The sequence below is a fragment of the Oreochromis niloticus genome, linkage group LG14, assembly GCF_001858045.2.
Source record: "Oreochromis niloticus isolate F11D_XX linkage group LG14, O_niloticus_UMD_NMBU, whole genome shotgun sequence".
NCBI lineage: Eukaryota > Metazoa > Chordata > Actinopteri > Cichliformes > Cichlidae > Oreochromis > Oreochromis niloticus.
The window spans coordinates 37,319,662-37,385,717 of NC_031979.2; the positions used below are offsets into that span (position 1 = coordinate 37,319,662).

General features: G+C 39.7%; 1 protein-coding gene and 1 long non-coding RNA gene across 3 annotated transcripts; one reads left to right on the top strand and one right to left on the bottom strand.

Moving 5' to 3' along the window:
* Nucleotides 1-19,064: 19,064 nt before the first annotated feature.
* LOC109204946 (zinc finger BED domain-containing protein 1-like) lies at nucleotides 19,065-21,414 on the bottom strand. Its single transcript, XM_019367200.2, has 3 exons — nucleotides 20,065-21,414; nucleotides 19,636-19,888; nucleotides 19,065-19,481 (listed from the first exon to the last, which is right to left on the bottom strand). The coding sequence occupies exons 1-3, from the start codon at nucleotides 21,180-21,182 to the stop codon at nucleotides 19,065-19,067; spliced, it is 1,788 nt and encodes a 595-aa protein (XP_019222745.1). The 5' UTR covers nucleotides 21,183-21,414.
* A 34,400-nt stretch (nucleotides 21,415-55,814) lies between these two features.
* LOC109204928 (uncharacterized) lies at nucleotides 55,815-60,554 on the top strand. 2 transcript variants are annotated; one of them, XR_002064432.1, is made up of 5 exons: nucleotides 55,815-56,386; nucleotides 58,936-59,087; nucleotides 59,706-59,826; nucleotides 60,136-60,297; nucleotides 60,465-60,554. It is a non-coding gene; the product is annotated as an uncharacterized LOC109204928 (long non-coding RNA). The 2 variants fall into 2 exon arrangements; XR_002064433.1 differs by lacking the exon at nucleotides 58,936-59,087.
* The last annotated feature ends 5,502 nt before the right edge of the window (nucleotides 60,555-66,056 follow it).

The window sequence follows — 66,056 nt, forward strand, 5'->3', positions numbered from 1 at the left end:
TCACTTCTAAATGTTAATGTTTGGTTTATTTCAGTGTTTTATTTGTTCCTGAGTAAACCGGTTTGGCTGTGATTAAAGTTAAGCTTCATAACATGTTACTCACAGTTAATTTAAGAGGGGACGGCAGTAAAAACTCCGGACCTGTGACATCATCACACACGCTGGTGTTCCAATTGTACATATCGCAAGTCCGTGCTGGCGTTCTCGGCGAGTCCGTACTCGCGTACTTGAGAATTGAGAAACGGCCCGTGTCTCTGTGCATGCGTTGTTTTCTTTTGACAGTCCTATGTTAGCTTGTTCAGTTTTGCTTCCCCTTTGTCTCGTTATGTCAGATTGTTCCCAGCTGTTTCCCATCCTCTCGTTATCCTGCCTGTGTACTTCAGTCCCCAGTCTTCCCGTCGTGAGTTGTGTGTCATGTGTCGTTCCATGTTCCCCAGTCTCTTCCAGTCAGGAGTTTCTTAGTCCTGCTTTATATTTGGTTTGTTTCTTTAGTATTCATTTATTTAGTTTTAAGTTTGTATTTTCCAGCAATAAAGCTGCCGCCTTTAGTTAAACTTTCTGTCCGAGGCCGGTGCTTGGGTCCTAACCTGGCCTGCCACACAGCTTATCATGACATATTTACTGCTAATGCACTTAAGGTCTCACAAATATGTTCCCGTGTGGACTTTTATACAGTATTTATATATATTTATACTGGTATGCCTTCAGTCTAACAAGGTTTAAGAGTCAGTAACTCAGTCAGTAAAGAAACAGACATTTCTTTCCTGACTCTGCAGCTCTCTAAAGACAACATTCAGCTGTATTTGTTGCCTGTGTAACTTCCATCCATCCATTTTCTTCCACTTATCCAATTCAGGGTCACGGGGGGCTGGAGCATTTGCCGGCTGTCTTAGGGCGAGAGGCGAGGTACACCCTGGACAGGTCGCCAGTCTGTCACAGGGCTAACATAGAGACAGACAACCATTCAGACCTAACCCCGCTAACTGCATGTCTTTGGACTGTGGAGAGACCCCACACAAACCCGGGGAGAACATGAAAGATCCTAGTGGGATTGAACTCGGGACCTTCTTGCTCTTATGCAACCGTGCTTCTGTGTAACTTGGATGTTAATATCAAAAAGTTTCAACAAAGTAACAATTACAGTCTTACATCCATCAATCCAAAGTTCTTCCATTTAACCAATTCAGATTTGTGGTTAGCTTGAAGACTCTGCCTATCATAGAGTGAGAGGCAGGTTAAACCTGAGCAGGTCCTCAGTGTGTCAGAGGGCTAACAACAACCACTCACACCTGCAGCCACTTTAGAATCACTCATTTATCCACCCGGCTGAGCTTTAGATTAAGTAAGTGGATTACATAATATGGTTAATAATTCAGTGGTTCTTAACAAAGTTTTGAAAATGACAAACTGTACAACAAACATCTTCCAAGCGTTATGGTCTCTGTGATTATGGGATAGCGAAGTGTACTTTTACTGAGCTATTACTTGAGGAAGATGAATGGCTGACATGTCATTTAAAGAGAGGAATTACATACCTGTCAAACTCTGTATCGTCCACATTTTGCGATTTTTCAGCCAGAGAAGCCTTCAGATGGATATGAAGATTGTAGCAGTGTTTCACAGAGAGCTGAGTGTTCACTTTAGGTCAGGCTACTTCTGTGAGCTTTCTATGATTTTATCTATAAAGCCACATCATCTATAAACTACACTTTAGCACATCTAATGCAAATTAACCATCATTTTCCTGCAGTTGCTGGTTTCTAAATGTCACCAGAGCAGCAGATTGCACATCAAGGTCTCCTCCCCCAGATCCATTTCCATTTGTTCAGCCAAAAACAAGACCACTCCATCAATATACAAGTCATTCTGGATGCCAAATGCCACTTGTTAAACAATGCAGTCAGCAGCAGAGGGGAGCCCACAAATCATTACTGCAAACAGCCTGGATCAAAGGTGCTGCTCGAGCTAAGTGTAACTGAAAGACATTTCTATCAGCTTCAGACTTGATGAATATCTAACTCATGTCATGCAATCATGTTACATGGAAGATCTGTTGTTTCATTTGAACTAAATGCACACGTGTTTTCACTGTTTGTTTTTTTTTTACTGGTTGTAGATGTAGATGAGTCCCTGGGTTGCTGTGGGTCATGAGGGTTTCTACAGTCGTGATCAAATGTTTAAGACCACTTGAAAAATGACAAATCCTTTTTTGCATGGTTGGATCTTAACACGGTTCCAAGTACAACAAACTTTTTTTTTAGCATGCAATTTATTGAAAACAACGCTTAAATTGAAACAGGCTGTTTTACAGCTGATCAAAAGTTGAGGACCACATGTCTTTAAAAGTCCACGTCTGTGCAAAAATGTGGATTCATTGTCTTTTTCTGTCAGGTAGTCACACTGTCGTGATGTTCTGATGACAACTTTTTCCATAGCAGCTCTTTCAATGTAACAAAGTCATAAACAGTGTAGAAGATGGACGTAGCAGCTGTGACTGTGACCACTAAGCTTCTCAGTTAACACAAGCAAGTCTGGTTATGCCCACACACCCATACTGGCTGATTAGTGGTGAGTAATATACAAATAAAACTCTCCAGAAGAGGAGCACAAACCTGTGTCACACAGCAAGTCATGATATGAGCCAGATAACCCTTCATCATCAACATACTGTATGTACTACCGAGTGGATCCCAGAGCACCATGAGAATAATTGAATGCAAAAAGCAATCATAATAAATAGCAATAACAGCAAAACGTGTTTACTCACAAATTATTGTTAGTTATGTGACTAATGTCGTTTTGAGAAAATAAATTATTATTTTTGCAAAGTTACACATTTGCATTTTTTAATAAAACTAAAATCTGAACTTTTGAGTTTTTTTATTACTTAAAAGCCAATTCAGCACTCTTTCACTCTAGTATCACTTAATTTGTAATTCTGAATAAACACCGTCTTTGATTTATTTGGTGAAATAAATCTGGGTCATTTTGACCCTAATATAAAATACCTGAAATAAACAAACAACCGGCCATCCCAGAGGTATTCTCCAGGGCATCACCTGCATCACCCAGGAGAAACTGATCCTGGTTAGATGTCTGAACCACTTCAATTGGCTCCTGTCAGTGTGGAGGAGTAGCAGCTCGACTCTGAGACCCAGATATTCTTTGGAGGAAGCTCATTTTTAACACTCATATCGGTGATCATATTCTTTTGGACAGTACCCATGGCTTGCTAGCATGGGGGAGGATATGAACACAGATTTATTTGTAAATCAATAGCTTTGATTTCAAACCTTCTTCTATTCACCACAACAGACCAGTACTGCACTGCAATTAATGCAGATGCTGCACCAGTCTGTCAGCTGCTAATTCTTATATCAACCACTTGATACTCAGCTGCAAACCAACCCAGTGCAAGCTCGAGGTCATCGTTCATTGAAGTCAATAGAACCATATCAACTGCAAAGAGGAGAAATTATGAAACCACCAACTTCACACTCTCCACGCTTTGGCTGTTCATGTAAATACTGTTGACAAATTTTATGGCTATAATCAGTGTCAGAGGACAGCTGTGGTGGACGGCTGTGGGAATAGAGGAACTAAAAACAGCTAAAAGATAAACACAGACTACCACGGCAGATACGGCACACAAAGGTAACACCTTCTTCTAACAGATTTTCCAGCCAAATGTTGGACAGTCACATGAGAAGGTGGAGCTTTCCTCATGTCCAACAAGTTAACATGCAATTATGGTAGCTATTGCAGTTTTCAGTTTAGCAGCAGCATCTTTGTTTCAGGGCAGACCCCAGCTGTCTCAGGTAGATCCAGCAGCATTTTGCATGTTCTGATAACTTCAGTCTTTCTTCTTTAAAATGACTAATAAATTGCTCCTACCCCCTGATACTGTGTGATACTTCAATTTAAAAGGCATTGCCAAACCTTAACTGAATATATAGTTCAGTTTATTGAAACTGCACAGGTGGAATTGGATGCTTTCGACTAGATCCCTCTGGGAACACAAAACCACATTTAAAAAGCACAATGGTGTGACACCATTAGCAACAAATTTATTAACAAAGTCATGAAAAATGACCACACCTCACTATCTCTCAGTTGGCCAAACTTCAGGCTAATGTCTTGAAGTAATGAATGTGAGGCTTGCAGATTCTCATCAGTTCCAGTTGCATGTTCTGTCACTCAACACAGCTCACTGTTTTTTAATGCTGTAAAGTTGGGCATTTTAACACGGGACTCTGTGTGGACTTATGCCTCAAGTAGCAGCTGGGGGAACAGCGCACATGCATTTTTCAGCTTCAGAGATTGCCTCTTGGTCAAAGCAGGAAATGTGCACCAAAGAATTTGACACCATACGTTTGGTTTTACAGAAAATCATTCTTGCGGTACCGAAATGAAATAAAGATGGATCTTCTTTTCTGGCAGTTGTCAAAGCTCAGCTATGAATAATCTCCAAAACTTGATACCGATGAATTCTGATCAAGGACGCCGATGTGACAAGTAGAGACTGAAAATTCAGTGCATCTTGCAGATCCCAGAACTTCCTTTAAAAAATAATAGGACGTTCTGGCTTTGATTTGCTGTTGGTAGCTGTTGTAAGAACATTCAGATCATTTGAAGTGGTTTTAAAAATCCTCATGTGCAACAAATATTATGACAAAATATGACAAACTTTATATTTTATTCACTGATTTTGTTGCTTTTAAAATGTCACAGTAAACATAAAAAGCAGGGAACAAGGGGGAAAAGCTATTCTGTCAAACCTGCAGGTGGTATCTAACACTCACAGCACACTCAGCTCACATACTTCTACCTGTCAGGACTAAAACATATTTGAATGCACAAGGTGTTTTCACTTTTGTTTTACCAAACTTTAGTCATGATTGTTTTAGATGATCTGGAGCCACATTTTTAATGAACCTACTCTAAGGCATGCAGAGTCAGATCGACCAAGCCATTTTCAACTCTGTCTGATTGGAAATAAGAAGCCGAGCAGACTGGAACACAGCAGAGCTTGTGATTTCATTAGATAAGTGACAACTCACTTACGCATGACGGGCACATGTATCTTATTTCATTCCTGCACTTCCAAAGAATAAATTAAGGCCGTAATGAGAAGAGGCGTTCCCCGTCTCTCCTCAGCAGGCTAATTTGTCTTAGAAGGTGTCCTTCAGGAAAAGTTTCTGAATGTTTTAAAGTGGCCTTTTTTGTCCGTTACACTTAAGACATTTATCTTACCGATATCTCAGTATCTACTATTGAATAGCAAAGAAAACCGGGCAGTGTTACATAACGGGTAGTATGGGACCACTGGCCTGAATTCATTATTACAGAGATGTTTGTTTGGTAGATGTGCTAAGCTTGCTGTTTCCCAAAGTATCAACCCCGTTGGCTTTCCAAATGTGGCTGCTCTGCTTCACTCCAGAGACCTGCAGGAAGTCTCAAGGAGTCGCTATAACAATGAGAAATGTTCAGGCCTTTGGTTATTTAAGTGTCTAGTGAGCATAATAATCACAATTCTAGGTCATCCTCATTGGTCTCCTGCTAATATGGATCACCTTTGGGCCACACACACACACACACACACACTCATGCACACACTCATGCACACACAGCTGGATCTTAGCACTAACCCTTAACAGCTGTACGATAGTAACTGATCTTTCCAAATACAAATGTATTATATCATTTCCACTGTTTGGCTACACACAGAAATAAACAAAGGAACAAATTAATGCCAAGCCAAAACCAAATTATTGTAACATGATTACAGTGTCTCATATTTCACAGTAACATCTGTAGCTTCTGGAAACCGCACATTTAGCAAAACACGTGAGGACATTGTGTAGCCCAGCGTCGCCCGCTCGGCTGATAGTAACACTACAGCTACAAACATGCGTACATACAAGTACACCATCTTTTTCAAATATTGCCTGTAAACTTGTTTAAAGTATTAATGCAGTGAAATACATTGCAGGCATATTTACCAAGTACTTTACAAAGCAGTTTGCATCCTGCATGCATCTCCAGCTTGGTGAAGACCAAACGCAATCCCAGCGTAAAACCAATGAGACATTAACCATAGATCAGTGGGTGAAAACAGGGAGGGGTGATCACCGTCCTTCATGATGCTGTCTTACAACCACAAATTCATAACATAGCACCCTAACATGCCAAAAGAAAACCTCTTCAATGCAGATGGAAAACGTCTTCATAAAACTAAGTTATGTTTTAATGACCCATCGATATTAAAATGTTTTTTTAATGAACTGTCCAGTGATGGGGTCTTTCTGTATGAAGTTCCTGCCCTCCATGTGCCTGTGTGGATTTTCTCTCTGGAGCTGTGGGAGGAAGCCTGGTGAAATGTTAGGTTAATTGGTGATTCTAAATTGGGTTAGGTGTTAGTGCGCATGGTTGTCTGTCTCCCTGTGTCTATGTACCCTGCCTCTCGCTGTATGACAGCTGGGGGTTGAGTCATACTGGATTATGTAGGTGACCTTTTGTGATTGCGAATCTGCCCACCGTCCTTATCACCCAGGTAATCCAAGCAGCTTTCAAAGTGAATCATCTTCTTTAACCTGAAGCAGAATCTTTGTACGAAAACAAGTGGTGGTCCCAGCTAAACCTGGCCAAACAGTGAGTGAGAGCAAGGTGATGCACAACAAAACCAAACTTAGTGTAATAATATTTTTGAAAATGCAGCAAGTCAGCTGACGAATCCCATAATAACCCTGTCAGCCTCTAATGTGGACTTTGTCGCCTCTATATCTTTTCGCCTACATGGCACTACCTCAGATAACGAGCTAATGATCTTCCCGACTTCCTATTGCAGCCACAGATATACTTGTTAGGTTAATTGGTGATTCTGAATCAGGTGTGAGCGTGCAGCGTTGTGTGTCTCTGTGCATGGCCTGATGATGGATCGGTAACCTGTACAGGGTGTAAAACATTTACTGCACCGTGTCAGCTGAGACAGGCTCGAGTCAGCAGAGATGAGTCGTGAAAAAACGCTGGATGATTGCACATGTCCACCAATCTCCACATTCTTTCCAGTCTGATGTTTAAACACTTATTCTAAATTTCTAAGGCCACAAGTGAGATCATGAACTAGTCTTTTCTTTTATTAAGGAAATATATGAAACTTTAATAACTATGAAAACTAGAGTCTTTAAGAAGCAATGAGGATTTCTGTGTACGCTGGTATCCATCAACACTGACACTCTCCAGAGCCCGGCTCAAATACTGACAGCTGTATGCAAACCTGTAAGACAAAAAATGTCCATAATATTTATTCCCTTTTCAATTCTTATTTAAAATGACAAAACTAGAGGCACAAGTTTCAACTTGTCTGATGTTCAGGGAGGGACACAAAACAACACGACAGATTTGTTATTCATCTCTGTGAGCATGTGTAGCTAATAAGTATCATATGATCCTTGCTTAAGAAGGTGATAGGATGAAAAGTGGAAGAAAGCACAGTTGTGTTACAGAACACAAAGAACAGCTACAATGTTGCCCGTACAGCCGCAGGTATGACAGCTTCACACAGAGCCTGAACACATACGAGGATATTCTGCTATTTGTGCTTAACCTAAATTATATACAGTGGATCCAAAAATGTGCCTGATGTTTTCAACACTTGGTATTTATTAGAATTAAATATGTTATAAATAAATAAATATGATTGGGATTCATGCTTCTCACATAATACTTGGTAAAAAGCAAATGTCCGAGGAATGGCAGCCTCTAAAATGTCTGCTTAATGATCCTACAAGCTTGGCCTACCTTCCTTTTAGAGGTTTCTCCCTTTTGTCTTGGCAGAATAACTTAGGCTCAGTCAGGATGGATGGGGAGGATGGTAGACGTCTGTGGGAATCAGTTTGCTTTAACATAATTTCAGCATAATCCCTTTTGACCAGAGCCAACGTGCTTTGTTACTGTGACACTTGTGGTCGCAAATTTTGAAGCCATCCTGATAACCTTCTGCCACCAACGATGTGGAGATCCAACCCTTTTAGATCCAATTAAAATCAAGACACTCAAAAAGATGCTCTGGAAAAGAGTAGAATTCTTGGAACAGAGTTTAATACACTGAATCATATGAACAGCAGGAAAAATACATACAGACATTTAGTAAGAGAGTTACATAGCAGAAAGCAAGCAAAGCAAAACCCCGGGGTGTACAGCCTTAAGCACAGACAGTAGACCAACACAGAGACGGACAGAGAGAAACAGCAGAGGGGGAAAAAGTGCTGGGGTGTACTCTGGTCCCCTAATAATAGGGACCAGTATCCCCGCCCCCTGCTGCTGGGTAACTTTCCCACCCGTCCTCCAGCCAAACACAGCTGCAGGGGTCAGGTAGCGGCCAAGGTCTTGGCCAGAGGCCAGTCAGGACTCCAGCTACCCTTTAGCTTTGGCTTATCACAATAGGTCATGACACGTTCCTGATTATTAAATATTACACAGCAAGTGGCACAATCTTATAATATATAATCTTATAACTACATAGGTTACATGCTTTCTCATATATAAAAACACTTCACTGTAGGTTCAAAGTATGTGTGTGTGTGTGTGTGTGTGTGTGTGTGTGTGATTGTATCATATGATATTTTATCGTGATGTGTTCAGGATCTCTGTTACAATGTTACTGTTTTGGTTGTGCTGCATGAAAGACGTTGAGTGTGTATTAGGGAAGGTTAGTTACCGGAGGTGGAGAGTGAGTTATTCAGGCGAACTCTCAGCAGCATTAACTGCCCTGTTACTGTAAAACCTTAATAAACCACGGTGAAGCAAAATGTCTTGTGCTTAAGACTCTATGTGAAAGTTAAAATATATATGTTCAGTGCACATAGATATATAGTGTATATAGTTACATAGTTATACATATCATACAAAAATCCACCACACACTTCATCATTGTAAGAATCAGAAATTTAAAGACAGGTTGTTGAGAGCTGCCATGCTGTCCATGTTCTGGAGCGCTGCACTGTTTAGCAGAAACTGAGACACCAAGAGGTTCTGACAGAGGTACAGGACACATGTAGGCACAGTTTGGTTTTGCTTCAATACTTCAGTGACTACAGATATGCTCAGCCACAGATTACATTTTTTACAGAATGATAGAAGTTCTAAAAGCAACCTTTCAAACCTGCAGATGGTATTTGATACCGATAGCATCCAGCTGATATTTAGTGTAGTTTTGCTTCCAATAGTAAACAAAACTATTAGTTTGCAGTAAGCATGTTTTTGCATTATCTTTATTCATCTGCCTGAGTGTTTTTCTGTCCGGGTGAAAGCTTGTTTTGTTGCACGCAAAGGTGCCGTGCAAGTATAAATATTGTATTTGCGTCATCGTTTTTTTGTCTTGTGTTTGTGCATGTGTGCGCTCGCTAAATGATGTGAGTGAAGTTGACAGCAGTCATATGCTCCTTGTTAGAATCAGACTCTTCTGCAGCCCACCTGCTGCAGACTGAGTGAAGGGGAAATAATATTACAGCTTCCCACTGTGACCCTTGTTAAGTTACAGTGATCCATTGTGTGTGTGTGTGTGTGTGTGTGTGTGTGTGTGTGTGTGTGTGTGTGCGCATATTTTATGTGTTAAAGCAGTGTATCCATCATCTTGCACTGTGTGCGTGTATTTTGAGTGTTTATAGAGTTTACAGAATTTAACACTTGGCTGTTTTTACTGTGAGATTTTATTTGCATTTCTTTTGAAATCTCGAAATGAAGAAATCTCTGTATCTCCATCTGTTTCTTTCCTGTCTCAAAAACCATCTGATCGCCTTCAAACCTGGTGGGTGAACCAGCGGAGAATGGAACAGAATGGTACACATTCAAAGGCTTGTTTGTTTTTATTATTATTTTGTTTTTTGTTTCACATTCTATCATTTACACATGACATGACATCTACGCAGCTTCAATATTCCACCAGAAGAATTAAATTAAGTTGTTCTCATTTCACGATCATACTGAGTCTCCATGAAGAAACGTTTGGTTGAGCATTTTCCAGGTCTTATACAGTTTGCTTTGTTTAATAATCTAGAAATAAGCATTTCTATCTAATATATATATTTCCTGATAATAAAAGATAATTAATAACCACAGGACTCTCAACAATCTGCCAAAACAAAGCTGAAAGGGTTTGTCTTTACTTCAACAACTTACCATGTTTCAGGTCTTTAAATGACTGTCTGTGGGTCACCGATTGAGGAAACACTCCACGCTGTCCCAGATGTCAGCTGTCTTTCACAGTAACACACGACATGGGATGAAAATTAATAAGTGCGCCAAACGCTGACAGTCCACATCTGTTGGGTCTGGCTGATTATAACACTTATATAAAGTGGAAGCTCATCGCGTTCTGATGAACACCTGTCACTGCAAAGGTGTGCACAAATGAAAAAGGAGGCACATGAGACAGATGTTTCCCATTAGGCAAAAGAGCCACAACTGTATTTTAGGCCAACACTTATGTTGTTTTGTTTTGGGGGTTCCTATTAACTCTACAACAAGGCTAACTCTCTTTCTAGCTTTGTTACGCTGAGGCTGAACTATTGTAATGTCTTAATATTAGACTCTTCAAAGCAAGTAATCCAAAAGACTACAGCTGAAATAATCACAGGGATGAGCGAGAGAGATCATGTTTCCTACAGCTTTCAAAAGAACAACAGGCAGAGCCTTCAGATTTCAGGCCCCTGTTCTGTGGAACCAGCTCCAAGTTTGGTTTCAGCAGGCAGACACTATCTCTACTTTTAACAGACTCAAAAGGTTTATAACTAGAGTTAAATCAGGTAACTGTTTGAGGAGATCGTTGGTATAAATTGGTTCCCACTGACAATGCAACATCGAGAGGACACAGCTTTGTAGGATTTCCTTAGCTGGATGCATCAAGAGAAACTGGGACTATACACAATATATAAAGTGGCTGACAGAGTATACAGGAACAGAGTATGCCTTGGAAGTCCCGAGGTCAAAATGGGATATTCCCCCCAGGCTGGTCGAGAATGACTGGCCTAAGATCCTGTGAGACTTCCAGATACAGACAGACAAATGTGATGGCTTAGCAACCGGACATAGTAGTGGTGGAAAAGCAGAGGAAGACGGCCATAGTGATAGAGCTTCATCAAATGACAGCTACATCAGGAAGAAGGAACATGAGATTAAGAAAGCTGGAGAAGTACCAACCCGAGATCTCTGTCCAGAAGAGCGCAGTCCTGGGAACAGCTGAGATACTACACAGGACCCTCAAGCTCCTAGGCCTCTGGTAGAGGACCCGAGCTTGAAGGATAAAGATCGCCCGCAGGGGCGAGAGGAGAGTTATATATGAATAAACCTGAATTATACTGAATATCAGTGGCCTGATCTCATGCACTCAGTAACACAGTAAAGCACACACTGTGACCTGCTTGCCATTGAACCCCTGGGTTAAGGACCTTCCTCGAGGGCACCATGGTGGTGTAAATGATACTATTTCTGTTTTGTTTACCTGCTGTCAGGTGATCTGGTAACCTTTGAGCAGAAGCAGTCTTCTCCTGCCTTCAGGCCTGCACTGGCCCATGTGTGAGGACCTTGTTTGGCAAGTACGTAAAAGCTCCCTGAGAGAATGCAAGACTTTGTTCAGCCAAATTTAGTTCCCACAGCTACTGGATGTAAAACTGCCAACTCAAGTGTATTACCAGTGTTGCAGTCACAGCGACTGACACATCTGATCAGTGAACTGCCTTAACAAACACCCTAATCTGAATAATCACAGCCTGTGCGGCCCGCTGGGTGACACCGGATCAGCACTAATAGGACCGCCTGTCCTGTAGGCTCAACACACACACACACACACACACACACACACACACGCTTCTTTCTACTTGTGTCTTCCTCACTTTATCAATTTCCATTTCAAATGTGTTTCATTAGTGCAATAACAGACAAGTACTTGCCAAAGCATGAATTACAAATAATAGATAATAAACATTCAGTTAGCTGCCATGCCAGAGTGCATTAACAATGGCAGATGGATGTAACTATGAATGTAACTATGGAAATGTACATACTTATTAGATAAAGTGTATTTCACTGTGAAGTCTCCTGCAGCCTGTTTATTATTTTTATGCAACAACAAGTCTCTGTCAAATAATCTGTAACAAATGAATCCACAGTGGCAGCGACTGGTGGCCTCTACCTTCTGCAGATACCAGTGTGGATCCTGTAGTGTTGCTAATGTAAGCGGTCAGAACAGGTCGGCCCAAACAAACCTGCCAACTCCTCGACTGTGTTGTAATTTTAAAGAAGACGAGGAGTCTCTGGTTGATTGATGCAGATTTATTTCCTGAATGGAAACATGGTGTCAGGTCAGTACAAATGGCTCGCTGCACAGCACGCTACTGCAGAACATCCTGTTAGCATTACACTTTAGCATACAGAGTTTTACACAATAGTAAACAAATGAAAAGTGCACAAACTGGTGTGAGGCTCTGTGTGCGTCAGTTGATCAAACAAGTATTATCTATCTGTAGTACATAACTACATTATGTGCGGGACAATACAACTCGCCTCTCGTGTAGCTTCAGCAGACTGCAGCCAGCCTCACCTAACAAGCCACACCAAGAGGTGCACTGACATGTCAGGCAAGTGGAATAATACCAGATAAAGACTGTTACACTAACATGGTCTGCAGTGGAAATCAGAAGTTTTAGGTCCAGCCTTTTGTCGTGGTCTCTGTGGCTTCTATTAGTTTTAAATACTTCGTGTTATTTTCTCCTGTTACGTTATGAGTTTCCCTCTCTCGTCTTTAGTGTTGGATCTTTATTGTCACTGTTAACAGAACAATGAAACACAGTTTGACATCTCTCCATTTACAGCTGTAGGTTTTTACATTAAACATTCTTTGGATAGGAAAATGAGATAAAGATAAAAATAAGTTTAAGAGGTAATGCACTCGTTATATACCGAAACAAAGTATATAAATATATCCACAGGTATGCTGTAAGGATTAGGATGAGTCCAGTATAAGGTGCGGTGTGATTAGTGTGATTGAGTGTTAGTTATTCATCTTTTGGTTACTTCCTGTTTCACTTTGTTGTTTTAGGCGACAGAGACAGCTTCAGCACAATTCTCTGCATCAGCAACATGACTCTTGATACCAGTTATATTATCCTCGTGAACTAAATGCAGTGGGTATAATTTTGGGTTATGAATACTTGTTACTTACATATTTTTTCTGTAGGTTAATCCCTCTTTGTGGTACGTAGACTTCATCTTACGTCACACTGCATACAGCCTATGAATCCTGTCTTACTCTCCAATGTTACCCTCCTGTGTCGCGGTCTGTCAATTCTTATTAGTCCCATCCATGTTGGAATGTGTCCATCTGTGACTTGTCTTCACCTGTGTCTCTTTTTGCATATAAAGCTTCTCTCAGTGCACTTGCATCTTAAAGGATTTCTTTTTGAAGGACAGAAGACAGAGGAGGCTGCAGGAGGTCCCATCACTGAGGAGCTGTTTTTACCTCATAAGCATTAAAGAGGAGTGGCACACAGCTGGGATGTGCAAACCATGAGGAGGACTCATGGACTACTTTGTCTTCATGACTTGTTTCAGTTATTTAAGACGATCTGCGTGATCAAAGCTTTTTTTCTTTATCTTTTGTGTGCGATTGTTTGTGAATTGAAAGAAATGTTAAAAGCTTATATCTGAGATCATAAAATAAAGAACGACTTGCGAGATTACAAAACAATCTGAGATGCACTTTATTTACATGATTATAAAATGAGACCCTCGTCTCCTCTCTCCTCGTGTTCCTCAGGAACAAGAATGGGCAATCTGAGAAGAAAGAGAGGGGTGCAGTCGTCACTTTCCTTTTGTCAAGTGGTTTCTTCTTGTTGCTCCTCATTCCCTGTTTTTTATAGATTCTTGTTTATTTTTTCTTTTGTAGGCTGTGAATCTTTCCTACGGCCAATAAAAGCTTAAACCCTGCTGGTGTGTATTATGCTTGGGTCCTTTCTCTGCCATCACTTCATGTCCCCCCTCAGACATCCTTCATACTTTTATGTTTGAACTCTGCAACAGTGGCTTTGCATGATTCACAGTTCAAAACAATCCTTCTTTCTCTTATATTGAGCAATGATGCATCTCCTCAACTGATCCTCTATGAAGGAAGTTGTTGTAGTCATCATCGTCTCCCTTCCAGACCAATATGGATTCATACACTGTATGAGGCTGCTTCCTGGATTAACTGCTGTGGGAGCTATACCCCAGTTTGCCCATAGTGTACAAGTTATTTTGAGAAAGTAGTGAGAAACTCTGAAACATTTTGTTAAGCACTTTGTTTCACAAGTCCTTCTGTTTTCTTACATAATGTAAAAAAAATAGTCCGAGTAAAGAAATCCAACGGTTGGACTGGTTCTGTGGAAACATGTCAGTCATCCTCCCCCGACCCCCAAAACTCACTTAATTTATGCGGGAACATCTGATGTGTGAAGTAAATGTGAGTCAGATATGATGTCTCTTTCTGTCCTGAAGCCACATGAAGTGTTGAAAATTAGGTCACACAGGAATTTTAAATAGAGCGGGGTGCTAAACCAAATGAAATCACTACATTGCCCAAACGAGACAGGGAATTTCCTGCCAACAGATTTTGGTAGGATGTATCCCGGAGGACACTGGTTCAGATCCACAGAGGGAAAAGTGGCAGATGGTACAATCAATCGTACATCATTGTGGCTCTTTTGGAAAATCTCTGAGCTGTGTTGTTGTTTTCCAGGGAAGCGAGATTTGAGTCTCACGGCATCTGAAGCTGACGTGCCGCTGGATGTGGCTCTGGATGTCAGACTCTGCAAAACATGGACACAGAGGTGCTGACATCATCCACTGGTTTAGATTTTTAACTTATTGTGATCATTATTTTTATTATTGATATACATTATTTTAATGATTTGTTTGGTGTTTAATGTATTCATCTCCTTTTGCCTCGGTTAAGCACTTTGAATTGCTTTTCTATGAAAGGTGTTATACAACTAAACTTGTACTTTTGAAGTCAGCCGTGAGTGGCCATTCGAGGAGCTGGCTTCATTCATCAGTCCTAAAGTTTTCCTGAACTTGCCTTCAGCTTGTCCTGCTTGCTTTTCTGGATTTCCCTAATCTTTAGTCCTCGCTACTTTACCGTTTTTCTTTCTACAAGAGTGCATGACAGATAAACTGTCAGATATTTTAAAGCTTATAAATAGGTAAATATGTTATTATCTTCACTTTATTTTGTGCTCAGCAGGACAGTTTTTTAAAAACACAAATCAGAGGAGAGATGACAGCTCACTCTCATCATTGCTGCCCTTCAGGCTATAGAATTGATTTTACCAGCCTAGATTAAAAACATGTATGCACTCTTTACAGGCTAAACGTGTTGCTAATGCTAATGTTAATTTCATTACATTGTTTAAGTGTCCTGTTGTTGTATGAGTCCCTCGTTTGAGACTCTTGAATCTCAGATCTTAGTTATTATGTGACATTCCTTTGGGTCAGTTGCTTTTTATTTGTATTCATTATATTATTATCTGAATGTTTTCCTCATATTTCTATAATTTTTTTTCTGAGTGTAACAGCAAACCACTAAAGGGACTTGGGATCTGTTTAAACCTTTGGGAAATGATAGATTATTTAATTAGCATTTATTTATATCAAAGGGACTCAGAAGAGGATTAAAGCAGAGCTATTTAACTGTGATTATAGGTTTCACACCTTAATTTAATCAAAATGATATAATGGTTCTGTCAGGATAAGCTAGAGAGAGGAATCATAGTGCAGGACAGAATGGGAGACAAGCTGGAGAACAAAACAAGAGCTTTCATCAGCTCAAAGTAAAAGAAATCCACGAGGAACAAGAGGGAGACAAAGAGGCGGTAAACAGATGATCTGAAATCTGACAGAATTCTGCAACACACACACGGGGCAGCTTGGACAAAGGTGAAAACGGAAAAGGAAAATGGGAAATCAAACCCAGGTAGAGACCCGAGAGGGAAGTCGAAGTATTGGAGACTTACAAAGAACAGCAATTACCAAAATAAAACAGGAAGCTGATACAAGGAAAACAAGGGGACTATTGGAAAAAACAGAACCAGACAATGAAATATTTGGAACTTTAGGAAAATATGAACAAAAACGAAAGACAAAAGGCTGGAATCACAATAGAACCAAGTACTGAGGACCATCACAGCCTGTTAGAGAGTGAGATGTTTGTCTAAATTAAGCAGGACAAGAGCTGTTTGCAGCCTTCAACCTAAAACCAGCTGTAGCAAATGTCAGTGTTGAATGTGAAAAATTTAAATACATCACAAGTGTCAAAGAAGTGGTCTTTGCCAGTGGGAGTGAAAAAAACCCTCTCTATTCCCACGCTCTCATTGGCAAAATTAATACAGCAACAGTGCATCTGATTTTCAGCCTAATGTGACACATCTCTCAGTGTTTCACCAGCAATGAGCAGATGAGATCTGGGTCACAGAGGAATTTTAAACAGCACTGGCAATACAATTAAATCAGTGACAGTGACATCGGTGATTAGCTAGAGGGCTCATCATCACCAGAAGACAGAAGCTACACGCGAGCAGAGAAATAAGAACTTTTTTAATACTGTGATATTAAATGACAGTTGAAGCTACTGACCAAAGAGGGGTGAGAGGTAGCAGGTCAGTTTTAGGTGTGCTCCATGCACAGTTTGTATCGTTGTTCTTACATTGTTCCTACTTTTATACCCACTAACAGCAGCAGTGGTAACCAGAGGGAAATCTGTTTTTCATAGTTCGACTATAAGGATAATTTTCAGAAGGCTCTCACATTACAACCTGATCCACATCTGGGCTTTTATGAAGTGTTTGTGGTAAATTCAGGCAGCTGCAGCCACCTTCAACACTTTCTGTCAAGTCTGGAGCACCAGATTAACAGAACATAGCATTAGCTCAGGCTCAGGTACAACCCTGGTACATGAGCTGATCTCAATTACAGCAACTTCAAATCTCAGGATGCACTTCTTAAGATGCTTTAGACTGAATACACTTGATATATATCTGCATGCTGCTTTGCAACCCACCTCCACCCCAGTTCGCTTACTTTAATACCATATCTGTTGTCACCGATGCCCGTTCTGTTCCATGCTCTGTTTCCCACAGCAGAGCAATGCTGCCAAATAGAAATGAATCCAGGTGGGAATAAAAATCTTTTTGGACTTTAAAGCTCCTGATTGAACCTGATACTTCAAGCAGACATGACACTTCTGTTATTATAAGGAAGCACTTCTCTTTCTAATCTTTGATCCTTATATTTTACTGTTTATTTTACACACACTACAACGATGAGGTGATGTGTGAGCACCTTTACTGTTTCTTTCTTAAAAAAAACAGTAACCTACAAAAATAACTTGAATGGACGTTTTGACATTACCAATGACCTGAAAGTGTTTCCAGCTGCATTCCACTAATTGGACCTAGAACTGTACATCACTACCAAAGCTCGGGACACCCACCAATAGCACTAAATACTCACTGAAAATAAAGACAAGGACAATTTGGGCTGTGACCTCCACATTATTATAATACACTATTGTGAACTTTGCTTCTTTTGGCTCTCAAAATAAGCTTCTACTGGCCCTGTATGTCAAGAATAGCTGTTGCACATTAAGAACTGTGGCTTAGGTAAGTTTAAAAAATATACTTTAAACATCTTGTCATGTCGTCTTTATTTGTCAGTCCTGCGGTGCTGTGTTTTTTCCGCCGGGGCGACGCCTGTTCACCTGTTCTCCACGCCCACGCATACACACACCTGTGGCTCATCACATCTGGTGAACCTCATACTTAAGGCCCTGTTGGAGTGTTGTTCCTCGCTGGAGCATTGTACTTACCTGTGTTAGTGTAGCCCAGTGCTGGCTCTTGTGTATTTCCCTGTGTTCCTGCGTGTTTTCCTGAAGTCTGTCTCCCTCATTCCCTGTATAGACCTTCCTGGATGAGAGTGAGTGAGAGTGGTCATGGTGTTGGAGTGGATGGTGTGTTTCTGGTTGTGGACAATACGAAGAGGAGTTTGAGCGAGTGCTTTCCAGACCCCGGACTTGCCCTTGGAATCCCTGGAACCCTCTCCTACCTTCTTCAGTGTACATATCCACCAGTGTTGTAAACAAACCCTTCTGTTTGACTGCACAGTACAGAGTCCTGCCTGTTGAGTCAGTAACATCGGTAACTGTGACAGTCGCTTTATATTCGTTAAAGACATTACTGATAATAAATCAGTAAGGAACTCGTTTCCTGTACTTTTAGAGGTGCACTGCATCCTTTGATTTCCATTAAGTGCTGAAGGAAAACAAGTCTAAGAGAAGGAAAAAAAGCAGCTGAGTCAATGTAAACACTGCTGTCTTAATGCAACTCATCCTGAGAGACTCCTGTTTGTGGAAGAAAGGAACGAGTGACACAAGAGTCGAGGTGAATGACAACGAAGAGACAAGACTGTCTCTTCAATCTAATGAGTATATTGCATCCATCGATGTTGGGATATTTTGCTTCCATAACACTGAACATCTTCTTTCATATGACTGAAAAGACAACGTTACAAATAGTGCTGTCAAGAGATTAAAAAAAAATAGAGATTAATTAATTATGATTTTTAATTAATTGATCTAATTAATCTCTTTTTTAATCTCACCTAAAAATAGCTGAGGAAAGCCCTCAACTTATTGTGGCAGACCAAAAGACTGATATATAACAAAGAAAGTGACTTTATAAAGTCATTTATTGTTTAACAAACGTTAAACAGATGCAACCATTTACATACTGTTGTATTCTTTTGTAAAATAAGTGGAAAAATAAATACAAATAAAATCAAATAAATTAAGTGCTGCTCTTTTCTGAGCAATACAGCACTGAAATTCCTCTGCTTCAGATAATGAAAAATAAAACTGACATTGCAGTGCTGCAAGTTAGCACATCAAAGTATTCTTCCATCACAAAAAAAAGTGCTGAACATCAAGCAATCTATTCTAGTAGGCTACAAATGACACAGCAGCTATGCTGACCACATGTGTCTCATTTCTTCTTCCTCAGCCAGTCGCTAAGACACACCAGCCTGGTAACATTTTCTGGAAGCAAGGCTGCCCTTTTCTTTTGCACTATGTGGCCTGCAAGGCTAAAGAGTCTCTCACAGGGTACAGAGGTAGCTGGGGAGGCCAGGTACTTTTGTGCTAGGACTGACAGCTTTTCATAGACTCCTGAGTGAGCATACCACCACTGCAGGGGACAGTCATCAATACTGATGCTGGGTTCTGCTCTGTAGTGCTGCAGCTCTCCAGACTCAATTCCATCTTCTGAGTCAGAGTCAGACCCCAGAAAGAGTTCGCTCCTCCTCTTCTTCTGAGCTGGTCCATCATCCTCTGTGGAGGGCTGGAGACTATCTGCTCTTCTGGGCTCTGCTGCCTGGAGCATATTCTCCAGAATGGTCCACACCTGAATGAATGAATGAATGATTGTGATTAAAACTAAGTGCTTTTTTTTTTATTTTATTTAATCTTGTAAAGAACTTTGTGTTCCATATAATAAATAAAAGTTTGATTTGATAATGAATTGGACTCATTAGTCCAGCTTAACCTTATTGTCCTACCTGTTCCCTCTTTTCTCTTGGAAGACATTTCAAATCCTTAAACCGTGGATCCAATGCTGTGGCCACCTCGAACCATATCTCGTTGCCATTAGCTCGTCGTGCTGCCAGATCCTTCTGGAAGGCATTCTTGAACTTCACCACGTAGGCAGGATCATCATCAGTAATGTCCATGACACGGTACAGATGGCGAAAAGCAGGCAGCACTACAGAGCAAGAGACGTAGGCCTCACCACCCAGCAGCTCTGTCACATACCTGCAGAGGTGGAGAGGTTTGCTAAATAAACCTAGCTGGATTCATTTAAATCAAAGTGTAACTGATTCCCAATTTAATTGTCCTTAAAAGTTCCTTGTTATGTTCATTAATTTTGATTTTACACATGTAACAGTAGTTTATATAATTAAAATGGGAAGGTGTTTATTTGAACTTACTTGCATGGTTCAAGCAGGAGCTCCAGCCTCTGCAGTTTCGCCCACTCAGCTTCGGTTGGCAAGACCAACCTGTGGTTCTGTTGGTCCAACGTAGCCTGGACAGCCTCTCGGTTACATAGGAGGCGTGAGACCATTGCGAGAGTCGAGTTCCACCTGGTGGGTACATCCTGTATAAGTTGATCGCTCTTCTTTCCGAGTGCTACTTGTTGTTGGTTAAGTTCTGTGGTACTCGCAGGGCTTTGTTTAAAATGACCAACAATCTTGCGGCACTTTGCCAGTACACCGACAAAACCACTGCTATCGAGACATACCGTGATGGTCCTCTGGAGAATGTGAGCATTGCAGGCGATGTGCTCATATGGAAGTGCTCTCATAGCAGCCAGCATGTTTGCTGCGCTGTCTGTGCCAATGGTGGATATCTTGTTTTCAATACCCCAGTCATTTGCTACCTTGAGGAACTGTTCGGCGCATTTATCAGCAAAGTGCCTGGTTTCTGTTCTCATGACGGTCAGTGCAAATGAGTTGAGGTTCCACTCACTATCAATAAAGTGTCCAGTCACCCCAAAATAGCTGTGGTTGCCAGCTGAGGTCCAGTGATCTCCGGTTATAGCAACACAGTTGGGAGAATCCTCCGCCAAAATCTCAAGTTTGTTTTTCTTTTCGCCGTCGTACATTTTGCTGATTTTGGTCGTTACTGTAGTCCTGCACGGCGGCTTGTATGACGGGTCATTGGACGCAATTTGCAACACCTCTGTCAATCCTTCGTCCTCTACTATATTTATCGGCCTACAGTTCATCGCTATCCACTTGGCAATAACATTAGTCAGCTTGTCGGTCGCAGACTTGCTCATACGAGGGGTATTCTCTAGTTTTGTTTGGCGAAAAGCTTTGCTCTGGCTTGCTATATTGCTAACGTCTTCACTGCTAGCTGTTGCTGCACTCGCGGCTGGGTGCTTTGCGTTGAGGTGATAGGCCAAACTTGAGCTGCTTCGGTGGTAAGCAAACTCCTTCTTACACTCTAGGCAGACCACTTTACCTTTGTCAATGGTGCCGTCGGGGCGTTTATGAAATACAAATTTCCCGTTCATTGGGCCAACAACTCTCAGATGCGCCTCCATATCCACACTGTAAGCTAATCACCACTTCTCACCTTGACCTCACGACGTGACTCCACCCCCAACAAGTCAAGCACAAGGAGCCCAGCACATAAAAACGGATTTTATAACATAGCAACTCTCATACAAAATCAATGACGTCAAGAGATTAAAAATTAGATTAACGAGATTAAAAAACATAACGCGCTAAATAGCATTGTAATTAATTAATCGCAATTAACGCGATAATTTGACACCCCTAGTTACAAATGCATAATTAGTTCTTTACTTGTGTTTTATTTGGTTGGTATTTCATGGTGATAGCTGTTAGTTCCATTTTTCATTGTTCACCTGTAGTGTCTTCACTTAAACAGAACTGCCTTTCACATGTTTGCTGGTTTCATCTCCTCTCAGCAGTGTATTCATACAGATGCCATTATGCAGTGTTGCTGTGAGACGTGTGAGCAAACATCCAAGACGGGGACGGTCGACTATGAAGCAAAGAGCGGTGTGAATCTGTAATATTTGATTAAAATAATGTGACTTCGCATCACAGAAATGTCAAAGTGACATCAAGTATATATCAGGCTGCTCAGCTCATTGCAGCAGCAGGTGGCTATACATGCATGTGTGACTGTTTGGAGCACAATAGCATCAACTTATTCATCACCATAGTAGTGAAATGGTTAGTCAGCCACTGGATAATACAACAGGCACGTGTCTGCCTCTCTCAAGGTTGGACTATTGGACTTGAATTTGCTGAATACAGCGTTTGAAGCTCATGTCAGACAGATGATCATTACAATAATCCAGCTTTAAATTTGTACTTTCTGTACCCAGAAACATGGACTGGAAAAAACACAGACTGCATGTAAATTAAACTTTTGGATCTGAAACATGGAGCCAGTGTCCAAGCAACTCCCTCACTACTCACTCGATGTATGATGTACGTAAACGCTTCCCTAATGAGTTCAGGGGTCTCATTCACTAGTTACAAATCTTATGTAACAGGTCTGTGAATTACTGCTGCCATTAGAGTCAGAAGGGAGCACAGGGGAGTCTATGCTTTGGGCGGGTTAACCTTGACAGATGCTGACAGATTCACCCCACACTCATCATCTCCACTTTCAAAATACCCCTATGATCATCATCTTTTCACAATCAGATTTTAAAACTATTTTATTATTAGCAATTCATTGGTTTACAGACGTGTTGTATCAGTTTCAATTTGAACCGACGCCGCTTGAACCAAATTCCCAGATTGCTTTTTGCTGCCAGTCCCGCCTGCGGGAAAGCGATCGCACAGTGAGACTACAACTGGAATTCATTTGCATATGAAAACAGGACGTGTAGTGAGAATTCACAGCTTGTGTCTGAAGATTAATTTTACATTTTCACACTTCTACTTATTAGCTTCATTTACCCAATTCACTGAAGTGCTCGGCCCATCAAGTACCACAAGAAGCATATTCAAATGGACAGAATATCTCAGCTATTAGCTGCCCTCTGGATAATTCTTTTAATTTTGTTAACTGGGAGCCTCCATTTAAACACAGATTAAAGAGTCTGACTGAGCCCATGATGCCTCTTGGTGAACGTGTTGCGATGGCAACAGAGGGAAGAACGACAGACGTCGAAGAAATAAATAAATAAAAATACAGAAAAGAGGGAGAAAGGGGTGTCTAGATAATACAGAAACCTGAAAACAGGAAGTGAATGCCTTTTATTTGCCAAGTGAGTTGGTTAGCCCCATCACACAGAGAACAGGATTGACTAATTCATTAATCTGGAAATGGATTTTTAACAGCAGAGTGTGTGCCAAGCTACACAGAAACACTGTTCACAGTTTCTCTGGGAAACTGCTTGAAGACAACATGAAGTCTTTGACTCTTCATTTAGTAAACAGATATAGTGGAAGATAGGATACTTTGTTGCATGTGCAGCAGTTTATCTGCTGGTTATATTTCAACTAACAGCCAATAGCTTTATGTGCAATCCTCCTAGGATTGCTGCAGAACTACTAACAATAAATGGCCACAACACACAAAAATATCAGCAGCAATGAAATGAAAAGAAAAGAAATACATATCTGAGTTTTCATATAATTGTTTTAAAGACTGACAGAAACCAGGTCATCCATCAAAATAGTTTTTATCTATGAAGCATTTATGATCACGTGGTAATGAAACAAGCCTAAACCTTCTCATCTTCCACTGTAATAGCAAACACGCTGAGTCATCTGTTCCAACTGTTCCCTGCTTCCGTCTCAGCTCAGTAAGCTCAGGGGTTGTGCACAGTGGGCAAGTCTTTTTAGACCAACGGCGGGAAAATCTGCAGATTATATAAAGTCAGCAGTTGCAACCACTCCCCTCCAACATCTTTATGGCAACGCTGAAGAAACCGCTGTGTCGTGTGGTGGCTGAAAGCCAAGTTATGTGGCTGGTGATTCAGATTTACCTCGAAAGCCTTTAAAACCAAGGCATGAGGTTCACCAACATGTTTAGACATGACATTGTTTCTTATCATCTCTCTTCTAGTTTGGGGTTCATATCTGTGCAGCATTTTTATTCTTGGACCTTTAGACTAGAGTAGCTTTGAATGTACAGCTTAAAATAATCTATATCGGAGCCCCTCAGTTCACCCACACTCACTTTACAGTGAGGTTTTTGTTTTATAGTCGAACAGTCTTAAAGCTGATAAAAGGCTGTCTGGTGGCTTTTACTTGGAAGCTGCAAAACCTTCTGCCTGACAGGTGAGGGACAAGCAGGCCATGTGTGAGGTGTATGACATCGTTCATGATGCAGACGCTTCCTCAATACACCTGCTAGGCTAAATGCTGCTGATGGTGGAACCAAGCAGCTGCAGTGCTGCACGGTGCAGGTGAGGCTTTCCACAACACACCTGTAGAAGGAGGCGAGGACTGAGGGACCCAATCCAGCTTCCTTCAGCCTTTGGAAGAAGTAAAGATGCTGATGTACCATCTTGCTGTAGCTTCAGGTTGGTGTGCCTTCTTATTATTACCCACTTCAAGTACCCGGGGATGCTCATAGGCACCCGATGCAGGTGGGGTGCAGCTGCTGCCCACAACCGCATCGTTTTTTTGGCTTGTGTTGATGAAAGGGTTGTTTCACATACGACAGCATGTGGATGAAGGCGCTTATGAAGCATCCCTGTGACCAGTATTTTATGGAGGAAGAGATATGAATTCTCACAATTTGGGATCTGTTTGTCAGAAAGTCTAAAATCCGGTGTGGATAGTCGTCCTAGCAGAGCCAGTTTATTTACTGGTGTCTTTAGAATGATGCTTTAGTCTAAAGTAGGAGCTGCTTAATTCCATGAGTGAGTGCCAGAAGAACCACCCTGTGAAGCAGTTCTTCCCGTTTGCATACTGATCGAGGTCTGTGAGATCGATGGCCTTTTTTATGTCTGCTATTACAACCATTTCAAAGCACATCATGACTGCAGAAGAGCCACTGGGGAGTAATCATTCCCTCTTTGGCACAGGAATATTGATGGCAGTTTTGAGGTATGTGGGAACGCTGTTGAATATATCTGTCAACAACTCAGAGAGCTGGTGTGAGCAGACCTTTAGTGCCCTACCTGGGATGCCATCTGGGGAGGGTTCCCATCCAGCGTTTCAAGGATTAATCCTCTTCAGAGAACAACTTACCTCTGCTGCTGTGATGCTGAGGGGCAGCTCACTGGGTGGAGAATGAGCTTGGAAGGGGCAGTGGTCTTCCTGGACTTATGATGCAGGGATTTAAACACCCATGGTAAACATAGCCATGAACTTAGTGCACCAGCCATTATTGATGTAAATGCACAGTCATCACTGATGATTCTGGTCTGCTTGGAATACAGGTAGTCCCTTAATTTGAAATACTGAGTCAGCCAGCATTCAGCCAAGTTTACTTTTTTCTTTTTTAAAAAAAATGTTTACGTAGTTCCTTATCTCCCAATGTCCCGGCAGCTAAATTGACCTATTAAGACTGAGACTAATACCAGGAGCTAGTGAAGCTGCTGCACCGCTCTATGCCACCATTTTCAAATAATGAGCCCACACTAATCTCATTATTTGAAATTTTGGCCATGCTTAATATCAACAGCCTCCACTTTGACAGTTTACCATAAACTGTTACCGTGGAGGAGTGAGCTTATCTCGTAATATGGATGAATAGTGATCTTTGGTGTCTAGTAAATGGATTTGTTCTAATAAAGCACTTTACAAGAACCAGTCCATATAGTACTTACTCCACCTGAGCCTTTAAAGAACTTAATACAACACGTCTTATTCATAGAAGGACTTTCTAACACTGGGGTTCAATTCAATTAAGTTTTATTTAAACAACACCAAATGACAACAGTAGTCGCTTCAAGGCACTTTATATTGTAAGGTAGACCATACAATAATAACTACAGAGAAAAACTCAACAGTCATATGACCCCCTATGAGCAAGCACTTTGGCGACAGTGGGAAGGAAAAACTCCCTTTTAACAGGAAGAAACCTCCGGCAGAACCAGGCTCAGGGAGGGGCGGGGCCATCTGCTGCGACCGGTTGGGGTGAGAAGTCAGGATAGGGAAGAATGTTATTATGTTTGGCCCAAGAATGTTTGTCATGCAGACTGGATCAGCAGGGGATCGAACCGCCAACCGTCCAAGTAGCAAAGGACCTGTTGTACCTCCCGACCACCAGGGGCCTCCAACACATCTGAGACTTAATATTAGATTTTCTTAGTCCACTCATTCTGTTAAAGGTAAACACACTGTGGCTTATTTTTCCTTCATGCTCACAATAAAGCACTTGTGCATTTTAAGTGTGTGTTTATGTTAAGACGACACTTCATTGATCCTTTTGGGATAATTATATATGTGTGTGTGTGTGTGTGTGTGTGTGTGTGTGTGTGTTGTCAACAAATCTGACTTTTCTTTCTTTTTGTGCAGCAGCTCAGGGTGTGTGTGTGTTTGTAGTTATCTTGCCCTGGCAGAATCCCTGAGTCCTGACAGGGAATCGAACTGCCGGCTCATCTCTCCCTCTGCTTTGCAGCTCATCACATCATCAAACCTGACAGCTCGTGTCAAAGCTCGTCCCTCTCGTCCCTCACTCAGGCTCCGCTTTGCCCTAAAGTCTCTCTCCTACTCAAATACACTTTTATTTTTCTTTTATTTGATTCTATCCTTACAGCAGATGCCTTGCTGATAAATTTTGACTTAAAATAAGTCAAAACAGCTTAAAAGTAAGTGCTCAAAATATTATTATTATCAATAACTGGCTCAGCTGGATTCTGGATTGGTTCCCATCATCTGTATGTCTGAGTCCTGTGACCGAATGTTGCCTGGGAAATGTTTTGGAAGAGGAAAAGGACAGAAAAGGTATTTAAGACTTTAATTATGAAGACAACAAAGACATATCAAATCATTTATAGCAGGTCTGGGGAACTCCAGGCCTCGAGGGCCGGTGTCCTGCAGGTTTTAGATGTGTCCTTGATCCATCACAGCTGATTTAAATGGCTAAATGACCTCATCAACATGTCTCGAAGTTCTCCAGAGGCCTGGTAATGAACTAATCATGTGATTCAAGTGTGTTGACCCAGGGTGAGATCTAAAACCTGCAGGACACCGGCCCTCGAGGCCTGGAGTTCCCTTGATTTTTCTTGTTCTTTAAAACACGTGAAAAGGCTTTATTAAAATCTTTATTGATTTTTTCGCCCCTCTTTCATTAAACTATCACATAAAATCATCTCTTATTTTATATGTAGTGCAGCTTAAGGTCTTTATGAACAATAGATTTGTTGGTCTTATCCATATGGGAAGCATTTAATCAACCCTAAAAACTCATTCTGCAGCATGACAACAACCAGCTTGCCAACCTAACAGTGAGTGACATACAGCACTATTTTTAGCGACGAGAACCAGTCTGTGGACCTGTAACAGATGGTACAGCCCCTACACACCCTGAGCTCAACATCGAGAGGTATCTCTGAACTTATCTTCCCAATGTAGTATATTTGAAATCTTGCTCAGCCAGACAAAGGGAGAGCAGACGATGTCATTTTCCTTGCAGACATCCTTTTGGCTCCAGAATAGGAGAGTATCTGTATTATATGATTTAGGCATATAATACTATGCAACAAAATATTGTGAATTCAAGAGTGAAATTTGTGTAATAGGCTGAAGAACATGGTTCTCATGCAGTGGTCACTTTTTATCATGAAAGACAAAGAATTGAAAATAATAGTTTCTGTTTTTAAAACGATTTCTGTTTAAATGTTTTAAAGTTTGCTGTTAGGACTGATGGATGAATCTGTTACATAAGTGATTTTACTGTCAGACTAGAACACTGAGCATCATAAAATGTTTAACTGAATCTCAACAACTTCAGTCCTCAGATAATCAAAAGATTTCCAATAGAAACTGATTGTGAAGCAGCAAAGTTTAAATGATTATTTTTAGTCTTTAAACTTAAAGCCTGCTTTACAAAAACTCACTTCACAAAGATCTGCACTTGTTAGACATGGTAATTCTTTCAAAAATAATTTTCTCTTTATTATCTAATAATTTTTATACCGTAAGACTCTGTAGAAACATCTGTTGTAGAAATGTAACAATGCCTTAAATCATGAGGCGGCCGTTCTGTATTATTTCTGTAATCAATATATTTCTTCTCAATTCTTTTCAGTTGTTTCTGTGAGCGGTGGGGAGTGCTTTAAATCTGTGTTCACTGCAGAGGTGCCCATTGTGTCCCAGTGCTCAGCACTGTGCTTAATTATTCTAACAAGCAAAAAGTGTTAAAGTGATGCTTATGTTGTGTATTTCAGACAGTGAGATGTAGAAAGTGCAGGAAATTCTGGTCACAACATATGTTAAAAGGGAAAAATGAGCAGCATCATGGCGCTTGCGTCAATCTGCCACCAAAGATGAGTGAGAGAAAGCACGGCCCTGTCATCTGGACTGTAGCCACTCTACATATTTTGATGCAAAGAGTGAATGCCAGAGGAGCCGAAATAAGATAAGATAAGATCACCTTTATTAGTCCCACAGGTGGGAAATTTGTTTTGTTACAGCAAAGTGCAAAGTTATGTAGCAGAAATTAGAAAACACTGGAAAGTAATAAAATAAAATAAAATAAAATACTATATACAATAGAATAAAATGGAAATACAAATACTATATACAACTGAGTAGGAAAATACAAAAATACAACTTCGTCAGAAGAAGAATTGCACATATAGCAGTCTTATTGCACATGTGTGGGTTTGTGTGTTTGATCAGCTGCAAAAGTCTTTGTTGTGGAGTCTGACAGCAGTGGGGAGGAAAGACCTGCGAAATCTCTCCGTCCCACACCGTGGGTGCCGCAGTCTCCCACTGAAGGAGCTGCTCAGTGCTGTCACAGTCTCCTGCATGGGGTGGGAGATGTTGTCCAACAGGGATGACAGCTTAGCCACCATTCTCCTGTCACTCACCAAATCCACTGGGTCCAGAGGGCATCCCAGAACAGAGCTGGCCCTGCGGATCAGCCTGTTCAGTCTCTTCCTGTCCCCAGCAGAGATGTTGCCGCCCCAGCAGACCACACCGTAAAAGATGGCTGAGGCCACCACAGAGTCATAGAAGGTCTTCAGGAGTGGGCCCTCTACTCCAAACGACCTGAGTCTCCGCAGCAGGTACAGCCTGCTCTGCCCTTTCCTGTAGAGGGCGTCTGAGTTATGAGTCCAGTCCAGTTTGCTGTTCAGATGAACACCAAGGTACCTGTAGCTGTCCACAGCCTCGATGTCCATACCTTGGATGTTCAGTGGTTGCAGTGGAGGATGTTTGTGCCTGCGGAAGTCTACCACCAGCTCCTTGGTTTTACTGGCATTGATCTGAAATGCAAGTGTTCCCATTTTATTGGACTTTTTGTTCCTTTCTTATTCCATTAAGGTCAGAGAAACCATATTTTGATGATCTTTCAGTTATTTTTTTTTTGTGATTTCCTGCCTCTTTGGAGCTAAAAGAGGGCCAACCAAACACATCAATGGAAAGGTCAGGATGTCCTCTATTGCTCAAATAAGTCAAAACAAATGTCCATTACAGAGGACATAAATGAGTAGGTTGGTTCTCAGGAGGATATGCTATAGAATTCTGTATTTGATTTTACGTTGCTTTTTGTTTCTTTTTGTTTGTGTTTGTGTCTTTGTTGCTGTTTGGTTACATACTTAGGGTTTGTTTTTTTACAGTTTTTTTTATCAGTTGCTTTTTTGCATATTTTACCAGCTGCAGTATTTTCAGAAGGAAAACGCCATTGTGGTGAGGGAGATGAGACAGCACTGCACCTACATCAGAAGCCTGGCTGGGAGCAGCAGGACAACAATATCAGAAATGTCTTCTGGCAGAAAAACTAAGATTTATTTGTTTGCTTGTTTTTATTCATTTATTTTCCTGCATACTCAGTTGGAGTACTTGAATTTGAAATGTTTTGTCTCTTAACACTAATTTGAAGATTTGACGTCCTAAACTGTGGCATTATGTGACTGAATCTAAATGAATTATAGTTCTCTCATAAGTTATGGTTGGAGCATAGACATGATAAAAAAAAAAAAAATGGAGATTCCTGGTCTGAAAAGTGAAAACAACATGGAAGTGTCTTAAACTTGCATTCTTCTGAATGACCACTGGTGGAACATTCCCAGATTTCCAGGCCATTGTCCCGACCTCACTCATTCTAGGTGTGAGGAAGAAGCACTTTCCAGGATATAGAGACTGGATAAAGAATAATGACTGAGAAGTGTCCACCCACTGAGTGTGTGGTTTCAGTCAGACATTGCATCTGGTTTAACAAAAACAAGGATGACAATAATAAAAGCCCTCATCTCATAACTTCACAAGCAGATTTCATTAACTAATTAATGGCATAATTCAGTTTGCTATCTGCTGTATTAAAGTATAACGTTTCTAATTTGTGAGCAAAGTCTCAAATGCGTTTCCTTTGCTGTCATTACTGCTGTCAGTCAGCAGAAGAGCCTTTTTTGCGATGCCACAACAATCGATAACTTTAAACTGTTGTAGTGCTTTAATTTAACCAAAGGGCCGTCATTCTTTGTGGTATGTGGGCCATGTGTAAGCACATTGTGTGGGCCGGATCGGGCCATACACATTTTGCTGTGTGGGTATAGTTCTCAAACTGTTAGCATTGCATTTCGTTCTGCAGCAAACTGTTATGATCACCAAAAACAGCTGTGAGCACTTAAATACTCTGTACTTTAACCTAAAAAGTCATTTCAATGTGTAACACACATGACTGGAGATTAAAGGAACCTGCTCACTGCATTTATTTAAGTCATGTTTGTTGTTAATGACAGAAGAAACTGGAGATTTTTTCAGTTCCAGGGTTTTGCATTTATGATCATTTTTACTTTTTCCCCCCAGCTGGATTTATTACAAAAACAGAGCATTTATGGGCTTAAATGTCATAGATTGTAAGGCTCTGGGGCTCTGCAGTGGTTCAGTGCATAAAGCAGCTGGTAGCAGCCTCCAGTAATCTGGAGCAAAGTGATGTGCTCAAGCAGCAGTGCAGCGGGCCATCAGGAGCCACAGACAGCTTTCGGTTCACCTGAAGGATTGTTTTGTTCTGCCATTACCAGCTTCATCAGTAATACTGCAGCAAACTGGAATGATGAGCACTCTTAATCTTGTTTGGAAATGAACAAGCCAAAGACTTCCTGCAGTTATTATTAGAAAAGTTCCCTTTGAGGCTGATCAGGTACAACGATGAACGAGAGAGGGACAGAATAAAAGAATGATGCAGCTAAATGTGTGCCATTTAGGGGTTTCTTACTCTTGGAAAAAACACCTAGAGCATGTTAAAAGTTTGTTTTAGGCTACTAATAAAAATAGAATAAATTCAAACTGTTCATTTCTTATTATATTTCTTATTATTAATATATAACTATTAAAACCATTCAACCATTAATTAAATGGAGACTCCATGAAAAGTTCTTTATACATCGATCTAATCGGTCACAAATAATCTGCAACAATAATCTGTTTGCTAAACAAAATGTTTCCATTTTTTATACATATCCCATAAAGCTTTGACAACCTTTTTTTTACTGATTCACTTATAAATCTCAGTCAGTCAGTGTCTGTGTTATTAGTTAATGCTATAAGTAAAGGTGGAGGGAAACTGATCCAGGCTACAACAGTCAAAACAATTATTCACAAGATATCACTTAAGATGATGATTGAACCTTGGAAAAATACATAAGTATGTTCTAGACTGTGACTGAGACTGTGCCTGTTTATCTGTTTTACTTTATTTATTTATATAATAATAATAATAATAATTAGTAGTAGTAGTATTAATATACACTCCATATATTCATCTGTTGAATAAGTCTACATGGTCTCACAGTTGTTGCTAGCTGGTGCTACAGTAGCTACTTTTCTCCACTGGCATTCTCTTTGAAATCATCCTTTGTGTGACTAAATGTTAACAGTAGAGCTAAAATCAGATTCCTCAGATTTTTTAAATATTTATTTTTTAAACTTGACTCTTATTTAGAAAACTGACAATTATAACAACTTTGAACTTTGACTTCTTTGCCGTCACCTCTGTCGTTGCAGGACAGGACAAAAATGAGGCTCCCATCCGGGCAGGTCTTGGGGGTTTGGAATTCTGGAGGATCTCATGTTAATTGGGTGTCTTATATGAACTTAGTCTCCAGCTGTTACAGCTAATGTTCTTTTCCCTCTTTGTCCCACATCCCTAAAGCTACAAGAAGCACAATTATGAAAATGTTGTTTGTGTCCCCACAATTTTCTCTCCCACACAGCCACAAGTCTTACCCAGGATGAACTCGCCACCTCTCTCCACAGCTGTTATTAGGCAAATCTGCTCAATAATATGAGTCACTACAGTATAGTGTTTGGCTCCTGTTAGCTAAAGTTTGAGAATGCTGATCTTCTGGAGTTCTTTTACAAATGAAACTCAGTATCTAAAGATTTCCAGGGTAGGAGGTTATTTTCCGCCATAAACTGAGGGTTGTGTGGTAGGAACAAAGCTTATTCAGTGAAAATGAGATGGTTGGGGTTGTTCCAGTTATGAGAGGTCAGGACTGCTGAACCTTTTTGGAGAGCGCTGAACTGACTGCCTTCTGTTTGCATACTACACGTCAAGGACATCCTGGCTGCTCGTTTGGAAAACAGTGGAACCATCGAAGTCGGTACAAACCCTTCTCTGTGAAAGTTAGGAGACTGTCGTACCTACTGTCATCTTTCTTCTCCTTGATAACATATTTGCCCAATAAATGTATATACAGTTTATACTTGATGTGTTTGTCTCAATCGAATTCAGACAATGCACTGCTTCTGACTTACATTCATGTTGACCTATTATTCTCATTTCTATATTTTCTCTTCACTAGTGTAGCTTTGCATGACTGATCTTATACTGTGCTTCCCAGCTAACTGATTTTCTGTCCCTCACAAACAAAAGAACTGACCAGCTGCCCTGAGATGACCGTATTAAGGAGACTTTCTTTGTACAGCATTCAAACTGAAGAGAGGTCTGAGCTTTTGGTTCACAGGGATTACTTGTACATACGCTGACCTCGATATTTGAAACTTTGGTCGTGTTTGATGTGACCGACCATTATTGGCCTTTATTAACATTTGTCGTGCTTTCTCTTTGGGTAGGAAAACAGTAATATAAAAAGTCATTGACCCCAAATTAACATATAAAATGTCTGGGATTAAACTGTTAGCGCAGTACAATATCACTGGAAATAGAAAGATATAGTTTAAAATGGAGAGAAGGTTCAGAAACTTGCTGTGCTGCCCAGACGTTTTTATCCTCGGGGCTTCTGTTGTCATCTTTACACAGGCTATTAGCTTTGCTGTTGGCCTGATATGAACTTTTATGTAACATAGTCTGTTTATTGGAGTAAATGTTAACTTACTTTCACATAAAATCAATGTGGAATTGGTAATAGCACCATTTTTGTTTTTTTTGTTTTTTTTAGGTATGAGTGGGTTTTGGGGTTTTTTTGTTTGTTTTTTTTGGTGTTGGGGACGTTTTGTTTTGGGTTATTTTCTTTTCTTTGCTTTTTTGCACTCGAATATATACAGCTGTGTGTAGCAAGGTTACAAAAATCTAACAAAAAATGTGACACAAAATCACACAACCCCACAAATTCCCAGTTTGCGATAAAGGATTCGTGTATTCAAACAACACAGGTGTGTAGATCTAAAATAATCTTTACTTTAAAACAAATGATCTCTTTTTCAGAGTTGATTGGGTGAAGAAAGCACAGCATTATGATCACAATTACTGTGCAGTGGATCAGCCCAGAAGGCCTTTAAGGCATCACTGGAGGCAGGATTTGACTTTTCCACACACAAACCAGTGAAGTGCCAAATCCCAGTTAATTTTGTAAGCTGAAAATTTTGTCTGTGATTTGACTTGCATGTACATTTCCTACAATATAGTTTGTTACTAGTACCACATAAGGAGCCATGCGATGCAAAGTGATGGCTCAGCAGTTTGTTGATATGAAACATAATCCTTCAGTGGAGCATTGGTGAAGGCGTGTGGGGCCAAATGCAAAGACACAACTGAGATGTTTATGGTAGGCAAAATTAAACAAGGCATGAGGAACACGATGATCACTACAAACACTAGGAATATGATACAGGAGCCAGGCAGGAAGACTAAACAGTACAATGAGACAAAGAACAGAAGTAAAGTGAGAGTTTAAATATACAAGAGCCAATGAGAGGCGAGCAAACAGATGGGAAACTAATCAGGGTTCACAAGTAAAACCAAGACAACAGCTAGCAACATAAACCAGGAAGAAGCATAATGGGAAAACCTAATATGGAGACAAGAAAGAGGAGGCACAGCGAGGAACGGAAAAATGAAATTCAAGAAATTAGATTTAAACCTTAATTATAACCTCAAACAGAAACTACTTTGCAAAAGGTAGCAAAACAAAAATTACCAAATATAAAGACTAAACTGAGACCTTAATCATGAAGAAACTCACCATTAAATATGTGATACACAAAGAGAATTAAAAATCCTCAAAAACAAGGCCAAACACCAACAGCACAGGAATCCACAAATTAAAACAAAAACTCGAAAGTCAGGCAAAATCCCAGGGTCAACGACACTCGGCATTTCTTCATTTGTCAGTGTTAATGTTTTATTACCATCTCTGAATCTTTTCATTGATTCTTTAAACGGCTTTCATTTTACATAAATCGAACATATCGTTTCGGACTGTCGCCTGTGCACAATACCAGTCTGAACAAATTCATCTGAATGGAAAACACCTAAGCTAATATTATAACTGCATTACATGCCAAACTTTGATAAGAGATTATTTACCACCTTTTTTGAGCGATGAGCTAAATACCGCTCTTTACTGTGTAACACTAGAAACAGAAAATATCAGAAATATGTGCAGAACAAATCACAGCTGATCAGCCAGGAATCGATGCACTGTTGGAGCAAAACATCAAGAAGGATGTTTACTGAAGACAGACATCTATTTGGCATCTCCCCTTATTACACAGCCATCTGTTTACGAAGGATTTCCAGGCAAATTCTTGGGTTATTTTCTAAAATCACCATTTAAATGCAATCTTTAACTTTTTAACTCCAGTAATACCTTAATAACTGAATCCAACACCAAATAATGAACCTCAGTTGTAATTACTGGGCTACAGAGGAGCCAGCCATATTCTGGTTATAGCAAACTTTCAGTGGCCAACAAATCTCTGCGGCAGGTGTGAATGTTTGGCTACGTTAATGTGAAGCAAGGTGCTGCTGCAAACATAAAACTGCCAAAAAATGCTTCGGGAAATGAAATGTGAAATTCGGCTCAGCAAGCATCAGCCAAGAGAATATCTGAGCCCTCGCTTAGGTGTTTGTTTCCATTAAAAATAAACTCTGTCAAATTAACATTTCAGAAACAGCATGATATCCTCGCATTATTCAAAACTGTGCACAGAATTACAGCGATTTAAAACGAAACCCTGAACCCTTCAGTCTAGGTCAGTTGGTCACAAAATTATCACCACCAAGGAGCAAATTTCATCAGAGCCTTTGTATTAACTGTCAAAGCATGATTTCTATATTTCCATCCTTGGGTCCTTTTGCTACAAAGAAAATATATTTATATTAAAACAACCACATATGTGATCATTTATTTAGTGTTTAGAAAAGAGTACATGGCCACAGGGATGTGCTGCTACTCTACTCATTCTTGCACAGACATCAAAATGATGTCCCAGCCGGAGCTCTGACCGAGCTATGACCCTGAACTCGTAATGAACTCCGCCCCATCCCTCAGGGGGCTTGATGTCCTTGCATATGGTTTTTCGGCTGTAGCTGATCTTCATCTCTCCCCCTCCCTCCCCTCTCATGTGTGTCCCCTCACCTGTATGAATTCCTGTAACTACTCACATGATAAAAACTAAAGTCAAAGTAAGGTTTGATTAGGTATTCACAAATCAAATTATTAGAGTCTACTGTCATGTCAATGACATCACTATCAGACATTATCATGATATTAAATGAAAAACAAACAAACAACTGGTTTATATTGATTTTAATACATGTATGCCTGAAACCCTTTAGGTCATATTAGTTGGTGCTTAAATAAATATTAGGGTACTATTACCGTATTATACAGCTGGAACTAGCCCTCCCTTATGTTCTCAGCATTTTGAATACAAAATGCAAAACTTCCTATCGCTGTTTAATTCTATAATGATTTAATTCATCCATCCATCCCTGCCCACATATCCTCGACTGGGTCTGAGCAGCTTAATCAGAGAAGCCCAGACCTTCTTTTCCCAAGCCACCTGCTGTAGCCCATCTGTTGGAGCTGTTCCCAGGCCAGCCAAGAGACATAATCTCTCCAGTGTGTCCTGCATGTACCCCAGGGTTTCCTCCTAGTAGGATATGCCCAGAACACCTCCCCAGGAGTCTCCTACTCAGATGGGAGAGGCCAGCCACCCTTGTATCTGTGATCTTGTTTTTTCAGTCACTACTCAGAGCTCATGAATACAGAAGAAAGTAAGGATGTAGATCAACCAGTAAATGAACAAGCCACCGCCTGAAGAAGCCAACAGGACCACATCATCTGCAAAAGGCAGAGACGAGCGCCTGAGGCCATCAAAATGAAAGCTTTCGGTCACTTGACCACCTGTAAAAATGTCCATAAAAATTATAATTAAAAATAAGGATCAGTGAAAAAGAGCAGCCCTGAAAAAGGCCAACACTCAATGGGAATGAGACTAACTTAATCCCAGCAATGAAGCCTAACCACTCGCTCAGGTTATACAGGGAAGTATTTAGTTTTCTTCCTCTTCTCAATATCACCGATTAGTTTCACAGGTATCTTATTTCCTGCAGCTGATCTTGAGCCCCTGCCTTCATGCGTTCCCTGGTTTACCTGGATTCAGTTGCCTTTTGCTTTGTGGACTTTGCTTTATAGAATATATAGAATACTCTTCATAGGATAATCTTTGGACAGCCATTTATTAAAGACGTGCTTTAAGTTAAACTATAAAAACACAAGGTTATCTAAATGAAACTAACTGTATGGCTTTGTAGTGTGAAAGGAGGAAACCCACTCAGGCAAAAGACACCATACAAACTCTACATGGGAAGGCAGGATTTTCCTTTATTAGACAACAATACTTAACAACTACAACACCATGCAGCCTGGAAAAGACACCAGCATCGCATGGTATTAGTTAGAGTTTACATCCTGGGACAGAAGTATGTGTGATACCATCACAGACCTGTTTTGGCTTCACTGGTGCTTAATGGCACTCTGTAAAGGGTGTGATGCTCCAGTGTAAATGGAATCAGGCAGACAGCAGATAGTGTGAAGTTGTTTTAGAGGCACTGGGGATGAAGATGGTCGGTGCTGTTTTTACTAGCACGTTCACCCCCACAGGTCCGTCCGCCATTATCTGCTTACACACCCGCAGCAGCCACACTGTGTCCTTATACAACCTTCTCTTTTGAACTTCATCTTCAGCCTTGCTTCTTCTCCAAACTGCGATATGTTCCTCAGTCATTTTTAAGACACTTTCTCCTCTCCTGCTTGTGATGGATCTTTTCAGTCCTTGCTACTCTACTCTTGTGAGTCATTTTTCCCTTCTTCACATTTTCTTTAAAGTTTGAAGAGAAAAGTCACATTTAAAACTAGTTTAGCTTTTGTTGCTTTTCTGCACAATTCAAAATGTGTAATTGTGCTAAAGTACAACAGAGCAGAGCATGAACTGTCTGTCACCTCATTTTCACCAAACTAATCCCTCAAACACAAGTATTCCCAGTATTACCCAATTCTCTGTTTTTGGTTTTTTTTGTCTCTCTATAGATACCATCCATCCATCCTTGGTGTGACATCACAATTCATTTCCATTCACATTTGTCAACATTTCTCTTTACTGTGTTTGGACAGTTGTTAAAATGTTTTTTCCTCATGCTGGCCCAGATCTTCTTTAATGAATATGAACCAGCCCAAGTTTCCCCTTAAAGCTCCGGCCAAATTTGACCCATCTATGTTCTTGGCTCTTTATGGCTTCACTAAACACCAATACGGGAGAGTGAGGAGACTGATCCGAGCTGATCTGCGTGGCATGGCTCAGTTTCAACCTTGGGTGGAGCCTATAAATGGCACTAAGAGGGGAGAGATGGAGGTGGCGAGGGAACGCTGTAATAATAGGAATATAATCTTTAAATCCGTCGATAAAAGCTCAAAAATTGTAATTATGGACAAACAACAATATATACTGGAAGCTAACAGGCAATTGGCTAATACAAAGTGCTATAAACCTATTAAGGACAGTATTCAGAAAAATACATAAATTCGGACTCGCGTTATTGTGGAAAAACTATACAGTAGGAAATATATTACCGCAAAACAGACTGGAAGACCCCCAAAATAGACAATTTTACCTCCTCCCCAAAATTCACAAAGATCCACAGACCTGGACGATATCACACATGATTCCACCTGGAAGACCGATAGTGTCCGACTGCAGCAGTGCGACCTACAACATCTCCCTTTATATGGATCGATTCTTGGGACCCTCTCCTGCAAACGCGCCAGTTATTTGAAAGATACGTATCGTTTTCTAGAACTAATCAAACCAATGAGACTCCGGACAAACACACATTTATTCACAATAGATATTGACAGCCTGTACACGAACATCAATACAGAACTAAGGCTAAAAACAATAAAAAACTATTCTGGAGGAGCATCGGGACCCTAAGAGGCCGGATGAGGAACTTTTATAATTATTGGAAATTTATTTAAAGTGTTTTGAGTTCTCAGGTAGACCGTATCTACAGGTGGAGGGCACAGCAATGGGGCATAGGTAAGCCCCCTCATATGCGAATTTCTACTTGAGTCAGTGGGAACGGGGGGCTCTGGCTAAATGCCCCCAAAAAACAACTTTTTATCTCAGGTTTTTGGATGACATCATAGAAGCATGGTCTCATGGTGAGGAAACGTTTTGCAAATTCATTGATGTTTTAAACAACCATCATCCCACTATTAAGGTATGAATTACATTCTTGACACGTAAACTTTATGGATACAACTGTGTTCCTGGAACAATTGGATTCAAATACGAAAAAGATTTCTACCAAGGTTTATTTCAAACCCACAGATTCCCATGCTCTTCTACATAAGTGCAGCTATCATCCGAAACACACGTTTAAAGGCATTATAAAATCTCAAATTATTACATTCTATAGAATTTCCTTGCATGACTCAGATCTTCTGGAGTCTTTTAGCACATCTTGGAGTCTTAGAAATAGGGGGGATTCCTTAAAACAATTAAAAGCAGTACGCTCACGATGCTTAACTCGAAAATAACAAGTGCAGGTGGGATTCTAGATGAGCCAAATAAAGATGTGGCTCAGAATCAAACCCAATTGGAGGACCCGAGCAGACTTATGCCGCTGGTTACTACCTCTTCCCGTCCCTACTTACCGTTGCAACATCAGTTAAAATCAAACTTTAATAAGTATACCTCGGATTTGAGACCATCCCAAAAGTATAGGGTAATCTCGGCTCATAGGAGGAACAAGAATTTAAAGGACATGCTTGTCAGAGCTAAATTACCTGAACAGTCAGGTAGAACAGGACTGGTGAGATCAAACCACTGGGCATTTAAACCAAAACAGTTTATATATAACCCCCATGGACGAGTCGGAGCACCCATTTTACAAAAGATGACATTGAACATGAAAAACATTATTTATTGTATTTTATGTGAAAAATGCCACCGTATGTATGTAGGAGAGACGGGACAAACACTACTAGACAGCCTAAAACAACACATTTATAGTGTTGGGGAAAACAGACTGAACAGTCCGTTGGTCTTGCACTTTCAAATACACCCACTGCAGTACTTTAGCATAACGGGACTTCAAGCCTGTGCGACGTGGATGGAGGGCCAGAGGAAGAGGCAGGAGAGGATGTGGATCTCCAGGCTGCAAACCCAGCACCCAGAGGGCCTGAGCGTAGTTTAAAGTGCTTCTTCTGGGATGTCTTGGTCCCTGTTATTGTTATTTACTATTTGTAATCCTTTGCATGACAATTAAAGCTAGAAATGTACCGTCTGGGGTAAAAGCAAAGAAAGAATAAATGTGTCCTTAAATTCTTCACAAGGCCTGCTGCATCTCTCTGTATTATATCTTCCTATAGAAAGACTTCATTAGTTATAAGGAAGATAGCAAATTTCTTAATTAACAAACCTTTCTTCCTTTTAAAATTTGACTTATGAGATATAACTTTCTTTATCATTAATAGCTTTTATAATATATATTATACATAAGAATATTAGTTATAGATCACTGCAGTTATATGCTGCACGAATGGCTGATTGCTTATTATGAATAACTGAGGGGGAACTATAAATAATAACTGTAAAAAGGAAAACCTTTCTCTTATTTCTTATATATAATAAGTTTCTTTAGTAAAATAGACAATAGTGGTGGGATTAAATTATGGATGGATATAATCAGAATAATGGGGATAGAGATCCTCAAAGAACAAAAGTGGTAGCAGCCTAATGTGACACACGGGGTGATGACCCCCTTGTTTTACTGCTGGTCCTCTGTCCTGTTGTTCACCCATCAGTAATTACTCAGCTGGTGTATATACTCCCATGCTTCCATTAGTTCTCTGTCCAATTGTTTTGCACTTTGTGTGTGACCTCTATATTTTTTTATTATTACTGCTTATGCCTAATCCCTGTTTTAAATCCTGGAGGTTTTTGCCTGCTCCTTTGCTTTCGTACTTGCTTCATGGATTATCTACCTGTGAGGTTCACAGACTTTAATGCAGAGTTCGCTGATTCCTGCATTTGCATCTATCCTATTTTTAAGCCTCATGCATTAGGGAAAGAAACAATTGGCAACAATCTGAAATATAATAGGTCTTCATGTTTGTAGAAGGAAAGTTTAAAAACAAAACACTTTGGCCAGAAACTGTTTATTAAACTAAACGGATTAGTCGCAGTGGTTCAGTAATATTCGTGTTTCTAAACTTGCTCTAAAAATACTGCACCGTAACTCTCCTAAATCTGATGCACATCTACTGTTACTGCTATAAAACACTACTGTAGCAGCCTCTGTTTAAATGCCATGATTGGCAACCTGAACAAAAACCTCTGATTGGTTTTAGTACTAAGTGTCCCAGAAGCACAAACACATAATGAGTTTTTGGTTGCTCATTTTCTTTGCTGTGTTTCTATTACGTTTTCTTTCAACTGATTATTTCACTAAATTGCAGGTAATCCAAATTGAAGCATTATGTGCTTATCCAGTTGCCCTTACTTAAAAAAATAACAAAAATAATAATAAATTCATACATACTTAGATACATAAATACAGTAAAACATCGAGTGCCTGTCGAATCAGCTGCCACGGCTCATATGTGTGTGGTATTCTAGCTCGTTTACATGGCTTCCATGTCTGAGATGTGCATCAGTGTCTTTGAACCTTTATTTCAAACCAAACCACACAAAAATCCTTCCATCCAACCCCGCTTCACAGGCCATAGTACAGACTCTGATTGGTTATTGATTAATAACTTGTTAATAACAAGTGATTAGACACTGAGCATCCAAGGTCTTTAGATTTGCAGATCCAAGCATGTTAAAACAATACCAGGCATCAAGCTTCATTAACCAATAGGTGATATCAGTGTGGTGACGTCCATGATATTACTATGATTTTTACTATGATACTATGATTTACTATGAGTCTATGATCCAAACAAGACACAAACCAGGTCTGTTGGTTTACCAATCTGTGATTATGCAGACCTTATAGGTTTTTAAAATGGGACAGTTATCTCCCAGCAGACAACACTGCATATGCCAACCACTGATTTCACAAGACGCCATGTAAGTCAAGTTAAGTGGCTTTATTGTCATTTCAACCATGGGCAGTGCTACAGCACACAGTGAAGCAAGACAACGTTCCTCCAAGATCATGGTGCTACATATGACATATAACAGAGGACTGCATAAAGTGCAAGTGTGCAAAAATTGCAAAAACACAAAACAAAACAAAGCACACTGCAGACACAAGACAAATATGCAACAATGACAGTGGTTTTTGCAAAAGACTGAGCATTGTGCAAATGCAGATAACAGGGTGACACAGAAAGTACCGGACACACCTGAAGGCATTATTGTACAGCAGCGGATGGGAAAGTAGTGAAAACTACAATAAAAGGACATCTACATGTCTAACTTTTTAAACTAGCTCCAAACATTGCAATACGCTCTTAAAACAAACCCAGACTGTTGGACTAAATAGTAAAAATCTGTTACCCCTACATTAAACTAACAACTTAATTATTGTCCTTCCAGCCATGAGGAGGAGCATAGTTTTCTCACTGCGGGTATCTGATGGAGGTGGAAGCCAGCCCAGTATAATGGAGCTCAAAGGAGAAAACTGAATGACAGACGCATGGGTTTGGAGTGTGTGTGTGTGTGCGCGCACATGTGTGTGTGCACACGTGTGTGTATGCATGGCTAAGCTAACCCTGTGTACAAAGATGCTGAAGTGTCTTGGCTTTAGATTACGCAGCTATAGACCACAGGCTGCTGCATCTCCATCCAGAAACCACCTCCCAGCTGCACCACGTGGTGCCAAAGTCATCGCGCTCCAGCGTGTTCCTCCCAGCTGCACCATCCGTGGCCAAAGTCATCACACTCCAATATGGGCCTTCTGGATGCAGCATCTAATGCCAAACATATCAAAACACAACTTGTGCTCTCAGCTCGACCATCTTAAGACTCATTTCAATCCAGTGAGTACCCTCCAGCCGTCCATCTGTGTGTGAAAGTACATTTAAAAAAATTCAGTGCACCTCGCACAAAAAGAAGAATAACTTAACACAGCCCTAATCCTCCATTTGATCCAAAAGACATAAAAATATCATTTCATCTGTGCCATCTCCACACAGACTTACTCCAGTAATTACTAGCATTAAATCCTCGTCTCAGTTTCACCATCTGAGGACAAACGTGTCATCGCTGCGTGTCTCGGTACCACCTAAGGCCAAAGTCATTGCAGTTTAAATTGCATATCTGTTTCTTATCTACTAACATTTTTCTAGTTTTTGTTCAGTGTCTGTTTATTCTCTTTGATTTGGTGTAATTCAGATTTCATTTTCTCCATAAAGAGAACTTGTCCTTCTGGGCGTTAAACACTCTGCACTGGACCGCCTGAAGGTACAAATGGAGCTTTATTGTACAGATGCTAAGCCAAATAAAAACCCAGTATCGTCCATGTGAGTCAGTGGAAGACAAATCAAAGGATTTTGTGGGTCTGTGGTCTGAGGGAGAGTTTGTGTTGTACGCTCTTCCTCCTACATGAAGAGTTTTGATTTATTTTTGGCTTACAATTTTCCCCAAAACATGATTTTTTGTTTTTATTTAAAGTTTAAAAGATCTGGAGAAAAAAAGACTTTAACATATGAATAATCCAAATGTTGACAGAGCAGTTGCCCTGTGTAAACCTCCCACTAGGTGCTTTAGTATCTCTGGAGTGTAGGAGTTCCATATTTTAAAGTTGCTGAGTGAACACTGACAATTTGTTGCTGTCCACTGCTGGACAATTGGACTCATTGCTGAAACTCTAAATGAACTCAGTCCACACACGATGACCTGCAGGTCTGCCTTTACTGTTTAATCACAGCTCCACTCGAAAACAACAGGCTTTGTTTATCAGTCAGCTTTGTTAACAGAGATTAAAGACTGTCAGCGTGGAAAACAAAGGCAGCTGTGGGCATTCGTTCAAACAGAAGTTTGAATTTCTCTAAAATCCTACATGCACATCCAAGCCAACTATAAAAAACAGCAAATATGAAGCGTGTTAAAGCTTATTGTATATGCTGCGTATGCTCCAACTATAGAGTTAGTTTGTCTACAATCTGTTAAGAAAAACTAAAGAAAAGAAACATCAGGTACTAATCCATGAAGATGACTATTGTTATTGTGCTGTTATTGGACGTAGTGTCATGGCACTTTATATTACAGCATGGTAATAATATGATAATAAGAAGAGAAGAGGTAACATTAATACATTACCAATGTAATGTAACGAAATAACAGCTTGGCACTGGCCTTGGTACTGGCTGAGCAATATTACACTATATTTTAAATAAAATGACGTGCTGGTAATAATCTCCTATTTTCAAATATTTGCACACTAACCTTGTATGAAGTTGAAATGATTCCTACATTATGGACAAACATTCTCCTTTGTTTGAAAACAAAAAAGTGAATATAATATGTTTGAATTTGTGGCTTCTTATGTGGAAAATGGAAAAACAGCCTGTTTCTATTTCATTCCATGTTAATAACCAACAGACACAAACATTATGTTTATCTGGACATATTTGTGATCATTTGTATTTAAAAAACAAAAAATATTTATTCATTTCATAGTGATAACAGATTAAACTAAATGCGTAGAGGTATAATTGTTACATAATTGTGACTCACAGCTTGAAAATGCAAATCTACTTGTTTCTACTACATTTAATGAATAATGGTGTTTTCTGAAATGTAAAAGCCCAGAATACTGATATCTGTTTAAGCTGAGTGGAAACATAATAATAATAATATTATCTCTCTCTCTCTCTCTCTCTCTCTCTCTCGCTATATTACTTCACAAAAAAAACAAAAATCAAACAAAAAACAGAACAGAAAAGTCAACTTTGCATGAAGAAACGACACACGGAGAGGAAATGATACAGAGACTAAAACTTTAAAATGGAAACTCCAAACAGAGCAGGACCATGACACAGTGTAAAATTCTTTCCTGACATTTAGATGGAAGCTAATGTTTGCTCAGTGTTTCACTGTGAAAAGCATTCAAAGACAAACAATTGTGATCTAATTAATTAAAAGTTGATTAAATTAATTTTCCCTGAATGCGTTCGTGATCGAGGTTGAGCATGAAAAGTACAAAGTTTTCATTGCCAACCAAGAATACTTTAATAATCACTAAGGAAATTATGTGGGTCACAGTTGCTCCAAGACAGTAACAGTAACAGACTAAACTAATTAAATAATACAATATGTAACAAAGTTTACAAATGTAAGAAATAGCACTAATATATACAAATCGCTCAATCATATGGAGGAGTTGTACACGGGCAGGAATGATGTCCTGTGTCGTTCAGTGGTGCTTTATGGATAATCTCAGTCTCTCATTGAGCGTGCTCCTGTGACTGGCCAGCATGTCATGGAGTGGGTGGGAAGTATTGTCCTTATCTTGGACAACATCCGCCTCTCAGACACGGCCCTAAGGAAGTCCAGCTCCATCCCCACAACATTACTGGCCTTGTGGATCAGTTTGAGTCTGTTGGCATCTGCAACCCTCAACCTGCTGCCCCAGTATGCAGCAGCATAGAGGATGGCACTGGCCACAACAGACGCAGATGTTGAAAGACTTCAGAGACGACTCTGGCCCTTCCACAGTGGAGTTTTTAACCCCGTCCAGTTTATTGTCTGTGGGTCTGAGGTCTTTATAGTCTTCCACATTGACCCCCTGGACTGAAACAGGGGTCAAGGGTTTCCAGTCTTCCTAAAGTCCACCATCAGTTCCTTGGTCTTTGCCATGTTGACCTGCAAATGATTCTGCTCACAGCAAAAGAGTCAACCACAGCCCAGTACTCTCCCAGTACTCTCTTTTAGCCATGAACAAACCTTAAACATGCCGCTTTATCCATGAGTGATGTGCTTGCCATGCCCGTGGTTTTCCCTAACCATGGAGACAGTGGTGTAGCAGGCTTTTATCCAATTTGAAAAATAGTAATGAGTTCTATTAATAAGATGCAAACATAAAAATGTCTCAGAAAATAAAATAGCCTCTTATGTTTCTGGCTCACTAACTTCATCACTATTCACTTCCTTCATTTAATAGAAATGCCATTTCACAAACTCTTTACAGAAGCAGTAATAGCGCTGATAACTGCACTGGAAATTGGTACAAATGGCAATATTTGTAAAGATGGCAGGTCTAATTCTGGACTGTCCTAATCTACAATAAACTATCAGAGAGATTTAGTGGGTAATAAAAACTGTCTCCTGTGACTAAACCTCACAAAGTAATAAAAGTCCATCTCTGCACTCTCCAATATATGAAACCAAAATTTAATACACTTGTCAGAAGCACTGATAAAGCTCTCAGAGAAAGGGCTGCCCCTCAGTACAGTCCCTACAAATTCAACAGGACGGAACTTAAAATTTAGACATACAATTATAATCTTATCAAAGTGCAATTACAGAGATTGTGTAACATCTATCCACATCACCATCTGCTCCCACTTCTTGGTTGTAACAGGTCAAAATAAAAAAAGCTCGCACTCACGCTGCTGCGTGAAGACAGACCTGGGAGTCGCGCAGTGGCGTGCCACATATTTCATTGTTATAATTAAATGTTTGCTTTGCTACTTCTAATCACTGCACGCATTAACATGCACATAATAACCCAATTATGGACAATAATTAGAGTGAAGCATTACTCCAATTATGTGGCTTCTGTTAAATATAATTAATTATATATCTTCTTTACTCAGACATGCACACGTATGCAGCACTGCAGCACACAAACTGTATGCATGGTAGTTTTAGTTGTGTCTGAATTTCACTCACACACACACACACACACACACACACACACACACACAACCGTGTTTTCATGTCTTTGTGGGAACATCTAATTGACATAATGCTTTCCCTAGCTCATTACCCTAACCCTAGTCCGGTCCGCGTTAGGGGACGCGGACTTTGCGCTTTCTAAACCTCTGCTTGGGGCACACTGCCCGCCCAACAGGTCTGGTGGTCAACGGAGGGAGATGGATGGCACAGATTGGGGACTTATGAGCCGACAGGCCTTAATGTCCCCACTTGAAAGATTCCTGTCATCCTATTATTTTAATAAAATGTTTTTAACGTCACATGTGTATGGTTTTATGTTTTTTTAATGGTTCTTAAGGTATACTGTAAACAGGTGAAATATAATGAATATTCTCATTAAGCTGTATTAGGTCTGACAAGCAAGATGATATTCAGCGTATTAACTTGGCTTTTAACTTGTAGAATCCCTGTGTACTTATTTTTTAGAAACAGGTGGAAAGAAGGGAAGCTGGCATAGACCTTGGGGAATTTTGACGCCACATGTAAACCTATGGAGGTTCAGTGGTGCCCAAATAATGAGTGGCATTGGAGAAGGGAGAAGGAGCAGTTTTGTGTTCTTCTCCACTTAAAGAAACTGTAACAATTTGCCCCCCCCCCAAAAAAAAAAAAAAAAAAATTAAGGTCATTCCAGTGGTGGTAAGGTTTTTTTTTATTTATTTTTTTTAAAATGTTATTGCAAATAAAAGGAGAAACATTGTATTGCATCAAAGAAAATAGACAGTTCCCTCGGACACTAAAGGCATGGATTGTTGGTTTTTTAATGTTTTAACTTTTAAACTAACAGAGTTGTGTGGTTTTTACTAATAACGAATGACCTCACAGTTTATTGATATATTTTATTGTTTATAAAAAGCACAAATAAAATACAAAAAATTTACTCAGTGTCTTGTGGAGGCCATATCCCCTCCACATTTTAATCAGGAATTTGTCTTTTACTTTGGGTTAATACAATGTTCTTGTTTATTTTTTCAGTTATTTATTAGTTTTTTTATATCCTAGATAAATTTAACCACCACTCTTCCCATAAGCCCAGGAGCTGAATATTTACAATTTTTAACATGTGAGAGCTTGTCAATCATACAGTTTTATAAAGTATACCAAGAGAAGACCAAGGAAGAAAAGGAGAAGAGGACCAGTTAAGTCTCAGAAGGAACTATAAAGGAGAAATCTGGATGGACCGTGCAATGAGAACTTTAATAAAGCCAACTAAACCAAACTTTGCTTTATACCTAACCCTCAGCCTAAACCTAACCCTAACCTAATTGTAACCCTGACACTAAAAGCACATTTTGAGTCTGAAAAATGCCTTCAAACTCATGGGGACTGGAATTTTGTCCCCATAAGTTGGTCCCCACAAGCATAGCAAACGTCCAACTTTTGGTCCCCACAAAGATATGTAAATACACACACACACACCTGGGTGTGTTTGTGCGATTATGTGATTGCGGTGTGACAGTGCAGCAGCTGATGACTAGAAGCTTGGAGAAAAGAGGGGACATGAGACGTGTGTGTCCTCAAATCTATCTGACAAGCATACCTGCACACACACACTCGGATTGTTTTGCTCTCGCGTTCACATCCAGTAAAATCACCTCTAACTGCAGTGGACAGGTGGCCCTTTTAAACTCCTACTCACTTTCTCTGCACTCTCATTCACACAAACACATCAGGCGACAGCGCTGCCAACTCCTGTGGACAGCTACCCTTTTTAATTCGCACTTTGACACACACGCGCGCACCAAAATGTCGACCAAAACAGACCCGAGTGCCAGGAACAGTGCGCGGGCTCTGCTGCTCTGGACACAGCTAACCATGTGTTAGATGTAAGTATTGCTAACAGCAGGAGACAGGTGTTTTTTTCCTCTGCGTCTGTGTCTGCTTGTGTGTAAGACACTCTTGACAAAAAAAAGGTGCAAATAACCACAGTGGACAGGTATCTTTGCACCCTTTCTGTCGCTTGCTGTAAATGTATGCTTACCTCGACGTTTGTGTCTCACACGTTTTTCCCCACTCTTGTTCCTACACGACTCAAATACGTCAGACAGTGTTGCTGACAAACAGAACCTGACACGTAGCCTTTTTTAACAGTTTGTTCTGATGACTCACATCTCTGCAGATCTACCCAAATTCCTACTGTCAAGCATGATTACTTAATATTAGTATACATATAAAAAAAAACAATAGCTTTATTGGTGCGATATATAGACACTTAATTCCACACAGACAATGAGTTTGCAAAATCAGAAATGAAAGCACAGAAAACTGTGACTTAACATAACCACCAGCTACACCTGACATCCAACTTTTTTGATTTATTCACAATAGAGCTGCGGTCCCCAACCCCCGGGCCCTGGACCGGTACCGGTTCGTGAGAGTTGAGGCTCGGTGACTTTTATGTTTTTCAGGGTTTTTATCATTTTTATTTTATCGTTAACTCTGTTTCCCTGGGTCTTTTCCCATGTGTGGTTTTTTTTTTTTTTTTGGCTTGTTATATTTATCCGCAACACCTTAAAGGCTGGTCCGTGAAATATTGTCGGACAGCGCTGTAATAGAACATATAATTAAAAAACACATATCAAATGTTTAAACTGAGAAAATGTAAAATTTCACAAAAACACGTGAGCTCATTATGAATCTGATGGCAGTCTCAAAAAAGTTTGGACAGGGCCGTGTTGTTTCTCGCCGTGTAGCATCCCCTCCTTCTTTTTAACAACAGTCTGTAAACATCTGGGAACTGAGGAGACCAGCTGCTGGACCTTTGTGAACATGACCATTTAGTTTAACTGTGCTGTTAAAATAAATGGTCATTAACATATCAGGGCCCGAGGAGTAAACAGACACCAGGCGTTCACGCCAAACACAATCAGGATTGGAGGTTAAAGGCTCTCAGCTGCTATGCAGCTACATTTGTGAATTGATCTGCCAACAGATCCTTGGTGGCTTTAAATCTGAGTAGTTGTGGTCTTTGCTCTCTTTCTTTTCCGTTCTTTCTTCATGAGCCTCCAGTGTCCTGTACTACAAAGCAAGTTTAACATTCAGCACTGTGCAAAAGTTTTAGGCAGGTGTGAAAAAATGCTGTAAACAAAGAATGCTTTCAGAAATATAAATGATTGTTTATTTGCCCCGAATGAATTCCGCAGCAGGACAACGACCCCAAACATACAGTCAAAGTCACTAAGAGCTATCTTCAGCATAAAGACGAACAAGAAGTACTGGCAGTGATGGTACAGCCCCCACAGAGCCTTGATCTCAACATCATCGAGTGTGTCTGGGATTACATGAAGAATGTGAGGAAGCCTACACCCACAGAAGATCTGTGGTTAATTCTCCAAAATGTTTGGAACGACCTACCAGCTGAGTTCCTTCAAAAACTGTGTGCAAGTGTAGAAGAAGGCAAAGGGTGCTCCCACCAAATATTCATTTGATTTGGATTTCTCTTTTGTTAATTTGCTGCATTTCATTGATTGATGAAAATAAATGATTTACACTTTGATTTTTGAAAGCATTCTTTGTTTACAGCATTTTTTTTCCTCACCTGCCTAAAACATTTACACAGTACTATATATCTTCCATTATCTAGCTTCAGTTACCATTCAGGCAAAGCAATCACACAAAGATGTTATAAAGTTAATAACTTGGGTTTATCAATCCACATATGATACATTTGTTGTCTTGTGTCTGTATTTTGACTCCTCACTATCAGCCATGACAGATTCAACATCATCTCAGTCTCCTTAAACTGCAAGGTTCTGCAGTGACACCTTGGGTCTTGACATTCATGTAGATGTTATTTCCTTACAGTCACCCATGTGATTGTAAGTGACTCACTTAACAGAATAATGTATCCAACTACAACACAAAGAGACTTGTCCGATTTGTGAGAAACACAACAAAGAGGCCGAGGTATTGACCCGGCTTCCAGGACACAGAGATCCAATCCTATGTGCTGCAGCAAGCTTAATCCACAGCGGCACCACCATCCACCCCAAAGGACAGAGCAGTAACTATTTTTGTATAGGTAGCTGTAACTGATAATGTTATTAGTCTTCCTCTTCTCCTCCGTCTATTTTTACTGTATAATTTTTGTAAAATCTTTCTGGTCACTTCAGGCTGCTTTAAAACGATAATATAACTACAGACAGCAGACGTGATGCATGAGCATCAAAAGTCCAGGTGCAACACACAGGAAATAAATTTGTATGCGACACCAGGTAGAGATCCTGTGTGGTTTGTTCTGTCATTTATGCACGACCAAGCTTGTACTTTCATCCATTTCCCAGAAAACATTTTTACCAAATGTTCTTATCACGAAAACGACAAAGCAAAGAGGAAGAATGCATCAGATAAGCGAGCTCAGAGCCTGACTCACAGGTTGCAGAGTGTGGGTATAAGCCTGCGCTGACCTCCCCTCAGCTGTTGTGCATTACTGTTTGCAAAATCCCCTCTGCCTCAGGAAGCAACGAGAACAGCATCCAAGCTAGCAGCCCACACACAGAAAACCACGGCGCAGACATGCAGCTTTTAGACTCTGTTTTTCCTGCATTTTCCATTTTGAGACAGTGGAGTAAAATTTTTACTATGTCATGATTTTCCATCCCGGACATGAGGTCGACCAGGATTAGAAGCTCAGCTGTTCAGACCTGGTCTGATGGAAATCCTTCAGCTAGTCTGCTGGCTTGGGGGACTTTTAGGGGGGCTTCGTATTCATCTAGGGAATTTCTGACTAAAGTGTGCATGATGAAAGTTTGACATCAGCTTTATTCAGCACCACCACCAGTTGTGTTGATTGTAATTGCCGAGTGTGTCATGAGACATTAGGCTGACAAATGACTGATCCTATTTTTCCTCATGTACTCAAAGTCTGCTGTAAATACTCAATAGAGCCCCAAACATTTCCACCACTTTAACAGAGATTTTTTTTCAAGTTTCAGATAATCTAAAAGTCTGATTGTTTTCTTTTTTCTGTTGAAGGTTAATCACCACTGACAAAATAGTTTTCTTCAAGCAGCATTTTATCCTTTTTCAAAACGGAACATTGATTTTTTGTTTCTAATGCTAATTATGCATAAGACTGGCATATTCTCACAAAGGACTGCTGAAAAAGAATTTCTGCAGTGCTAACTAAAAACATTAAGAGGATCCACCATGATCCTCTTAATGTCTGCCAGATGGATAAACCGGAGCTGAAATCAGTCAAAGCCTGTGCTTTAAGTAGAAGTCCTAGAATAAATCTTATTGAATTATTCTTATCTTGGAAATGTTCAAATCCCCATTTAACAAACACCACCTACAAAGTGTTTAAGTTTATTCCAACATGTGTATTTCTAAAGGTTCCTGAAACGAGAAAAAGGAGTTAAAAATGGAGCCTCAGAGGTCAAAGCACCTAAAGCTGCACTGCAAAGCAGGATTTTGTCTTTGGGGTTAACTTGGGGTTTGTTGTTCACTCCTTGCAGGGATGCATTGTCATGGTAACTTAAGCTGCCAACCTAACATGCTGTTGGCTGCAAACAATTTTTACGTTTGTGTTTTTATATTTATTTTTGTCTTGCTCTCATTAAACACTGTCTATTAAACATTACATTTAAACAGATTATGATCCATCAAATTCTTCTGTATCTTAATGTTAGAGCTTTGATATTAAAGCACATAATCGGCATTTTCACCAGCTTTAAACTTTATTGAAAAAGCAGATTTTCTCTTTGTTTATAAAGGAAGCTCTGCTGCCAGCACTGTAACTGTGATTAGTCAGACAACAATGCTACACTTTTCATATGAGCTCATAGGGACATTGGGATAACCTGGTTTAACTTGGCGAGCTGACCAACAGCTCCCTGTGACAGTTTATCCTGATTGCCAAGTCAGGGTTAGTGATCGGGTAAGATAAGGGCACAGATATGTTGGGAATGATAAACCTGCGTATGGAAAAGTTCATAGTTTAGATTAAAATCCCCCCTTTAACAAAGTTAAAGATATTCTGTAAAGCTCAGTCTGTGTATAAAAGAGAAACTCAGTCAGCATATGATAGAGTTGGAATGAAACTTCATGAATCAGAAGTTATGGCAGGAAAGTGAAAGATAACTAAAGGAAAAGTGGTCTTATCTGTAATGCATTTACATGCATGTATTTGATTGTGTGTGTGTGTGTGTGTGTGTGTGCGTTGGTAAACATGTATTAGCTGGACATTTCGTCTGAATACACACCACACTAGAAGGACATTTTGAATTAACAGGACAGAGGCGGTGTCCTGCTAATTTTGACTGAAATCTAACAACGTAGAGTGGTTTCTATTGGTCCACTAACCCTAAAAAACCAAAAAAAAGCAAGATGTCGGTTTAATACATATAAACTTGATTTTGTGTTAAATCTGTGTATCACCAAGAGTGCCCCTGGTGGTAGCGTGTGTAATAGCAGGACCTCATGAATATTCACACATGTGTGAATAATAATGAGGCTTGTGTGTAGTTGTCCCGCCAATTCTTACACAGTCCTTCCAATTCACATGTGGGTTAGATAACTGGGAAATGTTCCAAAATGACCACACCAAATGAACCACTGTATGTTGAACTTAATTGTAATAAAAGCCTGCTTTACCTTGTTGGAAAGAAGACATATGAAGCTTTGCTTTTATATGAAACACTAAGGTTTTGTGTAATTATTCACAGTTACGTACTTACAAAGTGGTATGAAAAAGTATTTGACTGATAAGTTATTTATTTTTTGGTTTGTTCTCTCATTTATCTGTTATCAGATTAGATGAAGAGAACCTGAGTGAATACAAATATAGGTTGTTTTCTATTATCTTATTTTTCAAGGGGAAATGCTTTCCTGGCCCTGTGTAAAGAGGATATTGCAATTCTAAAACAAATGTAAAAAAGAGTGACCTTTATTGGGTACACCTCGAACTGCTCGTTAACTACTCACTAATTGGGCAATCACATAGTGGGAACTCAATGCATTTAGGTGTCATGGTCCTGGGTCTCTCGACCCAGCATTTTGAGTTTGTGGTTATTTTTTATTCACTGTTTTAGGTCCTCTTGCCTTCACGTTTATCTGTGTTCCCTGGGTCTTGTGTTCACCCTTTCCCTTCACTGTGTGTTTTGTATTTATTGCTGTCTGTGTTTTGGTTTTTTGCTGCTCCATGCTTTGTTGTTCTGCTTTCTTAGTGTACAGTTTTGATTATTATTTTCCCATGTTTCGGTTATCATGGTTTGGTGTTCTGTCTCTGTGGCTGTATCCCAATTCAGGGTCTGCAGCCTTAAAATACGCAGCCTTAGCAGTCCACAAGGGCCGCGTACTCAAAAACCGCTAAGGTCGGAAGTGAGAGGCTTGTGAAATGGGACGGTCTAGGCTCCGTCGCACTGCTCAGGTTGCCTAGCAACCATGATACTCACCGCTGGAAACGTTTCATACAGTATTGTTTGACAGAAATAAAGGAGAAAATTCATTTGTTTTTGTTCATGTGTTTGTTTTTCTATGAGCTTTGATGTGATAAGTATCTGAGGCTGAGACCACGGGACTGTAAAACATGATTGTTGGGCTTCATTTCTGTACTGAACAGTCATTTTAAAATTAGTTAGTAATTAACAATTAACTAATGTTGTTCATGAAACTAAAGTGGCAATGGCAATGAAAATATAATATGGCCAATATTAAAGTTATTATTATATTAATCATTACTTGTTATTACAGCAGTGAACTTGAACTCTGTGTCAAATACTGAGCTTCAGTAAAGATTCAAGTTGCAGTTATTTATATTTCCCATCACCTTAAATCTTCACTCAAAGACAAGTATCTTTGACAGTGTATATATCGATGTATTATATATAAGAGACAAATGTTGTTCTTTTAATATGTTGGTATTACTAAATTTGGCTCAATGCTGACATATATGTGTAAAAATAAAATGTACGAGCTGTGATAACCGTTTGTGATAGAATGAAGAGTAGACTGATATATTAAATATTCCTTTATTGAGTGAGAAAATCAGACCATGTCATGTCATAACTGCTTTAAGTCCTACAGAATAGATATCAGAGCCTTAAACAGGCTGACTTCTGCTAAATGGGTCAAACTGGGCACAAAGTATACAAACACATAACATATTTATAGAATATGATGGAACACTATAGATCAACTTACCTCAGAATATATAAAGCATAGAAATAATTACAGCAATATGATCCAACAAACACAGCAGTACTACTAATGCAAAATACTCAAAGCTTCCTAGAACTGAAACAAACATGGACATTTATTTTGAGGTCCATTCTGCTGCTGATACATACTTTAGGTTTGTGAATATTAAACTTGTTCCTGCCTTTCATAGTGTTTCCCTTGAAGGCCCTGAGTACTTTCTCCCACACTAAAAACACTGGAATGATACAATTATTTGAACATGACCTAATCAGACTGATTCAGGACAGACAATGAGTTCTTTTAACCGTTTCTAGCGTCCTTCACACAGAGGGAACAGTCTGTCTATTCTCTCCATCTGTCAGCTGCTGCTGGCTCTTCCTCCTCCTCTTCCTCACACACTGCTGAGTTTGTCCTGGTGGATCATCAGGGGTGCAAAGCCTCACAGATGATGTGCAGCAGTGGGTCCCTCAGTTTGTCCTCACTCTGGACACTTGCAGTTGTCACACATGGAAATCAAATGTGTGATAAGCTGCAGGATTCAAACACAAGTGTAACTTATGAATACATGTTCATACTTTTATTACACAATCAGAGAGAAAGACAAAGAGAGAGAGTGCAGGACAGACAGACAGGTGACAGTCTCAGGTGTACACACTGCTACAAAACAGCAAAAGAGAAGGAGGATTTAGTGTTTGTGTTATTCCGAGTGCTAAACAAGAAGAGTTCCCAGATGGTACAGTGGACACATGTGTGACTCCTGTGATTAAAGCTTCTTTCTTTCAGCTTAACGAGTGAAACAAACGTTCAAACACACGTTAAAGTCCGTTTGGCTCGACACCACCGAACAGAGGCAGCAATATAACATAGCTCACATTAACAGTGCAGTGAATCCTGCTTGTGCCGTGATATTCAGGACTGCAAACTGAGCAGCATTCACTGACTTTCAACTTGTTGTGTTTGTGGATATATGACTGACTTTAATTATCCATAAAAACATCACATTCTCTGTAAGATTAAGGTCGACTATTGAACGGCGTATATTTTAAAGTAAAGGCTTTAAAACAAAGTAAACGCTGAAAGTACAAACATCACTAATGTCACATAACTTTGCCAACATGTGGCCAACAGTAATGTTTTAATGTTCTTCGTTATTAAACATTTGTACATAAATAAGTGAATTAATATTCAGTACTTACTTTTCCAAGTTTACTCTTTGGCCGCCCCGCTTCCGCTGTTTTTTTTCGGCAAAATTATCCACACCCAACGCCGCGCTATGTATTCTGGGATATGTTGGGCCATGAAGTCTACACAGCCACATCCTTCAAATTCAGGGAAATGAAGGACGCATTTGTGGGCCACATTTCGAGCAGCCTTTGAATTGAAACTTAAAATGCGGCCTTTAAGGCTGCAGACCCTGAATTGGGATACAGCCCCTGTTGCTCTCCCCTGTCTGTGTTCTCTGTCAAATCCCTGTGTGAAGCCATGTCTCTGAGTCTGTCTCTGTGATTTTGTGTTTCCTGCTTTACTTTCAAGGTCTTTGTCTCATGTCAGTGTTTTCAGTTTTGCTTCCTTGGTCTCGTTAGCCCTGATGTCTCCCACCAGTGTTCACCTCCTGCCTCTCATTCCCCTCGTTATGTCCTGTGTATTTTAGCCCTGTATTTTCTGTGCTCCCTGTCGCGTCGTAAACGGCACTAATCCTGTGCTGTGTGTCTCCCCGTGGATTAGTTTTGTATTGCCTTTTATTTTCCAACCAGCAATAAAGCTGCCGTTTTTGAGTTTCACTCCAGTCTTCCGAGAGTCTGCATTTTGGGTCCTTTTCCTCGTTCCTGCCTGCACACAGCTGAACTATGACATTTAGGTATGTAGACATGGTCTACATACATACCTGCATGTTAGACCTAATCCCAAACCAAACTATTTAAAGCGGTATTTCCTTTAATTGTTGCTCCAGTTTTGGATATAATGAATTTATTTTTAGAAAATGGATACGTACCATAGGATTTTAAGGTTGCTGTAATTAAACCTCTATTTAAGAAACCCTCTTTTAATCAAGACAACTTAATGAACTATAGACCTATATCTAATCTTCCCTTCATATCTAAAATTCTTGAGGTAATAGTTGCCAATCAGGTGTGTTAGCACTTAAACAATAACGACCTGTTTGAAGAGTTTCAATCTGGCTTTAGAGCTCATCATAGCACTGAAACAGCTCTGGTGAAAGTTACTAATGATATTCTCATGGCCTCAGATAATGGACTGGTGACCATTCTGGTTCTACTGGACCTCAGTGCTGTTTTTGACACATTCAATCACAATATTCTCATAGAAAGGTTTGAAAATGTTGCAGGGATCAAAGGAACAGCACTAGGCTGGTTTAAATCTTACTTGTCCAACAGACTCAAGGTTTGTTTACGTAAATGATAAATCCTCTTCAACCTCTATGGTTACTTGTGGCGTACCACAGGGTTCTGTACTTGGACTGATCCTTTTTACTATATATATGTTCCCTATTGGTAAAATCATTAGACAGCATGGGATAAATTTCCATAGCTATGCACACCTAAATCCTGATGAACCTAATCAGTTATAAAGATTACGGGCATGCTTGGAAGACATAAAAACCTGGATGTCTTCAAACTTCCTCCTTTTGAATTCCGACAAGACAGAAGTTGTCTTTGGACCAGAAGCTCAGAAAAACAAATTACTTGGTCAGTCCCTTCATCTGGATGGCATTAAATTAGCCTCCAGTAATAAAGCAAAGAACCTCTGTGTTATTTTTTGACAAAGACATGTCATTTAGATCTGACATGAAAGAGGTTTCTAGGGTCTCCTCCTTCCACCTCCGTAATATTGCTAAAATTAGAAACATCCCATCCAGGAGTGATGCTGAAAAACTAGTTGATGCCTTTGTTACTTCAAGGCTGCATTACTATAACTCTTAACTATCAGGAAGTCCACATAATGCAACTAAAAGTCTTCAGCTGATCCAAAATGCTGCAGCCAGGGTTCTGATGAATATCAAAAGAACAGATGACATCTCCTCCCGTGTTTTAAATGCACTTTAGAACAGCACGCAGCAACACTACATATGAGCGAGCGGAGGGAGGCATGGGGTCTTCACAGAGCCCCACTCTCTGCCAGCTGTCAGGGCGGGGGGGCCTGAAGGTGGAATTGGCCATCTGATCGAGGCCTGGGTTGCAGCGGCCCCCTGCCACTGCGGAGCCGGGGACGGTCTGCTTGATTTCCACCTCAGGGAGGAGGGCAACATCTGGGTCTGGGAATGAGTTCCCCCTCCGGGGCAAGAATACCTGGCCCTGGGATGTAGAGAATGTTTGGGGAGTGTGATTGTGTGTACAGTGTCCATTTATGTCTGTGTCCACGTTGGGTGAGGGCCGAGTGTTTGTGGTTGTGTGTATGAGGGTGGGAAGGTATGTTTGTGTCTGCCGTACACATCACCACCAACAACACCACAAGCAGAGCACAAGTTTTAAGCCAGCGTGGTGTGATTATAGATGCCGTGCAGGTGGGTCCATCTCACATGCAGCGGCATCGCAGAACACGCCCCGCCACATACCCTCTTCCCCCGACTAAGACCGGGGAGCCACCTTCCCCCCCCCTCCATGAGCAAGCGAGGGAATCGGCTTGGAGCATCAGCGCCCCAGCCCAGCCACGGGGAAGTGACTACCTGGGCGTTCGCCTGTAGATCTAGCGGCGCTGGTGACGAGGTGGTTCCAGGGACCGCCCACGCTTCCAGCGGCACCCCCATCCCGCTAGCGCACCAGCCTGTGGCTCACCTGAGCCGGTCGTTCCCTCGCGCTGTCCAACAATTACAATAATTATACGGTTGCTGTAACAGATTGTAGATACAATGCAGGTGAGTCCATCTCACCTGCAGCAGCATCCCAGACCAGCCACAATAATAAAGATTTTTCTATTTCATTATAAACTTTGTCCTAATTATGTCATGAGTTTTTACTATTTAAAAAGAAAAAGAAAGCATCACAAAAAACACTTAAGGTCATGAAAATTAATTGTATTGCTGCAATACTTAAATATCTGTGGTCTAATCTATTTTTATTCACCAATCTCATTGTAGCAATAATATGCCTTTTTGGTCCAAGTTAATTATTTGAATTTTAAAACTCTTTTAGCCAAATAACTTTGAAGTTGTTACTAAAACTCGTCATCCCCATTTACTACTTTTGTTTCATTCTTTAAAAATTTAGAAGCATAAATATCAGTCTTTTGGAAAAATTACATTTTATACAGTATTATTAAGTCTACATATTCCAAGTGAGTTATGTCAGAATGCACTAGAGCAATTTAACTCTATTACATCATAGCATTCTATTTGCAAGAATCCCAGTGTTAATCCACTGTTCTTGGCCAATGATATCCACTCCTCAGCACTATGGGGGCGCTAATGTACATCTACGCTGGTTGCCAACCACCATGAACATTTAAAGAGCAGAAGAAGAAGAGGACACTAAAGAGTTCAGGTGCACAACATGAGGATTTAATGAGACAGCTTTTATCTTACTGCTTTCGTGGAAGATCAGGTGAGAACCATACAAATTCCCTTACACATGATGTTTATATAAATATATTCATCCAATAAAGCAAAGTAATATAGGTTATTATATTACGTTCGGATACACCAAAGCATCTAATTTTTGACAGTTTAGCTAGCCAGCATGCTAGTAGCAAAAGTTTGACATTTTGTTGCTGTTGGTTTGATTAATTTTGGTTTTAGCATCACAAAACTTGTGGTTTTAAAACTAGTGAGATCTGTTTTCAGAAAATATTTTACAAATGAAACAAAAACTGTAGGACAAATATGCTTATTGTTCAACCATACTAAATCATTATTTTAATTTATAACTTTAAGAAATATAAAAGGTTAAGGAAATGTGGATATGAAAATTAACTCATTAAGATTTGCAGTAACCTTAGACCAAATAAAATATACGAAACAGAACTTCCACAGGTAGGGCATGCAGCCTCTGACACACAGTGATACAAGATAGGAGGAACTGTTGGGAAACACAGATATTTGGAACCTTTAGGGGAGCTCTCCCCAACATAAATAGATTTTTCGATCTGTTTATTTCTATGTCTACATACATTTTGTAGTATAATGTGTTATTTCTAAAGTCATTAATACCTGATCTTTGCAGGGGATGGCGGCAACAAGGCCACGGAGAGCTAAAATAAATCCCAGACAAGATGCTAGGTATTACTGCTCCTTAGGTGAAGACAAGGCAGGATTTGATGTGAGGTATATTGATTCATTTAAAGGTGAGTTGATTCCAAAGAATGCAGTCAGCTTCTCAAAATAGAAATTTTTATGTTTTTTGTAGTTTTTTTGTAGCATACCATGCATGAGAAAATTAATAATCACGAATATAATTATACTTGTTTTATTATTATTATTATTATATTTCTATTTTTTTCCTTGTCTTTCCCCAAGGAATTATGAACATGTTACATGTTCCAAAATAAATAATACAATATAATCAAATAAAAAAACATATTTAAAAACAAGAAGGATTTTAATTAAATGGTTTATAGTTTATTGCCCAATTTGTTTTTGATGTGTGTCTTTAGGTCGCGGTGTGTTCAGCTGTCGGTCATTTCAAAAGGGAGATTTTCTTTTGAGTACAGAGGACAAATCATAACTAAAGAGGAACAAGAAAACCGAATGAAACTTTACCATGATGCACTCAAGGTTTTCATATTTGATTTCAAGTTCAATGGAAAACAGTTATGGTATGTAACTGCTTTGATAAAGGATAAAATACATGAGGTTTACAAATTATAATATTCAAATAATATTTGAATTGAATATTAAAATGTTATTCAGACGTTCTACAACCTAATATACTTAATGACTTTCTTTACAGAGTGTAATTGTTATTGTATACTTTTTGTTTTAGTGTTGATGCTGCCAGAGAGGACGGCTCACTTGGCAGACTTGTAAATGACGATAATGTGAATCCAAACAGTAAAATGACAGTTAGTAGAAGAAATTACTAATGCACTGGATAAAAACAAATATGCAGTTGGTATTTTTGTTGATCTCAAAAAGGCCTTTGACACAATCAATCACTCAATTTTATTGGATAAATTGGAAAGATATGGTATTCGAGGGAAAGCTGGTAACTGGTTAAAAAGTTACCTAACGGGTCGGGAACAATATGTTAGCATAGGGCATTACCATTCAGAGAAACTTGGTATTACATGTGGTGTTCCCCAAGGGTCAGTGTTGGGACCAAAACTTTTCAATGTGTACATAAATGATATTTTTGATGTTTCTCAAGTACTTAAACTCATACTGTTCGCAGATGACACCAACATATTTTTCAGCAGCGATGGTTATACTGATCTTGTAATGACCGTAAACAGGGAGCTAAAATTAATAAAAAAATGGATGGATATAAATAAATTATCATTAAATATAAGTAAAACTAAAGCAATGTTTTTTGGTAATTTAAAATATAATATAGAATTACCAATCATCATTGAAGGTGTACCAATTGATAATGTGAGTGAAAACAAATTTTTGGGAGTCATAATTGATAACAAAATTTCATGGAAACCCCACGTCAGACATATAAAAACCAAAATTTCCAGAAGCCTCGCAGTTTTGAACAAAGTGAAACCATACCTTGATAAAGATGCACTTCGTACTCTGTACTGTACTCTGGTTCTTCCATATTTCACATATTGTGTGGAAGTGTGGGGAAACACATATAAAAATACAACTAATCCATTAGTTACAGTACAGAAACGAGCACTGCGTATTATTCACAAGGCTGGTTATCTAGATCATACTCACAAACTCTTTCTTCAGGCAAAGTTACTTAAATTCCAGGATCTGGTTAATTACAATACAACCATAATCTTATACAAAGCTTTTAATAAACTTCTACCTGCAAATTTACAAACTATATTTGAAATTCGAGAAAGAGGTTATAATGTGAGAGGCTTCGGAAAATTCAAATTACCCAGAATTCGAACAACCCGTAAAGGTTTTTGTGTGTCTGTATGTGGTGTGAAAATCTGGAACAGTCTGAGTTTACAACTGAAACAATGCAAAAATATTCATAGATTTAAATTCCTCTACAAACAGTTGGTCTGGTCACAGTATACTCAATAATGGTGTTAGTGTGCTCTGTAATGTCTTTTCTCTTACCATTGCTGGTATATATTCAAAAAAAAAAAAAAAAAAAGTGTGCGTGTATGTATGTACATATATGTCCATGTGTGTGTAGATATATATGTACGTATGTATATGTATGATGCTTTGCAACGATGGGCGTAGCTGTGGGAAGCTTATTGTTTTTGTTGATGAGTGAGTATAGGGGTGGGATTTAATAAGTTTTCTTCATCCCACTCCTTTTCAGGTAATTTTTGTTTGTTTTTTTTTGTTTTGTGCACTTTATGTTCAACATATGTATTTTGTTGTGCCTGAAATGAACAAATAAATGAAATGAAATGAAATGAAATGAAATGAAATGAATGATGGAAGGCCCCATCTCTGTTTGTTTGAAATCAAAGATATTGGTCCAGGAGAAGAAATCACCTATAACTATGGTGATTCCAACTGGCCATGGAGAAGCAAGGTATAATGTAAATAGTACAGTATAAGTATAAATAGTATTAAATGAATAAAGGCTATACTGAAAAGTATGCATACACACACGGGTCCTGTGTAATACTCAACTGGACAGGTCCAGACATTAGGAGGACTGTATTCATCTTGGCTAGACCCAAATACTGCCATTCATTATTCATGCTTCTTCCTTAGAAATCCAACATGGTGGCATCTCAGGCTGTGGATGAGATTGCAGCCAGTTCCTCTCCTAACGACGCAACAAAGGTAAATTGGAGTTTCAGTGTCAGATTGTTTTAGTTGTAGACTGAGGTGCTAGTTATTAGGCAGTATTGAGGTATGTGGGTCCTTGGTTATCTTGACCAAGTAAGATGCACGCATTAGGAGGACTGAGATTTGAAACAGGAAGTATAAACAACTGAGTTCTACCTACAAGTGCGCCCACACACACGGGTCCTGTGTATTACTCAACTGGACAGGTCCAGACATTAGGAGGACCGAGTTTAGAAATGAATTCAGATCAATGAGAGTTACTCTGGCAATTGTGCATACACACACGGGTCCTGTGTATTACTCAACTGGACAGGTCCAGACATTAGGAGGACTGTATTCATCTTGGCTAGACCCAAAGACTGCCATTCATTATTCATGCTTCTTCCTTAGAAATCCAACATGGTGGCATCTCAGGCTGTGGATGAGAATGCAGCCAGTTCCTCTCCTAACGACGCAACAAAGGTAAATTGGAGTTTCAGTGTCAGATTGTTTTAGTTGTAGACTGAGGTGCTAGTTATTAGGCAGTATTGAGGTATGTGGGTCCTTGGTTATCTTGACCAAGTAAGATGCACGCATTAGGAGGACTGAGATTTGAAACAAGAAGTATGAACCCCAACCCTAAATCTGGTTTGCATAAAGACGTAGTTCTCGGCTTGGTTGAAATGAACTCTGATGTAGTTAGATCGCATATTTGAATTTCAGCTGATCAAGGAGCAAGAATGAAGCTTACTATAGCAAGGAGCATGTAAATACAACCGAAACAATCGCTAAACTCTTTCCTGTTAATGCTAAGCACATTTATGTAACATTGTTGTGTAAAGGCCATCCGTTATGTCTTGATGGATTCATGACTTCATGATTTAATTATACTTTTTTACACTCCCAGTCAAAACTTTGGACACATCTTCTCATTTCAGAAAGAACAAATTGTAAGTCTAATCTTTTTGGGGGTTGTGGGTCCACAATGAATTTTCTTTTCATTGTGGTTTTGTAATATATACCATAATATAAAACCTAGAAGAACAAATTGTTTTGAAAATTGATCTATATACAGCAGGTATTTTTCCCTTTAAATTTTGCATTGCAAAAGTTACAAAAATTGATTTAATAGTTTTAGTAACACTTGAACCTGTTTTTTTTTTTTTTTTTTTTTTTTTTTTTTTCTTCCGTCCTTAACTCCTTTTTAAAGAGGAACCAAAACAACTATTTGGTTGTGATATTTTACATCACAAAAGTATGAATTTTGTTTTTGATTACACTGTTTTTTTTTTTTGTTTTTTTTTTACCAAACAGGACTGCGATCATGATCTAGTCCCTGACGAAATGTCAAGTTTAGAAAAATGTTTTGCATGTGGAGGACCTTTTTCGCCTCTGAAATGGAGTGGTGTGAGATGTGAAGGTAATTATTTAATTATGGAAGGTTGGGTACATTAGAATATCTTAAATATGATCCATAAGGAACACTATAAAAACTAATCCATAAGTAAATATGATATATGTTCATAATGAACCTTTTACATCTGCACTTTTTACATATTTACTTACCATGTCATTATTAAAGCTGCTATACCCAATTTGCAAAAACAAGTTAGCTTAACATATTTTTTTTCATGTTCATAACAACATTTTAACAAAGCATAGCTATAAATGTTGTTTGGAGATTAAAGAAAAAAAAATGAAGTGGTTCTGTTGCATTTGTCTAAAACCATCAGCCAATAACATGGCTCAGTCCAGAAAAACGATAGAACAGTCTTACCTGACTCCTTAAATTCTACATTAACATGGCTCCACCACACTATGCACTGGCCTGTTTAGCAGCAAAGCACACCAGGGGTGTGGCCTATGGATAATATCCAATGGGAGGGGGGAGCCTTCTTGACTGTGTTTATGCTTCCATCTAGCCTGTTTTTTAAATTGGGGAAAGCGGCTTTAACTACCTTTCTTTTATTAACTTAATTTTTCTCTGTCTAGTTTGCTACCAGTCCTGGCACAAAAGATGTTATGTTAGCCACAAGGTGAACCTCACTGAACCTCTTCCAGAGGTAAGTGTTTTTGCAGAATTCTTCTCAGTAAAATATGTAAGGTAAACAAAGTCTTACTTTGTGTTTTTGATTGTTATTAGGTCTTTAGTGAAGATAGTTCAAGTGAGGGGGCTTCATCAGAAGAGGAATGTGCCAGATTCTATAGCTGACTCAGACAGCTCATGGGACAACAAATCAGAGCCTTTAAATATAAGTTGCAAACAAGTACAGAACTCTGAGATCTCCAGCAGTCAATCTGCTTGCAAAACGAAAAGACCTCGCCTAGAAAGTTTTTTAGAGAGAGTAGGACAAAGAATTTCAGAAGATGCCGAATCAATATCTGAAGATGGAATTGGCACAAGACAGCTCGACGTATCAGGGGTTATTGCCACAGCAGAAAAGTCTGATGCTGAAGGCATTGTTGATGACTCTGATACTACGGCTGAAGATTCCTTAAAAACATCCTCCTCACTAAGAAACAAAACATACTGCTACATTTGTGGAAAACTACAGACAAAGTTTACACGTCATTTAAAAACTCATGAGAAATCACATGCAGATGTTGCTCGAGTTTAAGTCTTCCAAGAAGCCAAAGACCGTTTGAAAATGCTTTCTAAGCTGCGAAACAAGGGAAACCACAGACATAACTCGGAGGTCATCGCAAGTGGATTGGATCATTAAAACCAGACGCACATCAAAAAAACCCTACAAAGGAAAAGACTATATTCACTGCATTATTGCGAGGCATTATATCTTAAAAGAGATCTTTGGACATGTTCGTAAATGTTCTTCAAAACCAGTGGAGGCCAATTCAGAGGGGGGACGAAAAAAGGTCTTGTCCCTGGCCTGTATGAGTGAGTCAGCTCTGTGTCAGCAAGTTTCCCCCGGTGTTTGGAAGATATTAGCTGTCATGAAAGATGATGAAATAACTTCTACTGTGCGAAGTGACTTCTCTATTCTTCAGCTTGCTCAATCATTCTTTAACAAACATGGGAAAGATCCCACCAAATTTGACTACATTCGCCAGACACTCCGAGAATGTGGAAGACTTCTGCTCACACTTCGGAAAGAATGCTCAATACACACTTTTGAGGATGCTGTAAGACCTGCAAATTTCAATGTGGTTATCAAAGCTGTTAAGAAGGTGTCTGGGTATGATGAAGAAAAGAACTGCTACTCGACTCCAAGCCTTGCTTTAAAGTTGGGACACTCACTGCAGAAAGTCTGTGATATTATACATTGCAGAGCACTGATGGCAGAAGACAGTGCACTGATAAAGTCAACCCAGAGTTTCAAAACCCTTTATGCTACAAAGTGGTCAGAACTCATCTCCCATACTGCATTAACCACACTAAACGAGCGGCACTTCAACAAGCCTTCCACACTTCCTTTCACAGAAGATGTTCAGCGTCTTCAGACATCTGAGATAAGTAGAACAAGCACTGAAGACTTGGAAGGCATAGTTCACCAAATCATACAGTGAACTTTGTAAAGCTACCATGGCAAATGTAATACTATTTAACAGGAGAAGAGGGGAGAAATTCAAGAGATGACACTGAATGGCTTCCAGGAGAGAGAGTACCCTGCACAAGGATGTTGCATTTGGACTGACAAAATTT

Bases quoted from the DNA above. Each gene is read 5' to 3' on its own strand.
- LOC109204946 (XM_019367200.2), bottom strand. From the start codon at position 21,182: ATGGAGGCGCATCTGAGAGTTGTTGGCCCAATGAACGGGAAATTTGTA. The intron at 19,889-20,064 runs GTAAGTTCAAAT...CCACCTCTGCAG, and splicing joins CTCCTGCTTGAACCATGCAA to GTATGTGACAGAGCTGCTGG. The intron at 19,482-19,635 runs GTAGGACAATAA...TCATTCATTCAG, and splicing joins CAAGAGAAAAGAGGGAACAG to GTGTGGACCATTCTGGAGAA.